This window comes from Sorghum bicolor, chromosome 9 (assembly GCF_000003195.3).
Source record: "Sorghum bicolor cultivar BTx623 chromosome 9, Sorghum_bicolor_NCBIv3, whole genome shotgun sequence".
Taxonomy (NCBI): Eukaryota; Viridiplantae; Streptophyta; class Magnoliopsida; order Poales; family Poaceae; genus Sorghum; species Sorghum bicolor.
Genome location: NC_012878.2, coordinates 7,273,577 through 7,337,443, shown reverse-complemented (window position 1 = coordinate 7,337,443; position 63,867 = coordinate 7,273,577). Strand labels below are relative to the sequence as shown.

The following is a 63,867-nucleotide window of genomic DNA, read 5'->3' as shown; positions in this document are numbered from 1 at the left end:
ACAAGACTTCCACCATACGGCGCCCGTACCCCCGAAGTGACAAGCGCGATGACTCCCATACCGCAGCAGGGCAGGGTGCTGACTGTTCCAACCACCCTGGTCACTGTAGCCTTACCTCTGTCACTATGCATCCTTACCTCTTTCACTGTGGCGTACTGCCTCACAGTAGAAAGGGAATGGGGGAGGTTAATCAGCACCACTATTTGAGGTCTTTTCCCACTGTTGACAGGATGTGCAGCAGTGCCGGCGATCCGACCCCCGCGACCCCTGCAGGGCTCGGTAACCCTCTACAGGAGCAGCTATACTGTCAACCATCCCCCAAGGACGAGATGGACCAGCTTCAACAGGGTCGGGACTGTGGTTTCACCATTCAACAGAAGAAATCTACTCATGTAAATACCTGTCTTCCCTTGAGGCTATAAAAGGGGAGCCAGGGTTCACAACTAAGGACAGGTTGAGAAGGTTCAGGCACACGCCCACGCACTCTTTCACAGAGCAGCGACCACCACTCTGTCCACCACTAAGCCGAGACCTGGGACTTAGCCCTCTCTCGCGACCAGCTTGTACCCCCTACTACAAGCACCTTTGGTGCAAGGTTATACAGAATCCACAACCACACTGGACGTAGGGCATTCTTGGCCCGAACCAGTATAAACCCTCTGTGTCTCACTTGCATCACCATCCAAGTATGGGTAGTCACGCAGACTTATACTTGTTAGCGCCTAGACCACGAGTCTAGACGCCGACAGTTGGCGCGCCAGGTAGGGGCCTTCTGCGTGACATTCACCTGTCCCTACTGGGAAGGTTTGGATGGCAGACGGATTTCACCCACTCCGCCGCGGCACCATCATGATGTTCGGGAGTTTGGAGTTCATGTCCCTCGGATCTGGCTACGACATGGTCCTCCTCCCGCCACGTGGTGATGTCGAGCCCAGTCCCGAGCCGATCCCGCCACAGTCGCTGCGTGGGAACCGTTCGGGACACCGTGCGGGGGGCACCCGGCGGGGGCGTCAGAGATCAAGGATCTCCGACCCTACCACTGGGGCCAGGTTCCGTCCGGCCCTCCCCCCGCATATTCCTCACCAGGTCGCCCGCTCCTCCGGCCCGACAGGCGCGAGAGGTAGGGCTCGCGGGGCATTAAGCTCCGCTCCCAGGACTAACAGAGGATCATCGCGGCCACCCGTCCCACCCCGTTCAAAGGGGAAGGCACGGCCCGCGCCCGTCCCCCGCAAGGGGGACAAAGGGGCCTCAACATCCTTTCCTCCTCCACCTATGGGTAAAGGAGAAACAGCGGCGCCTCCCGAGTTACCTTCCGGGCTCAGGAACGCCGCCGCCACCTACGCCTCTTCCGTGAGCACTTCGTTAAGTGCGTACGCGGAACTTCCAGGGCACCACTTGAGGTCTACACTGGACCTCGTCTCCACACCGCCCGTTTCGTCATACCCGGAGGATCCTACCTCAGGCGACGACGAGTGGGTCGGCGCTGACTTTTCCGGGTATGGCGACCCGGAGACCTTCATGCGCTTCTTGGAAGCCAGCAACTACTGTCTCGGCTACTCCGACTCTGACGACGGAAGCTACGACCCGTCACGAGAATGCTTCAACCTGGAAGTCGGAGGCACGTCGCATAACGCTCAGGGGGACGCAGGGCCCTCTAGGCAAGAGAATGCAACTCCGCCTCCCAACCCAACTCCCGGAACCGATCTCGGAGCCCGTGGGGTAGCATCGGCCCCTGTTGGAGGGCACCGTCCTGACCTCGAACAGCTCGATGAGCTGGAGGCCAGGCTCGAAGAAGAAAGCACACGCCTCCGCTAACTCCGTGAGGCCCTGGTCCGAGACCCGTCAGGCCGCAGAGACGGGGGCGAAGCTAGACGCCGCGCCCGTGACGTCAACCGTCGTATTGTCGAGGACCAAGGGGGTGACGCCCCAGTCTTCAGCACGGCCAGCCAGAACGTGATGGCCGCTGCACTCCTCCTCAGGGCGATGCCCGAGCCGTCGACTCCTAAGGGAAGGAGAGTGCGCCAGGGGCTGCGTGGCCTCCTGGAGCAGGCTGTGGTGCAGAACGCGGAGAGTTCTGCCTCACAATCCCACGGCACGAGACGTCGTGAGAACCGACCGCCTCCTAACAAGGCACCAACGGAACAGGGTCCGCCGCTCCCTAACCCGCAAGGGGGTAACAGGGCCCCGTCAGTACACGAGCGCGTCGGAGCCGACGCGGACGTGCGGGCCACCCTCAAGGCCAGGCGACGTGACAAGGATGAGGCCGAGTCCCGACGCTACCGACCGCGCCGAGGTGGAAGGTACGACCCCGATCACGACCGCAGCACGTCTCTAGAGCCTCCAGGTCCCCGCGTCTTCAGCGAGGCCATACGCCGGGCCAAGTTCCCGGCACGATTCTGACAGCCCGCCAACCTCGCCAAGTACTCAGGGGAAACCAACCCTGAGCTCTGGCTGGCAGATTACCGCCTAGCGTGCCAGCTAGGTGGAGCGGACGACGACCTGCTCATCATCCGCAACCTCCCGCTGCATCTAGCCGATACGGCTAGGGCATGGCTCGACCACCTCCCTGAGCGCATGATCCATGACTGGGCTGACCTGGTCAGGATCTTTGTCGAAAACTTCCAGGGCACATACGTGCGCCCTGGTAACTCCTGTTACCTCAGGAGTTGCCGGCAGAAGCCCGATGAATCTCTCCGAGACTTCATCAGGCGATTCTCCAAACAATGCACTGAGCTCCCAAACATCACGGACTCCGATGTTATTGGAGCCTTCATTTCCGGCACCACTTGCAAAGAGCTTGTGCACGAGCTTGGACGCAAGACCCCCACGAGCACTAGCCAGCTACTTGACATTGCCACCTACTTTGCCTCAGGCGAAGAGGCAGTTGGCGCCATTTTCTCCGACAGCATGGCCAAGGGAAAACAGAAGGCCGAGGCCACCGAGGCCTCGGGATCACGCGACCCCAAGAAGAAGAAGAAGGGACGCAAGGGGAGACAGGGTCAGCCGGACGACAACTTAGTCACCGCCGCCGATCGTAAGAACCCCAAGCCGGCTCCCGCTGGCCCCGGTCTCTTCGACGAGATGTTGAAGAAACCATGCCCCTATCACAGAGGGCCAACCAAGCACACCCTTGAGGAGTGCACAGTCCTGCGTCGGTATTACACCGACCTCATCTCCAAGGAGGGCACCGAAGAACCCCCCAAGGACGACGACCCTCAAGGGGAGGGTTTTCCCAAAATCAAGAACTGTCTCTTGATCTTTGGGGGACGTGCGGCTCGCCTCACTGCGAGTCAGAGGAAGCGAGAACTCCGAGAGGTTTGCGCAGTCACCGCGGCCACGCCCTCGTACCTTAAGTGGTCCGAGAGCGCGATCACGTTCGACCGACAGGATCACCCGGATCGGATCCCCAACCCCGGGAGCTATCCTCTGATCGTTGATCCAATCATCGCCGAAACCCGTCTCACCAAGGTCCTGATGGACGGAGGCAGCGGCCTCAACATCCTTTATGCCAAGACTCTGGCCCTCATGGGGATCAGTAAGTCCCGGCTGAGGAACGACACCGCGCCATTCCACGGAGTGGTGCCGGGACATCTGCCCACCCCCTCGGACAGATCGATCTGTCCGTCTGCTTTGGGACCCCCGATAACTTCAGACGGGAGGTCCTCACTTTCGACGTTGTCAGGTTCCCGGGAACCTACCACGCAATCCTGGGACGACCATGCTACGCCAAGTTCATGGCCATCCCCAACTACACCTATCTCAAGCTCAAGATGCCAGGGCCGAAGGGCATCATCACCGTCAGCACGACCAGTCAACACGCTTATCAGTGCGACGTCGAGTGCGTTGAGCAAGCCGAGGCTCTGGCTGAGTCGCTGGCCATCCTTACCGACCTCGGCGACTGCGACCAGGACGTACCCGACCCCAAGCGTCACGCCGGGAGCTTCGAGCCGGCGGAGGAAACCAAGCTAGTCTTCCTCGACCCCGGAACCTCTGAGGGCAGGGCGTTGAGGATTAGCTCCAGCCTCGACCCCAAATAGGAAGTGGTGCTCGTCGACTTTCTCCGCGCAAACGCTGACATATTTGCGTGGAGCCCCTCGGACATGCCTGGCATATCGAGGGAAGTCGCCGAGCACTCCTTGGACATCCGAGCCGGCTCCAAGCCCGTGAAGCAACGCCTGCACCGATTTGACGAGGAAAAGCGTCGGGCCATCGGGGAAGAGATCCACAAGCTGCTGGCGGCCGGATTCATCAAGGAGGTATTCCATTCTGAGTGGTTAGCTAATCCCGTACTAGTCAAAAAGAAAAATGGGAAGTGGAGGATGTGTGTAGACTATACTAGTTTAAAAAAAGCATGTCCAAAAAACCCCTTTCCATTACCTCGTATTGACCAGATAGTTGACTCCACCGCGGGATGCGAAATTTTATCTTTTCTTGATGCATATTTCGGTTACCACCAAATCAAGATGAAAGAGTCCGACCAGCTCGCGACTTCTTTCATCACCCCTTTTGGAATGTATTGCTACGTGACTATGCCTTTCGGCCTCAAGAACGGAGGGGCTACATATCAACGATGTATGCTCCATGTCTTTGGGAGCCTTATAGGCAAAACAGTAGAAGCTTACGTAGATGACATTGTCGTCAAGTCCAGGAAAGCAAGCGGCCTGGTTGCCGACCTGGAAGAAACGTTCCAATGCCTCAGGGCAAAGGGGATCAGGCTCAACCCCGAAAAATGTGTTTTTGGGGTCCCCCGAGGCATGCTCCTCGGGTTTATCGTGTCCGAACGAGGAATCGAGGCCAATCCAGAAAAAGTTTCGGCCATCGCAAACATGGGCCAGATTCGCAACCTAAAGGGAGTACAGAGGGTTATGGGATGTCTAGCCTCCCTAAGCCGTTTTATCTCTCGTCTGGGGAAAAAGGGCTACCTCTGTATAGGTTATTAAGGAAATCCGAGCATTTTTCCTGGACCCCCGAGGCCCAGGAAGCCCTCGACAAGCTCAAAGCTCTGCTCACAAACCCTCTCATCCTGGTGCCCCCCGCCGAGGGGGAGCCACTTCTTCTCTATGTTGCAGCTACCGATCAGGTGGCCAGCGCGGCTGTCGTGGTCGAAAGGAAGGAAAAAGGGCACGCCCTGCCGGTCCAAAGACCGGTGTACTTCGTCAACGAAGTACTATCCGACACAAAGGCCCGATACCCCCAGATCCAAAAACTACTCTACGCTATAGTCCTGACCCGCAGCAAACTCCGCCATTACTTCGAATCTCATCTAGTCTCGGTGATATCATCTTTCCCCCTAGGGGAAGTGATTCAGAACCGAGAGGCCAACGGAAGAATTGCTAAGTGGGCCATAGAGCTCATGGGTGATGGGATCACCTACGAGCCTCGGAAGGCCATAAAGTCCCAAGTTCTGGCGGATTTCGTGGCAGAGTGGACCGGGACTCAGCTCCCCCCACCACAGATCCAGCACGAATGCTGGACCATGTACTTCGACGGGTCTCTGATGAAAACTGGGGCCGACGCGGGCCTCGTTTTCATCTCTCCCCTCGGGGTAAAGATGCGGTATACGATCCGACTTCATTTCACCGCCTCAAACAACACAGCCGAGTACGAGGCCCTCGTCAACGGACTCCACATCGCAATCGAACTCGGGATCAAACGGCTCAAAGTCCGAGGTGATTCTAGACTCATCATCGACCAGGTCATGAAGGAGTCTAGCTGCCATGATCCCAAAATGGACGCGTACTGCAAAACGGTCCGACGACTGGAGGAAAAGTTCGACGGCCTCGAACTCAACCACGTGTTAAGAAAATATAATGAGGCCGCCGACACGCTTGCCAAGATGGCATCCGAGCGGGCCACATTCCCCCCGGATGTTTTTACCAGCGACCTCTACAAGCCTTCCGTCGACTACAAGGCCAATGTAGGGTCGGACGAAGTACCTAACGGGCCAAGTTCCGACCCCAGGGATTCCGCCGCTCCAGAGCAGGAGGTCATGGACATCAAGCCAGAACCACCTGTGTCTGACCACTCGCCTGACTGGCGCTACCCCTTGCTTCAACGCCTCGTCGACGGCACCTTGCCCCCGGACCAGGCTGAGGCATGGCGCGTGGCCCGTCGTGCCAAGACCTTCGTCCTCCTCGACGGGTAGATGTACAAGCGCAGCCCCTCAGGTGTTCTCATGCGTTGCATCCCTCGTCAAGAAGGAATCAAGCTCCTACAGGACATACACTCGGGGGCTTGTGGCCATCACGCCGCGCCTCGGACGTTGGTAGGAAATGCCTTCCGACAAGGCTTCTACTGGCCCACCTCCGTGGCCGACGCCATAGAGATCGTAAGGACCTGTGAGGGATGCCAGTTTTACGCTCGGCAGATACATCTACCCGCTCAGGCCTTGCAGACGATCCCCATCACCTGGCCTTTCGCTGTCTGGGGCCTCGACCTGGTCGGGCCTCTGCAGAAAGCGCCCAGGGGCTTCACCCACTTGCTTGTCGCAATCGACAAGTTCTCCAAGTGGATTGAAGTCCGACCCATTACAAGGATCAAGGCCGAGCAAGCGGTATTGTTCTTCACAGATATCATCCATCGATTTGGAGTGCCGAACTCCATAATCACCGACAACGGCACACAGTTCACCGGGCGAAAGTTCCTGCAATTCTGCGACAGACACCACATACGTGTGGACTAGGCGGCAGTGGCTCACCCCAAGACCAACGGTCAAGTGGAGCGTGCCAATGGCATGATCCTCCAGGGTCTGAAGCCCAGGATATTCAACCGTCTGAACAAGTTTGGGAAAAGGTGGCTCAAACAGCTACCGGCCGTCGTCTAGAGTCTGAGAACCTCCCAAAGCCGAGCCACGGGCTTCACCCCGTTCTTCATGGTCTATGGGTCGGAAGCCGTCCTCCCCACTGACCTGGAGTACGGGTCCCCAAGGGTACAAGCCTACGACGAAAACAGCGGCAAAATGTTCCAAGAAGACGCGCTGGACCAGCTGGATGAAGCCAGGGACGTACCCTCCTACACTCCGCCAAGTACCAGCAGGCCCTCCGCCGATACCATGCGCGATGGATCCGAGGCCGAGCCTTTCAAGTCGGCGACTTGGTGCTAAGGCTCAGACAAAGCAACAAGGGTCGTCACAAGTTCACACCCCCCTGGGAAGGACCCTTCGTCATCGCCGAAGTCCTCCGACCCGGCACCTACAAGCTCGCCAATGAAGCAGGGAGGCCTTCAAAAACGCGTGGAACATAGAACAGCTATGTCGCTTTTACCCTTAGAACTTTGTAAAAATTTCTCTGTTCGTTCATTACCTTCGAGGAATAAATGAAAGCTTAAGGCCTTTTTCCTTATCAGAGAGCCTCGGACCTGCCCAGCAGAGTCAGAGCCTCCCTCGGGGGCTACATGGGGGGAACCCCCTGTGTCGACTCCGAATCTTTTTCCTTTTTTCGCGCAAGTTAAAAGAACCCCGACCTAAGGTCTTCCTCCTCTCCCCTAAAAAGACTTAAGAAACCGAAAACTCATCCCCTAAATCTTAAGGCATGAGCCCGAGGTAAGATCTGCGCTTACAAGCAAAGACCGCCTCTACTCACCTTAGATTCGGAGGACGGATATCGGATTTCCAAGAGCTACTGAGGAAAAAGGAAAAGCACTTAGGCTCGGGGACTCTGGCTAGCGCAAAAAAAAAGTAGCTCACCCGACCTCGCGTTGCCGAGGTCGGATCGGCATAGGGAAAAAGAAAATAAGACGCCTCAGGAAAAAAGCCTAAAAAGAGCAGTTATACAAATATGCATATTAACATTGTATATATAATACAAGGCCCACCGGCCTCAACACCCACACAAAGAAAAAAGAAAACTAAGGATCCTGCTGCCCTGTTTGCCTAGGTCCTTGAGCCCCAAGGGGCGGAAGCTCCACCTCGTCGTCGAAGAAGGCGGCCAAGGCATCTCCAGGGGCAGCCGCGGCGTCCTCAAGCCTCTGCACCTCCTCCTGGGCCTCAGTCTCATCATCTGGGAGAACGTAGCCCTCACAGACTGCCAGCAAGTCAATGCCGAAATAGTGAGAGCTCACCACCGCCAGGGCTTTCTTCACCCCGGCGTGGAGCGCCTCCCTCATCCTCTCCCCGGCCTGGGAGTAAAGGGACTCGACCCGACTCCGCAGCGACGATCCCGACGCCGACACCCCAAGCCCCTCACATGCCGAGGTGACCACGGCTTCAAGAGCCGAACGGTCCGAAGCCTCGGCGTCAAGGGTCTTCCGCAGGGCCTCGGCAGTAGAGGTTGCCTCAACCACCTTCCTCTCTAACTCTGTCGAAAAACAGAGTAAGAAACAAAAAGTTGGGAAAGACTAACTCAAAAGTGTAAAGGGGTCCAAGGTAAAGGGCGCAAGTCTTACCCTCGGCACGCTTCTCGTGCTCCGCCGAGCTCTGATGCCAGCGGGCCACCTGGCTCAGAGCCCCGGCTAGGTCAGTCTGAGCTTGGTTCAGGGCAAGGTCTTTTTCGGCGAGCAAAGCTTCAAGCCGAGCAACCTCACCCTTGTACCCCTCAGCCGCCGCCTTCTGCACCTCGGATTCCTGGGCAAGGACCCCAATCCTCTCCTCCAGGGGGGCGACCTTGTCCCGGGCCTCCCGAGCCTCGGTGGCCAGTGCCGAGCACTTCTGCCGAAGCTCGGCAGAAATCTCGCACTCCTTCGCGAGCTCCCCTTCGGCCGCCTCCCTGGCAGCCCTCTCGTTCTCATAAGACGCCCAGGCATCCCTTTCCCGGCGGAGAAAAACTGACTTCTCCAGGGATGTTGTCTTGAGCACCTACAGAATCGAAAGTCACACAGGGAGTTAGCATTGCAAAATAAGAACAAAAATACTTTACAACATGGGTGAAAGCCTTACCTGGGCCAAATTAAACATGTCCTGGACCACGAGCTGAGAAGCTCGGTTGATGGCCTCGACGCTGGCACGCCCACATGATTCCAGACCCTGCCAGAGGTAATTCTCCGACGGGTCGTCCAGAACGAATCTGGCTCCCCCCTCGGCAACGCCGAGGTTAGGCCAGATTACGGGGCTCTTGCCCCATCCGGCATCTTCCTCCCTTCCCGCCGCGGGGGTCTCGGGCGCCGCGCTGGACGCCACGATGGCTCGGCCTTCCTCAGCATGCGCAGGTCGGACCGCACCTCCCAGATCAGCATCCTCCAGAGGAGGCGAAGCCCCGGGGGCAAGGGCCGTCTCCTCCGGTCCTTGGGGCTTCGGCGCCCCCATGTCCTGCCCCTGGTGGCGCCCTCCCTCCTCGTAGCCCGGAGGCGGCGGCGACACAGGCCTAGCCGACCCAGGAGTCGACTGAGCCCCCCTCTTCACAGCCTTCAGGGGGGCTAGCGCCACCGAAGGCGCCTTTTGCCTGCGGCTGGGGGAGCAACTCCAAATCAGAAGAAAGGGAAAAACAAAAAATCAGCAAAGGGATCAGAAATCCTATACATACCTCGCTCGGGGAGCAGACTTCTTCTGGGAGCTCGGAGCTCCTTGGGGGCCTCCCGTGGCGCCAGGGGCCATCGGTCCGACCCCCGCCTCGCCTGCCGACGGCGCAGGGGACACCACGGTGGTCTCAGCCTGCGACGCCTCCACCAAGGCACCGGTTCCCGCCCCGGACGCTGGGGAGGGCTCGGCCAGGGCCTCTGGCACTACCGGTTGAGGTGGCGCCTCGGATCCGACCCCCGACGCCTTCTCCCCCTCTTGAGGACCCACGGGGGCTGAACCCTCACCAGGGGTGCTGTCCTCGTCATCCACGATGATGTGGGGGACGGCCTGTCCTCCCTCCAGCGCCTGGATCCCTGCGGGGGCCTCCGACCCCCCTCGGGCCTTCGACCCCTCCGGGGCCTCGATCCCCCCGCCGGCAGGAGGGATCACGTCATCCTCCTCCGCCAGCTCGTCGAGCCAGTCGGCGTTATCTCCTCCGCCCTCTATCTCCGAGACTGAAGTCTCAGGAGACGGAGGCGGGGCGACCCCCGCCTTCTCGGCTTCACGGTGGTTCTTGGAGGCGATCTCCCGCCTCTCCGCTTTTCGCGCCGCCTTGGCTTTCTTGTCCTCCTTCGCCTTTTTCTGTTCCTTATTCCGGGCCCTATTCTTGGCCCGGATCTCCTTGTCCTCAGGGACTGGGGGTAGAGAATCCCTGACGGCCGCCATCCCCTGTGGAGCAAGCAGATAAACAAGGAGTCAGGCGAAAGAAAAAATAGGAGCAAGAAATCGAAACAAAGGACACCTTCATACCAGGGAAATGTAGCCCTTTTCAGGGCACATCGGCACCACCCGGGAATTCTTCATCTCCGGGTGCGTCGTCTTCTCCACCCGGGCGGTGATGTCCGAGGCTGATATCGGCTCGGCTAACATCTTCGTCCCTGCCCAGGGGACGTCCCGGGTCATCTCGAACATGGGCACCCGGCGCTGCGCCAGCGGAAGCAGGCTCCTCTTGTGGAACGCTATTGCCACCGTGGCCGCGGTGACTCGGGCATCTCGCAGTTTCTGAAGCCCCGCAAGAAGCGGGGCCAGCTTCTTCTGCTCCTCTGACGGAGCGTCCCACGCCCACTTCTGGGGAGCCTCCGTCACCATCTTCCCGGTGTACTTCAGTAGAAGACCACCGTCATTCCGGAGGTAGAACCACGCGCTCTGCCACCCCCGGTTTGACGAGGGCATCGAGCTCCAGATGTATAATCCGGACCGTTGCTGACGAAGCTGCAGCGTGCAGCCACCGGCTCGCAGGGGGATCTTCTCTTTCCCCACGTAACGGGCCGACATATCCGCCTTGAAGAGGTGAAGCCAGAGGTTCCAGTTGACAGGAACCCCCAGGAATCCCTCGCAAACCGTGGCGAAGACGGCGGCCTGCATCACCGAGTTGGGATTCAGGTTGTGCAGCTCCACTTCGTAGTAGTGGAGGATCGCCCTAATCAGACGGCCGGCCGGAATCCCGAACCCCCGGTCTAAGAACGACAGGAAGCAGACCACATAGCCCGGCGGCGGGTTTGGCTCCCTGTCGTTCGCCGAGGGAACGATCCACTCCGGGAAACCGACATCCTTGAGAGGACGGAGAATCCCGGCCTTCACGCGCGCCTCCAGCGCAGACTTGGTCACGTTGCAGGGTGGCTACGCCTCGACGCCGGCCATGGCTTTGGGAGGAAGAGGAGTGTCTGCGCGGCGGAAGTGGAAGAGATGGCGGCAGAAGAAAGGGCAGGAGGCGAGGACTTTTTTTGCGCAGGAGCGAGAGGAGAGAAACCAGGCCCCCAGCGGCCGCTTTTATAGAAGGGGCGCGCCACGACCACGCCCCCTGCGAAGAAGGCCAAGAGGGAGGGAGAGCAACCGTCGCCCACTCCCCAGGTGAAAAATTCGAAGCGCCAACTCCCTCCGATTCTCGCGCCCGCCGCACGCGCGCATTTATTTCGCAGGTGAAACGTCCCATCCAGCCAGCGCAAGACGGCACGGCCGTTTCGACTCCCCACGCACCGCGCCTCAAAAGAAGCGCCCTGAAAAGTTATGTCAGGGCGGTTCCTTCTAGGGGACGCGGCGCCCGACCCCCCGCTGACCAAGCGTCGCAGGAAGGTCTCCGTCGGGCACAGTTTCCCGTCTCGCCCGACCCCATCAAGACCCCGAGCAAAAGCTGCAAGGCGGTTTTCCGTCGGGCGCAGATTCCGTCTCGCCCGACCCCGGCACTACGGAATAATTTTGAAAAAAAAAAGCCTTTCGAGGTCCAAAATCCCCAGGCCATGGCCACCTACGTTCCAGAGGTTGCAAGACTGACCTGCAACACAGGTTCGAACAGTCGCCTCAGGATGACTGAGCGAGGGATGACTGAAGATGAGCACAATAGAGGCCAGGGTCCGAGCCCCATAGGGAGTCGGCGCATCTTTACAAGTCATATCCGAGACCCATGCGGGTGTCACGTGAGTGGGATCCCATTGAGGGAGGCACCGAGCCCTTGGAACCTAACGAACGGTTCCGACATCTACCGTGACTGCCCTCGGGTACTTTTTGAGATGTGCCCATAGGGCCACTAGCCGACCCCTATCGAATGGGGCTCGGACATCCGCTTGGATCTACCCGCCTGCAGCTCCCGGGAAGCGTCGTCACTCGCCCATCGAGGGTAGTACGGCACGGCCCACCCCTCCTCCGAGCGAAAGGAAGAATGAGGGACGTAATTGTAAGACGAGAAAGAACCTGATCGACCCTTTTGGGGAAAGGGCTCGGGGGCTTCCTCGCACCATGGGAACAGGCGCTGCATGTAAAGAATACGCAACCTATCCCTCAAAATACTCCAGACTATAGCTGATGGGGGTAAAAGCCTTTGAAGGAATAGCACCATTCCTCCAAAAGGCTCGGGGGCTACACCCGGCGGGTGCGCTCGCGCGCACCCTCCGTAGAAAAAGTAAAAAAGCTCCCAGTCAACAAATAGTCCTGTAGGAAAGAACCTCTGAAGAGGTGACCTCACCCCTTCAAAGGCTCGGGGGCTACTATTGGGTACCATAAAAAAGGGATACCCAAATCAGAGCAATAAAACGCAAAAAACATACTAACCACAATCACCAGGGTACGGGCCCTAGTTCATTCAACTCGTCCGACCCCCCAGGGCCTCGGGCGCAAGTTCCGACTCGCCCAACCCCTCAGGGCCTCGGACGCAAGTTTCGACTCGCCCGACCCCTCAGGGCCTCGGACGCAAGTTCTGACTCGCCCGACCCCTCACGGCCTCGGACGCAAGTTTTGACTCGCCCGACCCCTTAGGGCCTCGGACGCAGGTTCCGACTCGCCCGACCCCTCAGGGCCTCGGACGCAAGTTCCGACTCGCCCGATCCCATCTGGGCTCAGGTGCCGGACCCTGCTCCACCAGGTCGACAAGACTTGCACCATACGGCGCCCGTACCCCCGAAGTGACAAGCGCGATGACTCCCATACCGCAGCAGGGCAGGGTGCCGACTGTTCCAACCACCCTGGTCACTGTAGCCTTACCTCTGTCACTATGCATCCTTACCTCTTTCACTGTGGCGTACTGCCTCACAGTAGAAAGGGAATGGGGTAGGTTAATCAGCACCACTATTTGAGGTCTTTTCCCACTGTTGACAGGATGTGCAGCAGTGCCGGCGATCCGACCCCCGCGACCCCTGCAGGGCTCGGTAACCCTCTACAGGAGCAGCTATACTGTCAACCATCCCCCAAGGACGAGATGGACCAGCTTCAACAGGGTCGGGACTGTGGTTTCACCATTCAACAGAAGAAATCTACTCATGTAAATACCTGTCTTCCCTTGAGGCTATAAAAGGGGAGCCAGGGTTCACAACTAAGGACAGGTTCAGAAGGTTCAGGCACACGCCCACGCACTCTTTCACAGAGCAGCAACCACCACTCTGTCCACCACTAAGCCGAGACCTGGGACTTAGCCCTCTCTCGCGACCAGCTTGTACCCCCTACTACAAGCACCTTTGGTGCAAGGTTATACAGAATCCACAACCACACTGGACGTAGGGCATTCTTGGCCCGAACCAGTATAAACCCTCTGTGTCTCACTTGCATCACCATCCAAGTTTGGGTAGTCACGCAGACTTATACTTGTTAGCGCCTAGACCACGAGTCTAGACACCGACATGGAGTTTTATAACTCCCAGAAAAGTATTGAGAGGAATAATAAAGGCCATCTTAAAGAGTTTTCAATATTTGCATCCTAAAAGATCTGTGATATTTTGCATCAGAAACTCTGGATTTGTTTTTGTACTCATTTAAGCCCTCCCACTAAGATTGTTTTGCTTATACCAATCTAGTGTTAGAATTGTCCAGTGGGACGCTACCCATCGATGATCACACTTTTTCTGGACTTTTTCTAGAAATTTTAGGCACACACGCCTGTGCGCTCGACGCGTTTCTCGCGCACCAGAGGTGACATACCTTCCAATCTTTTCTTTGTTGTGTACAAACATGCATGCATGTGTATGTGTGTGGTATAAGTCTAGAGTGGTTAGGTTATATGCATTCAAGTTGTATCCAATAAAAATGGTTGTGCACTTCTGCTCCTTATTTAATTAGTGTACAAAACTTACATTAGATATTAGCAGACTTTACCATACCTCCAAAATGCAGCCTGTGAGCATAAATAATTTAGAGATAATGGTTTTCCAAATTACTTTAACATGTTCACTTACATAACATATTCTCTAAAAAGTGCTGGCCATCTATCCTTGGCCATCTATCCCTTGGTAAAAACTGCAACATATACAATTAGCAAAAGGAAGAATATTTTGCAAAGTTTTTTTTATCGGAGTGCGTCGCTTTGCTCGTCTTAGCAACAAAATGGCACCAAACACTTCTTCCTTCTGTCATTTCCCTCTAAAAAGGCTGTTGGTAGAATAAAGTAAAGAGAAAAGAAGGAAAAAGGAGGGCTCTCATCCAAGCCGTTCATTCTCCTATGGATGGCTCAGATTGAAAGGTCCAAATGGCTAGAGGGGGGTGAATAGCCTATTTAAAATTTCTACAAACTTCACCAAGCAAGTGAGTTAGTTAAACAAATGGCGACGCAACTCTAGCACTAGCTCAACTAAGCTATGCAAGAGAAAGCTAGTTACACTCCTAAATAAGAAGACTAAACTAAACAAGCTAAACAACTAGCAAGGTATACAATTAAGTAAAGGAGTGGAGAGTGATTGTTATACCAACGTTGTAGAGTAGAGATATATCCAACCAATCACTCACAATCACAAGAGAATCCTCGACAAGAGATGACACAAGATTTTTTATCGAGGTTCACTTACTTCGCGGCAAGCTAGTCCTCGTTGTGGCGATACACCCACTTAATGGATCACAAGATAATTGGCAATCCAAAGCCAAACTCTCAGCAGGTGTCGCACATCCACTCACAAGATGGGGATCCTCCAAGCCACGAGCAATCCACTAGAGTAGCCAATTACGATCTTCCGCGTGGAAGACTCAAGAACCCCTCATAAATCCCTTGGTGAGGCTCGAAACAATCTCCAATCACGAGCTCAACACCACCGCTGCTCCAAGCCGTCTAGGGCATCGGAAAACACCCAAGAGTAACAAGAAATCCGCAGCAAACTCAAGAATCAAGTGCCACTAGATGCAACTCTCAAAGCAATGCACTTGAATCTCACTCAATCTCACTAGGATTAGCAATCAAGCAAAGAGATGAGTGGAGGGAGTGTTCTCTAGCTCAATGTTTGCCTCAAGTATTCTAATGTGCAAGAGTGAACCTCCCAAAGTTGGTCACCTTCTATTTAAAAGCCCCCTCAAAGAACTAGCCATTGGCCACTTTCACTGGACTGAAATCGGGGGCACCGGACGCTACCAAGTGAGCACCGGACGCTCGACCCCCTGCGTCCGGTGCTCTGGGGTTGACCACGTGTCCTCCTTTGAATCTCGCGCGTCAGTCTCTAACGGCTACCTGCGAACCACCGGACATGGTCGAGTGAGCACCGGACGCGTCCGGTACTCACCGGACCCATGCGTAGAGAGTTCTGCAAACCGCAACCTCACCGAACTCGTGCGTAGAGAGGGTTGCAAAACCCCCTCACACCGGATTCACACCACCGGACGCACTCAGAGCATCCGGTGCTCTCAGTCAGACACCCTTGACTTAAGTCAGACCACACCGGACGCATGAACAGGGAACACCCTACGTCCGGTGCGATGCGTCCGGTGCTCAACCCTAGCAGGGGTCAAGCACTGTCAGCACACCAGACGCTTAGGCCAGCGTCCGGTGCCTCCTCGCACTGCTTCCGGTGAGTGTTTCTCAGTGAGAAACACTTCTGCGACTTCTCCAAATTTTCCATCGGCGCAATAGAAAATATACACTTAATTTTCTCAAAAGCCCTCTCACCCCTAGGTACTCCACCTCCTTTGCAAAAGTGCTAACACCAACAAGTGTTCACCACCAAAGTGCATGTGTGTTAGCTTTTCACAAACATTTTCATCGAAGGAGTTAAGTTAGCACTTTACTAGATCCTAATGCATATGCTCAAGATATGGACCTAGTAGCACATGATTAGAGAGATGACCGTGATTTCTCCTCTTGATAGTCGGCTATCTATCCTAAACCCGGTTAATCACTTCTCTACTCATCTTAGACCGGCAAAAGTAAAACCCTATGTTTATACCTTTGCGATAACTTTGCTCCTTGTCTATCGCCATGATCTTCACTTCATGCTTCATCCCTTTGTGATCGTGTGACCACCTTTCCATGCCACCATGCACCTTCATCATATGTGTTGCTATGCCTAACTCAAATCACTTAAACACAAGATATTAGCAACTTGATGTCATTAATTACCAAAACCAAACTTAGGCTTTCACAGGTGCAGCTGCATATCTTGAAGTAGCAGTAACAACTGCACACGATCTGTGTCCAGGAAATATTCGTTTGTTGGATATCCAAAATGATTCATTGAGGAGTCATGGTCGGTCTTCTCAACTTAGTGAGAGAATCTGTCGCCAAAAAAAAAACTTAGTGAGAGAATAAAAGGTAGTATACTCCTTCGGCAGTACTCCGTGCCATAGATTCGGCAGTACCGTAGTTCACTTCTTACGAGTGCACCCACCACGTCTCCGTGCCATAGATTCGGTTCACTGGAAATCACCATTCTGCACCCACCACACGTCCACTCGCAGCTGCAGTCCATGATCTTGTTGGCCAGCTTATTTATCAAATCTGTCCGTTATTCAATAGTACATTCAGAGCTAAGCGAATATAGCTTTGTTTAGTTTACCTTAAAATCTAAAAACTTTTCAAAATTTCTCATCATATTGAATCTTGTGGCACATGCATGGAACATTAAATATAAATAAAAAATAACTAATTGTACAGTTTACTTGTAATTTGCGAGACGAATTTTTTGAGTCTAGTTAGTCTATGATTAAACGATAATTGTCAAATACAAATGAAAATGCCACCGTGTCAAAATCCATGTAAACTAGGCCTAGGCTCTATAACTTCCATTCCATCACATATTCTTCCAAGTCCAGATGAGAACCAAAGTATGAACACATTATAAAGCATTAAATATAGATTAAAAATAATTAATTACATAGATCACGACTAATTCACAAAACAAATGTGTAAATCTAATTAGTCTATGATTTGATAATATGGTGCTACAGTAAACATGTTATTAATAATGGATTAATTAGGCTTAATAAATTCGTCTTGCAGATTACCAAGGACTTCTGTAATTTGTTTTATTATTACTATTCGAACATGATATGACACTTGATATAATATTCCTAAACTTTAGGTCTTATTTAGTTTTCACCCAAAAACTTTTCACCTTATCTCATTGAATGTTTGGACACATACATACAGTATTAAATGTAGATAAAATAAAAACTAATTGCACAAATTAATTAGATTTTGCAAGACCAATTTTTTTAGCTTAATTAATCTATGATTGAGTACAAATTGCTACAGTAATATATGTGCTAATGATGGGTTAATAATTATACTTCATAAATTTGTCTCGTAGTTTCTTGATGGATTCTATAATTTTATAATTTGCTTTATATTAGTATCCGAATACTCCATTGACACCCCATGAGACGTCCAAAAACTTTTCGGACTCAAAGGCCTTAGTCCTTGAGTTTGAACACCACCTAAGGCCTTGTTTAGTTCCGAAAAGTGAAAAATTTTCGGTACTGTAGCACTTTCGTTTGTTTGTGACAAATATTATTCAATCATAGACTAACTAGGATCAAAAGATTCGTCTCGTGATTTACAGCTAAACTGTGTAATTAGTTTTTGTTTTCGTCTATATTTAATGTTTCATGCATGTGCCACAAGATTCGATGTGATGGGGAATCTTGAAAAATTTTTGGTTTTCAGGGTGAACTAAACAAGGCCTAACCATAGCAGCGCACCTTAGGAAACACATCAGAATCTAATTTCGTCCATTTCGTGGCTATCATGTAGGTGTACGCGGCAGTCGAGCAGTTTCTCTTCCTCTCTCTATTTTCAGTTCCTCGGTTGGCTTGGCTATCATATAGGTGTACGTGGCAGTCGAGCAGATTTCCTTCCTCTCTGTTTTTTTGTTCGATTTTGATTTCCTCACTAATTCAGTTCCTCAGTTGGCTTCATGGTTCTCAAAATTCGATGGCATTTCATTAGAGCTCATACCTTTTCCCTTGATGGCTTTATTTTCATATACTATTGTTTGTTGGTCTGAAAAGCAATGGCTGAAAGTACTGTTAGCTGATTTATCGTGAGAGAAAAACATTATTAGCTGATAAAAAAGTATGACTTAAAAAACAATGAATTAAAGGACAACTACATATATTATAGATGTGTGATTTAACAATAGCATTACCATCCAAATAAACTCAAACTCTCTAGTGCTAGTATGAGAGAAAACGTTAGAGCGAACAACAGAAGAAGTGTGGACATTCTTATGATGGAGATGTCAGCGCAAGAGAAGGCAAAGTAGACTGTTATGAAGATTAGCAAACTTCGACGTAGAGGGAAGAAGACGTGAAGATTAGCAAACTCTTACGTAGAGGGAAGAAGACGTCCAGCGAGTAGTCACGACGCCGCTTCCTAAAACCAGATACGTCCCCTACCCATGCAGAGATACGAGGAGACGTAGGCTTCAGAGACCTGCTCTCCCGACGCCAATGACATGTCGATGACGGGATGGGAGAAACGGCGGCAACACATCACAATGTCAAAAGGAGGAGATGAATTCTCTGTACTGAGAACAACGTCTTGTCCCAATTTATACACACATGGCATCGTTAGTGTACTAGAGCAATTAGGCTTAGAGGGCTTGCTCTCCCAGCGCTGATGACATGTCGATGACGGGATGAGAAAGAAGACAATAGCACAACAGTAAAAAAAGGAGGAGATGAATTCTCTATACTGACGACATCTCGTCCTAATTTATACATACGTGGCAAGAAAGTAAGGCCTTGTTTAGATCCAAAAAGTTTTTAGATTTTGACATTGTAGCATTATCGTTTTTATTTGACAAACATTGTTCAATCATAGAGTAACTTAAAAGATTCATCTCACGATTTACAGGCAAACTGTGTAATTAGTTTTTGTTTTTATCTATATTTAATGCTCCATGCATATGCCGTAAGATCTGATGTGACATGAAATCTTGAAAAGTTTTTGGTTTTTGGAATGAACTAAACAAGATCTAATTAGCCGCGGAATTATAGCACTAAGGTGATTGACCTGTCGTTAGTTGACTAGAGCAAGTATATAGTGCCAAAATAGACTAGCACGATTTTTCCATTCATGCACATGTTGTGTGCCCATTGCCCTACCTGGCGAGGTGAGCAAGTGCGCATGTATGTTTCTTTTTTTTCTTCCCAATAGCTTCAACTGGGTGGAGATAGCTCAATTCTTTAAGTTGGTCTTACTCCTCAAGAATAGTAATGTGGGATTAAAGTTCCCCACCATATCATGTATATGTGAGTCGGCCTTAGAATTTATTTAAGCCCCCTTTGGATCATAGGATATGAATCCTATACAAATAGGGAAACTATAGAAATATATACATCTCTAATCCTAAGTAATACAAAAGACCTTTGGTTGGACCATAGGAAATTTTCCATGAAGTCATACTTCATGCTTTTTTTCCTATGGAATTGAACTATAGGAGGCCAATCCTGTGGAATACTTTCTGTACTTTGTCTATGAACCAAAGAGTACGAAAGGAAAAATTCCTTTGAGAATCCTATCCTACAAAATTCCTTTATTTCACCCCTGAACCAAGGGAGCCCTTAGAATTATTATTTAGACCAGCTCAAATCTTCTAATAGATTCTCAATATATATTTTAACTACTTTTTAATAACATATATTTCAACTATTTTCTTTTATTTAACTAAGTTGACTGCCGGTATCCGCAAGCTAAACTGAAATCCAATTTCAACAAATAGCAGCATCAACGTGGCATTTTTACAGAGCAAGATCCATTTCTCTTTTCACTCAGAAAATGATGTCATGTAGGAAAGGAGTTAATAAAACCCAACCCATTTATTTGACCTAGAATGGCTAGGTGTTCAACACTATTACGAGCATACTCGCTTGGTTGAAAATATTGTTTGCTGATTTATTGTGAGAGAAAAATACTATTAGATGACCGGCAGATTTGACACATAAGCTCAAGCAAACAAGTTCTACGAATTCTCTTGTGGTAGCCTATATTGGGTTTTCATACATCCAACACCAGATCAACTTTGCCCGCTCGAATGATGCCTAATTTTGGATTTCGGATTATGCTCTTAGGCATCACTTATAGTGTGTGTGTGTATATATATATATATATATATATATATATATTGTGGTAGCTCTGTTCGGCTTGACTATTTTTTTACTAATGCTGATACTGACTTGTTACGAGAGAAAACACTATTCCATGTTGGCTGATTTCAATTAATAAGTTCAAGCGAATAGAGTACATAGTTTTCTCCCATGTAAACAATCATTTAAAATCATTAAAATTATTTTCGAATTCCCGTAGGAACACGATAGAAAATTACATAATAATAACCTAATCGCCTATACAAACTAATAAATTAAGACGACAGCAGTACAACGACAAAAAAGGAGGAGATGGAATCTTTGTAATAACGACGTCTCGTCCCAATTTATACATACGTGGTAACTAAGGAAGATAATTAGCCACGCAATCACTGTACTAAGATGATTGACCTGTCGTTAGTCGACTAGAGCAAGTACATAGTGCCAAAATAGACCAACACAATTTTCCCATTCATGCGCATGTTGTGCGCCCATTGCCCTACCCGACGAGGTGAGCAAATGTGCATGTACGTTTCTTCTTTTTCATCTCCCCAATAGCTTCAACCGGGTGGAGACAGCTCAACCCTTTAAATTGGCCTCACTCCTCCGCGTTTCTTCTTTTTCATCTCCCCAATAGCTTCAACCGGGTGGAGACAGCTCAACCCTTTAAATTGGCCTCACTCCTCCGAAAATAGTAATGTGAGATTAAAGTTCACCACCATACCATACATATGTCAGTCGGCCTTAAAATTTATTTAGAATTGTTATTTAGATCAGCTCAAATCTTCTAATAGATTCTCGATATATATTCAAACTTTTTTTTAATCATTTCAATTATTTTCTTACATTATTTAACTAATAAGGTGGCTGCCAGTATCTGCAATTCTAAGGTCTTGTTTAGTTCCCACCGAAATCCAAAAAGTTTCAAGATTCTCCGTCACATCGAATCTTGCGGCACATGCATGAAACACTAAATATAGACGAAAACAAAAACAAATTACACAGTTTGCTTGTAAATCATGAGACGAATCTTTTCACCCTAGTTAGTTTATGATTGGACAATATTTACCACAAACAAGCGAAAGTGCTACAGTAGCGAAATCCAAAAATTTTTTCCATCTAAACAAGGCCTAAATCGAAATCCAATTTCAGCCAGCATCAACGCGGCATTTTTACAGAGCAAGATCTATATCATTTTTGCTCAGGCCTTATTTAGTTCCATTTTTTTTTTGCAAAATGACACCGTAGCATTTTAGTTTGTATTTGACAAATATTATTCAATAGACTAATTAGGTTTAAAAAATTCATCTCATAAATTACAGTACACTGTGAAATTAGTTATTTTTTATATATATTTAGTGCTACGTGCAAGTGCCACAAGATTTGACGTAACAGAGAATCTTAAAAATTTTGCAAATTTTTTAAAACTAAATAAGGCATCAAGAAAATAAAGTCATGTGGGAAAGAAGTTCAATAAAACCCAACCGATTTATTTGACCCAACACTATTATGACTCTCTTCATTCGACAGAAAAGTCATAGCTAAAGGTACTATTTACTAATTTATTATAAGAGAAAAATACTATTAAATGTTCAACAGATTCATAGTATAAACTCAAGCCAACAGGCTCTCCGAACTCTCTTGTGGTAGCTTATATTGGGTTTTCATACATCCAATGCAATGCTAGATCAACTTTGCCCGCTCGATACACTTACAATGTATATATACGCTTTCTCTCGTGGTAGCTCTTTTTTGGCTTGACTATTTTTTTACTGATGCTGATACTGATTTGTCACGAGTGAAAATACTGTTTCATGTTAGCTGATTTTAATTTAATAAGTTCAAGCGAGAGTGTATGGTTTTCTCCCATATAAAAAATCATTTAAAATTATTAAAATTATTTTTGAATTTCCGTAGGAACGCGATGAAAATTACATAATAAATAACCTAATCGCTTATACAAACTAATAATAAATTAATATTTTTTCCGACGACCTCCGTTCGTACAGGAGTCCTGAAGAGCCCAGAATGTTCTATTGTGCACCTGCGAACGCGGGCCCAATATGTCAGACGGAAAGAACGAACAACAACCCGGGCCCAACACGTCAGACGGAAGAACGAACAGCATCTCTGGCAACTCCTAGAACGTTCAGGGCCACACCACAACACAGCGCACCGCTCCGCCCCTCGTACGCGGTGAGATATATCGCCGCCTCCTCTTCCTCTCGCGAAGGCACTCGTGGAGACGACAACGAGAGAAGTCGAGGCGCCGCTGCCTGTTAGGACCGAGCTTCAGGAGGTCCCCAACGGCCTCGGCCCCGCGCCGCCGCAGGTACGATCCGATCCCTCCCCCGCCTTTTTTCTCCGCGCGAGAGCTCTGTGCCGGCCTCTGCGTCCTCCGGTCGACCTAAATAATCAGGCAGTTTTCCCTGTCTTCGGATTTTGATTTTAGCGTTTTGAAATCGCGTTTTATTATATTATATACGTGTTTTCGAGATTTAGCCGACGGCCGGGCTTTTGGGGTTTCAGAGGTTTTAGATCGGGTTTTGCGGCGCTTTTGAATTGGAAAATCGATTTTCTTCTGTAGATGTTTCAGAGGTTGACGTTTATATTGCCAAGGATTATTGTGATGCCGCTGGCGTGCCTAACAGCGAGATCTGGCTGCTGTTTGCAGGGATTGATTGTGATCCGATCTATTCTGTAGCGGTCATCAGCTGAGGGTGGACCGAAGATGAGCGTGGTGGGATTCGACCTCGGCAATGAGAGCTGCATCGTGGCAGTCGCGCGGCAGCGCGGCATCGACGTGGTCCTCAACGAGGAGTCCAAGCGCGAGACACCCGCCATCGTCTGCTTCGGGGACAAGCAGCGGTTCATCGGCACGGCGGGCGCCGCGTCCTCCACCATGAACCCCAAGAACTCCATCTCTCAGATCAAGCGCCTGCTCGGCCGCAAGTTCTCCGACCCCGAGCTGCAGAGCGATCTTGCCTCCTTCCCGTTCCGTGTCACCGAGGGGCCCGATGGGTTCCCCCTGGTCCATGTGCGGTTCCTGGGCGAGGAGCGGACGTTCACCCCCACTCAGCTGCTTGCCATGGTGCTGTCCAATCTGAAGGGCATTGCCGAGGGGAACCTGAACACCGCGGTTGTTGATTGCTGCATTGGCATCCCCGTGTACTTCAGTGATTTGCAGCGCAGGGCTGTTCTTGATGCTGCTACTATTGCGGGCCTCCGGCCGTTGCGGCTATTCCATGAAACAACTGCCACGGCATTGGCTTATGGCATTTATAAGACTGACCTCCCAGAGCATGACCAGCTAAACGTTGCATTTGTTGATGTTGGTCATGCTAGCATGCAGGTCAGCATTGTCGGTTACAAGAAGGGGCAGCTCAAGATGCTTTCGCATGCATATGACCGTTCTCTTGGCGGGAGGGACTTTGATGAGGCCCTCTTCAAGCACTTTGCAGCGAAGTTCAAAGAAGAGTACAAGATTGATGTCTACCAGAATGCTCGCGCATGCCTTAGGCTGCGTGTGGCGTGTGAGAAGCTTAAGAAGGTGCTGAGCGCCAACCCAGAGGCTCCACTGAACATTGAGTGCTTGATGGATGAGAAGGATGTGAGAGGGTTTATCAAGAGGGACGAGTTTGAACAAATCAGTGCACCTGTGCTGGAACGTGTCAAAGGACCCTTGGAGAAGGCCTTGGCTGAAGCTGGTTTGACAACTGAAAATGTGCACTTTGTTGAGGTTGTCGGATCTGGTTCTCGTGTTCCAGCCATAATCAAGATAATCACTGAATTTTTTGGGAAGGAGCCGAGGCGAACCATGAATGCAAGCGAGTGTGTTGCGCGAGGATGTGCTCTTCAGTGTGCTATTCTCAGCCCCACTTTCAAAGTGCGGGAATTCCAGGTATGAGCTCATTTTTTTTTCTATATCTGGTTTAAGATATGGAATGGTTAGATCATTCCAATTGTTAGAGTGCGCCGATGTGGGACTAAGCCTAACACCAGTGCTGGTCTATATCATAAACTGTTGTCTATACTTCATTGACACTAATGAATACTGCAATAATTGCATACCAACTTATACTCCCTCCATACCCAGAAAACCTGACGTTTAGGACATGATTGTGGTAACCAAGGAGTGATTAATTAGGGGTTAATTTTCCTTCTTTGCCCCTAATAAATAGGGTTGCAGTTGCTCCCTGTACGAGAAAGTTTACCAGCTCAACTGGTTAGTGCGTGGAGGTTTCAGCGCTGCGTCTCCGGTTCAAACCCCAGCGGCCCCATTTTTTAATTTTGCATGGCGATTGGGCCTGGTGTGGCAGTGAAGGGAGGTGTTGCATGGCGATTGGGCCTGGTGTGGCAGACGAAGGGAGGTGCCATGCAGGTGCGGTTAATGCGGATCGAAAGGATCGAGGCGCTGCGAGTCGAACGGTTGCGAACCTAACGGGGGGGAGGGGTAACGCGTCCAAATCATCTCCTGCTATGGTAGAATGTCAGGCTTTGTAGAAACGGCGTGGGAGCCTAGAACGTCTGCTTTGTTGGGTCTGGAGGGAGTACATATTTGGAAAGCTGTGTGTTGCAGCGCACTCTGACTTACGAATGTTTAGAAAAATGTCCATTCAAGTTCAAGTAAAATAGTTCACATAACCTTTGTGTCAATAATTGAATATAGTCATGTCACCTTTTTACTTTCAATGCCATCTTCAGCTGTTGAGATCTGCTTGTTGTGTCTTGCTCCGTGTTAACTTTTTTTAGAATTAATATTCATTAGAATTTGAAGACAGTATTAGGTGTTGTCCCTTTTTGTCATTACACAGTGACATGTGCTATTGCCCATAAAATGGTGAAATGGGTGTTTAGTGGAGTAGCAGATATGCTAGTCTAGGTGGTAAGCTTTAGCCTAGAGCTTAGGCACGCTTAGGCAAGCCAAGGCGTTCTCTAGGTGTTTCCTAGGGTGCAGAGGAGAGAAGCTCAGAGGAGCAGAGTAGACATGGAGCAGAGGAGACAGGGAGCACAGGAGAGCTGAGATGGGAGGAAGCAGTTCACGGGCCTGCCCTTTACCCTTCCGTGCATCCACTTCCTTCTTTTCCTACGCTCGCCGGCCAAATCCCGCGCTAACTCTCCCTGTGCGCATCTGCCCGCCGATCCTGCACTTTCCGTGTGCGAGCATCCACCCACCAAAAATCAGGCTGCCTGCGTGGCACCAACTTCTTCAAAGCCACCTCGTCCGCCTAGGGGCCTGCCTAGCCCCCCTACTCGCTGCGGTTCCCCTCCGCTTAGTGCCTACTCGTGCTTAGGCAGCTGCATTCCGGCCTTGTGGAACACTGTGTATACTTGTGATTCAGTTTGATTGGCAATACTAGCTACCTTCCTAGTAAGGGTAAATTTCCTATGGTGTCTAATATTTACTATATTTAATGCATTTGGTCTGTTTTCTTGCTGGTTCTAACATCTAACAAGGAAAACTCCTTTGATTGCTCAGTCATCTGTCTGGTCATTTTTTTTTTCAAAAGGTCTTCTGAAACAACCTTTAAGAGCCCGTTCGGATTGTAAGATTGGCAAAAGAATTTCATAGGATTCAACTACTAAAGGATTTTTTTTCCCTACACTTTCCTTTGGTTCACAGGAAAGGCAAGGAAATATTCCATAGGATTGCATTCCTATAGCTCAGTTCCGTAGGAAAATAAACAAGATCTCACTAGCTCAGAACTATTGGAAAGTTTCCTGGCATGGCGAGAGATCTTTCGCAGCTCTGTCTGTGCTGATTTTTTTTTGGTGTCTGACTTCAGCCTTCTGCTATGAATGCTCCACACATAGTTGTTCAGTTTTAAAAAAGAAAGCATCAAGTTCCTTTGTTTTACCTGAGCTGCTACCAAAGGTTCCCTCATCTACTTTCCTTTGTTTTCAATTCCCATAGGATTAGGAAAACATGTACATTTTCCTTAGCCCTATATTTTTCCTATCCTATGTTCCAAAGGTGCCCTAAGCCTTTTATGGAAAAATATGCTCTAGTTTTTGCTGGAATGTAGGTGCTCAAGTTCATTTCATTTTCCCATATGCACTACTGTGGTAGTGTTAAAACAACACCCCCTGCATTACCTTTAGTTGTGTGTTTTGTGGAGACATCAGTGATCTGTTTCATGTTCAACAGTAGCAGTTTGATTCTCATAAAAGGACATGGTGCTGTATTATTTTGTATTTTAGAACCTAATGATATAGGACCGTCTTAAATGTAACATTAGGATATGATGCTTTTTTTTTTTGCCTTGTATCTTTTTTTTTTTTTTAATTATGCCTTGTATCCTAAGGGTGACTCTGGATTGATGGTTTGCAGGTTAATGATGGGTTTCCTTTCTCAATTGCATTGTCATGGAAACAAGACTCCCAGACCAGTGTACCCCAACAGACCATTGTATTCCCAAAGGGGAATGCAATTCCTAGCATTAAAGCTCTAACCTTCTATAAATCCAGTACATTTGAAGTTGATGTTTTGTACGTGGACACGGGCGACTCACAAATTCCACAAAAGATAAGCACTTACACAGTAAGCAACCCTTACACAGTGTTCATGTTATACACAGTGTTCTGTTGCTATTTGCTATAATGTGCTAAAATCTTTGTAGATTGGTCCTTTCCAACCCTCCAAAGGTGAGAAGGCCAAACTGAAAGTTAAAGTGCGTCTCAACATCCATGGGATTGTCACAGTTGATTCAGCAACGGTAAGTTACTAGACTAGGTGATCATTGAGCCTTCTTTGGGATAGCTGTCAAGTGTTCCCAACACTCTGCTTTATGCTATTTTTGCTTGCAGATGCTGGAGGAGGATGTGGAAGTTCCCGTCTCATCTGCAAACGAAGCTCCAAAGGATACTACAAAGATGGACACAGATGATGCACCAAGTGATCCTGTTTCTGGAACTGATGTGAATATGCATGAGCCTAAAAGTGCTGATACTACTGAGGCTGCTCCTGCAGCTGAAAATGGAGCACAAGATCCTGAGGAAAAATCTGTTCCAATGGAAACTGATGCAAAGGTGTGACATTCTTCACAAATTTTGGATTTAGAACATGTGGATGGATGATGTTTGAAGCATGCTGATGAATTTAATGGTTTTTAGATTGTCATGAGTGAGCTTCCACAATCGGTTCTTTCTGTTTATTCTGACTGCTGGTTGTCGTATCTTGAGATGTAATTGTAGAAGGTTAATTTATAGGCTATCATTCTTGTTGTGCTCACATGTGTTAGAATTCTTCTGATTAATTTTATGCATTTAGACTTGGCACTCTTGTTCGGTTCATGAATGCTTTGGATGTATGTTCAGAAGATCAGTAATTTGTTGATTTGCTTTATATATTTTATTTAGGTTGAGCCATCGAAAAGGAAAGTTAAGAAAACTTCAGTTCCGGTCCATGAGTTGGTCTACGGGGCCTTGGCTGCAGTTGACCTGCAGAAGGCTGTAGAGAAAGAGTATGAGATGGCTCTTCAGGACAGAGTAATGGAAGAAACCAAAGAGAAGAAAAATGCCGTGGAAGCTTATGTCTATGACATGCGTAACAAGGTATGTGGAGATGCATGCCCTGATGGTTTTCCTTGTGAACATAAGCAGTATCTAATGGTTTGTTTCCTTGTATTTAGCTCTACGACAAGTACAGTGATTTTGTCACATCCGAGGAGAAGGAAGGGTTGATTGCAAAGCTTCAGGAGGTTGAAGATTGGCTGTATGAAGATGGCGAGGATGAGACAAAGGGAGTCTATATTTCTAAACTGGAAGAGCTTAAAAAGGTATATTCGTATATGCACTGAATTACAACACTGCTTGGTCTACTGTGCCCACGGAGACTTCTTTCATGTTTGTGGATTGATGACATATGTTTTCTTCAATTGCAGACTGGTGATCCAATTGAGGCACGGTACAAGGAGTGGACAGAAAGGGGTTCCGCCATAGATCAACTGGTGTACTGTATCAACAGTTTCAGAGAGGCTGCCTTGTCGAATGACCAAAAGTTTGACCATATCGACGTGTCTGAGAAACAGAAGGTAGGTCAGAGCGGCATTCTTTTTTTTTTTAATTCTTTGGTTTCAGTAGCACTGTGTACTATGCTTCTGGATACTAGCTGTGGAAGGCTCATATGGGCACGGGTGGACATCATTGATCTGTTGCCTGTTATGGTTGTCATGTCCTGTGATTTATTGCCAAGCATGTGCTGTAGAAGAGGTAAATCTTACTAATAGTCGCTTACCTTTTTTGTTGGGCACAGGCCATCAATGAGTGCTCTGAAGCAGAGGACTGGTTAAGAGAGAAGAAGCAGCAGCAGGATACCCTACCGAAGCATGCTAATCCTGTGCTGCTCGTATCGGATCTGAAGAAGAAAGCTGAAACACTTGACCGGTTCGTTGTCGAAGAAGCTTTCTCTCACATCAATCTGAATATAACACTCTGATTCTGACAATTTGTTCTGAAACCATGTTTTACAGGTTCTGCAAACCGATCATGACAAAACCAAAGCCAGCTCCAAAGCCACAGACTCCACCACCACAGACTCCACCGCCACAGCCTGAAACCCAAGCGCCTGAGCCTCAAACACCAGAGCAACAACAAAGCGGGTCTGGCGCAGCTGGCGAGCCCGGGAGTGAGGGAGGTGTGCAACAGGCCTCTGGTGAGCAAATGGACATGGACAAGCCTGACGAGTCAGCTGGTGCCGCGGCATAAGTTTGGTTTCCATCTCTGCCTTATGATCGATCAAATTTCTTTTATTGTGTCTGGTAGGTGGATGAGTTTAAGGCTACACTAGCGTTCTCCCAAGCGATTTCGTTTTGGGGGGTGTTGGACAGTTAGGTTGAGGTATGCGTCTTGTCCAGCGTTGTTTTGGTCTGGACTGAATCCGAATAGAAACGTTGCATGATCGAATTGTACCATTGGAATCTCATAATCGAATGTTGTGGATGATTCGACCAAAGGTATATTTACATGTTTACTTGATGGCATTTAGATTCCTTGAGTTAGGTTGCGTCAGAGCTAACGTGATACTCCGTACATGTTTCTTTGAAGGCTTCTGGAAGCAAGAAATGTATACTGGTTTCTCTGAACGTTTTTGTGCGGATAGAATCTAAGCGGTTTTTTTTACGTGTTGCACTTTGTGAAGAAATTGCGCTTTGAGTCTAGGTTTAACCATTTGAAGTCATCTCCTTTTTAGCGTATACACAAGAATTGCAAACATGGAAATTGCAATGTTGGTTCGCACAATTCGAATCTGTATCGGTTGACGACGTTGATCTTCTAATCCTATATAGACTAGGACTAGTGCTTGAACGAACCCAGCAGCCGGCAACCTAATAAGCTTTAGAAACTTTAATTTTTAAGTGTGGTAGCTAGATTGGGTAAGGGTTACTCATATCTGGTAGATTTGGTAAATAAGCTCAAAGCTTTCACTTCGTAGATTTGGCAAATAAGCTCAAAGTTTTCACTTATTTAGTTTGTCTCTATTCTCTGCCATCAAACCTTTTGAGAATCCTCATAATATTGGAGTAAAAGTTCCGTATTTGCCCTGCTTTTCTAGCGATGCATTGAATCGCTCCACGTTTATAAATCCACTGAAAATCTGAAGCTGGACCCAAGGGAAAAAAGACTGCTGACGACACCATTGCACTTTGTGTAGGAGTATCTCACTCACGTGTTTCTTTTACGATGACGATGACGATGATGTCTTTTGACCGTAGAAGGTCTCTCGCTCAGTCATTCACGTGTTGGCTCAGCCCTGGTCCCTGGTAGAATGTTCGATCGGGAGCCGAGAAAAAAAAGGAGAAATGCTATATCTCAACCGGTTGTTTCTTGGACTTCCATCAACCGAATTTGTATACCTCCGATCCATGGAGGAAGCCCGATCAGCCGTACATACATCGAACAGCTCCGCACTCGTGGCTTCCTCCCCGCTCCGCGCCTCCGCCCCCAGGTTGCCGAACCCAGGCCGCCGCCGTCGCCTTGGCGTGGGTGCGGGCATCACCAGCGGGCGTGATGCAGTGGGTGGCTTCACGCTGCCGCTCCGCTTCACGTACGCCATGGATTGCTGTCCGCGCTACGAAACGGTAGCAGGATCCGTCGTTCGGTGCTACTTCAAGGTTGGCTCTGACTCTTAAGTGCCGATCTTGTTGGTGCAGCAGTAGTGCTATTGTTTATTTTCTTTCTTCATATTCTTCTCTGCTTTCTTGTCTATTTGTAAATTTGTGAACAATTTGATGATATTTGTGAACAATTTGACATATATTTTTTTTGTATTTGAAATCCATAGAAAAAAAATTTAAGTTCTTTTTGAAAATTTGGCATATATTTGTCTAAGATATTGTGTTATCCCAAATTACATCACTCTGTCTAATAAATTACACAAAAAAATCATTATAAGTATAGTAATAAGACAATGTAAATATAGCTAGATGATGGTGTAAGTATATACGAAAAATTCAGTTGACACGAGGGACCAAAACAACTGAATGTTAGCTAGACAAATCCCAAAAAAAGAAGCTTCCTTCTCCTCTGCCATCTGCTCCGCGAAATCTTGCGTGGTTTCAGAGACCGAGAGGTCGCCGCCGCCTTGGACTGCTTGGTTGACCGGCTGGCTAGCTGGCTGTGGTCAGCGGAACCGTGAAGTGAACGTGAGGAAAGGGGATCCTCTAAAGGATACGTTGCGCCACCGTGATGCTTGGTCGCTGACGTGCGGGCCCAAGACGCCGGGCCCCATGGAGTATAACTGAGACAGTGACCACGTCGTCAGCGCGAAAGCTTGACAAGTGCTTCCGAACGTGAGAATGAGAAAGATCGAGAGCATCTTCGCGTCGCGGTCGTGGTCGGCCCCCGGTTGCCAGTCACGTGTCACCAAGGAAGCTGTGGGTCCTGGACCAGTGGACCAGACACGTAGACGCGTGTGCGTTTGCTGAACTTTCCATTCGTTAGAGCAGACGCAACACAGGGCCCATATGTAAGAGGTTTCCAGGAGAAGTTGGCGCCCATATAGGTATGGTTAGCTTTGGACTTGTTTAGTTTCAAATTTTTTTACAAAATGGTCAGCGTAGCACTTTCGTTTGTATTTAACAAATATTGTCTAATTATATACTAACTATGCTCAAAAGATTTGTCTCACAAATTACAAATAAATTGTGTAATTAGTTTTTGTTTTTATCTATATTTAATGCTCCATGCATATGCTGCAAGATTCGATGTGACGGAGAATCTAAAAAATTTTGTTTGGAAACTAAACAAGGCCTTAGAGACTACAACCCTATTTTAAATGCAAGCAACATACATTCTTAGGTCTGGTTTAGTTCCAACTCAAAAACTTTTCATCCTATCGCATCGGATTTTTACACACATACACAGAGTATTAAATATAAAAATAAAAAACTAACTGCACAAATTAATTGGATTTTGCGATACGAATCTTTTAAACATAATAAATTTATGATTAGACATTAACTGCTACAATAACACATGTGCTAAATGATAGATTAATTAGGCTTAAGATATTGGTCTCATAGTTTCCTGATAGATTCTGTAATTTGTTTTCTTATTAATATCCAAACACCTCATGTAACACTCATGTAATATATGATGTGACACCAAAAAAATTTCGACCTCGAATTGAATAAGATCTTTCTATTTATTTACTCGAGCTTATCAACCGAGTTTGTCAGCATTCAACGGTGTTTTTCTATCCTAATAAATCAGCAAACAATATTTTCTATCGTAATTTTTTAGTCAAACGAACGGTCTCTTAGTTTTACACCCAAATACTCCACTTTTCATCGATCGTGGAGCCTTGGTGGTCGCCGCGGCCCTCGTGCGGGGACACAAAGAGTGTGTTTGGTTGCCTTTTTCAAATCTAGCTTTTTGTTTAGATGGGCCAAATTTTGGTCGTTTGGTTGTCTGGCCAGTTCCTAGAGACAGGCTCTATCTGACCATTCGTACAGAGCCAGGCCCAAGTAGAAACATTAGGTTGGTGTTTCTTCTCGAGCTAGACTCCGGTCGGCTCCGTGCCAGCCCATGCGCTACTTCTCCTCACCTCCCGGATGCAACACCTCCTGGCGCATCACTGTCTCACCACTCTCCTCCGTGACCGAGGACGGCGATGCAAGCCGTGAGCTTCTTCCCCGCCCTGCGATTTGATCCGGATCCATCCATGGAGATTCACTAGGGACACAAATCACACCTCTTGTTTGTCGGGGTGGGCAGCGAGATCTGAGAGCCTTCGATCGACTGACCGAACCTTCTCCCCCTCTTCCTCTCCTACGGATAGATATGTAGGTAGCATGAGCTAAGCTCGAGGTAAGGAGGGAGCGAGAGGAGGAGGCGGTGACAAGGGTTGGGGTGGGTGGAGGGAAGGGAGAGAGATGAGCCGCCACCAGAGGAGCAGGGTGACGACTAGCGGTAGCGGGGATAGTAGTACTGGTACAGGGCTGTGAAGGGGAAAAGAGGAGGTTTTAGCTGTGAAGGAGAAAAGGAGGGTACTCTCACCAGCTCAAAGAAGAGGTGATTATATCCAAACCAAGCCAACTAACCAAACAATAACTCATCCTAGTCAGACTCAACAGTGCACACAACCAAACAAACATATCTTGGTTTGCTAGAGACAGGTTTATACTAGCCTGACTTAGTTTTGCTAGCCAGATTTGTATTGAAAATGAACCAAACACACCCAAAGTCACGAACAGAAGGCACGTGAGCTTTCGCCATGTATAACGACCCTCTTCTCTCCGTCTCAGCTGCACCGAAGATTAAAAAATAAACAACTAAGAGCATCTCCAAGGGACTTTGCAAATGAATTTTGCATTTGGTGTTGTTTGCAAAGTCCCAAACTCATTTGCAAAGTCTAAAAATAGTCCAACTCCAAGGGACTTTGCATTTAGACTTGGCAAACCCAAAGTGTGAACCCCACCCTCGATTTTTTTTTTCACCGATCACGCCCGCGCGTTTTTTCCCTTCGCGCCATTTTGACGTATGTCGTGCGTGCCAGTCGCCGCCCAGACCAGGGCGCGCACGGCAGCTGGAGGGCAAGCGCGGCAGGGAGGGCAGACGGGCGTAGAGAAATCGCGCGGGGGTGGGGGGCGAGGGGACGGAGTCCGATGTGGAAGGCCAAAATTGTAGATGCAAAGTGGTGGGAAGGTTTGCATATATGCAAAGCCTCAACTTCTATTTGCAAAGTTAACCAAATTGCAAACCTTATTTGCAAAACCATTGGAGAGGTATTTTCTATTTTTTTTTTGCAAATAGAGCAATGCAAAGTTTGTTTGCAAGATGCCCTAAATCATTTATAAAGAAGAGTTCTCTCGTGTCCCCATCGAGAAAGTCCCATACGGCAGGCGTGGCCGTCGGACACCAGTTGAGCCGCGTGGTGCAGCGGCAGCGAGACACACGGGAGAATGGGAGATGTGCATCGAGACACGATGAGAATTTAGTGACAAGTGTCTATGTCTAAAAAAAAGTGGCAAGTCAGATTTGGTGACAGGCATCGAGCCGAGACAATGCAGCCAGATCTATACCCACAAATACGATATTGTGCTCTTATTATTTAAACTAATGTGTACAAGATAAATAGACAGGATAATATAGATTTTTTATTTTAGCCCTTTTTAAAATATTTTTTAAAATTTGATATTCAAAAATTATAATTTTTAAAAATATAACCCTTTTTGGCCATACCACCGTACATGATATGGCTTTTGTACTTTGCCACGCTATGTACAGTGGTACGCCAGAGCCGCTGACGTAGCACGTTATCGATCGTGCATGGTTGACATGGCAAGGTCTGCCACGCTATGGGCCCCAAAGATATTGGCGCGGCAAAGCTGGCCGCTGTGCATGAGTGTGTGTTGGGTGTAGGGATGGATATAAATTTGATTAAAATAATATTATAAAATATTAATATTTATAGTTTTTAATTAGCATTATTAGAAAGAATTAAATCTAGTTTTTAACATATTTATTTGAGAATATAATTATTGTACATATTTTCTATAAATCGAGTAAAATTATGGTAGGAAAAAAACTTTGAAGTAAGTAGCATGCTGTGCCGGTGCTGCTGCTGCACTGCTTTACTGGCCTGCGTGCTGCTGCTGCATTGCACAACGTTGGTTGCCACATAAATTATGGGTAAACAACTTTCACTTGATTTATAAAAAATATGTATAATATTTTTAACTATAAATATATTTATTAAAAATTAGATTTAAATATGTATCAAATAATACTAATTTTATATTATAAATATTTATATTTTTTAATATATATGTAGTTAATTTATTTTTGTAAAAACGAAAATGACAGACATTTTGCGCACAGTGCTCTGCGGCTGCTTGCTGCCCCTACGTCTCTAAATATCTGTTATTTTTATTTCTCAAAAATAACTTTGATTAAATATATATTTAAAAATTATTAATATTTACATTATAAAATTAGTATCATTGATATATATTTAAATCTAGTTTTTTTAATAAATTTATTTGAAGTTAGAAATATTATACGTTATAAATCAAGTCAAAGTTGTTTGTATTGTTATTGTTGCGTCATACGCGACCACATGTGCCTCCAAGAGCTTTAAGTACTTTCTTGTCACAAATTAATTATCATTTTTCTCCGTATTATAAGTTTAACTTGATTTAATACATATAATATTTATATCTTTAAATAATTTATTAAAAAACTTACGTTTAAAGATCTTTTTAATAATACCAATTATATATTATAAATTTTAATATTTTAATATATATTTTATTTAAAATTATTTCTCAGAAAACATAAACAATAATTATTTTGAAACGAAAGTAACCACTTATACACCAACACACACTCACATATGCACACCAGGCGCACACCCCAACACACACAGCAGCAAGCAGCAAGAGGCCCAAGCTCGTGCGCTAGCGCCGACCGCACGGGCTCCGCCATTCACGAGCATGAGCGCCGCTGGTCACGGCAGCCCCTTGCCGTGTCCAGGAGCTCTACGGGCCACGAGTCCGTCGGCCGCGAGCGCGAGAGTCGGCCACGTAAGCTCCGCCGTCCACGACCGTGAGCACCGATCGCGTCTCCGCCGCAGGCGCGAGTGCCGCCATCCACGAGCACGAGCACCGCCAGCACCAGTTGTGCGAGCTCCGCCATCCACGGGTGCAAGCGCCGCCGATCGCAGCTCCACTGGCTGCGAGCATGAGTGTTGGCCACGTGCGCGAGCTCTGCTGCCGTGAGCACCTCGCCGGTGGCTGCCACGATGAATGGAAGGGAAATTTCCTTAGGCCTTGTTTAGTTCCAAAAATTTTTGGGAAATGGACACTATAGCATTTTCGTTTATATTTGATAAATATTGTACGATCATGGACTAACTAGGCTTAAAAGATTCGTCTCGTCAATTTCGACCAAACTGTGTAACTAGTTTTTATTTTCATCTATATTTAATACTTCATGCATGCGTCTAAAAATTCGATGTGACGAAGAATCTGAAAAATTTTGCAAAATTTTTCGGGAACTAAACAAGGCCTTACTGTTTCTCGCGTTGGTGGAGCATGTGGCACGGTGGTGCTCTGCGTTCTTCCAGAGCTTGCAGAGGCCATGTGGTAGGATGGGGAAGAAAGAGAGATAGACTGGTGGGACCTAAAAAAAAGCTAAAATAATCTATGAAACTGTACAGTAAAACTATACACCGAGAGAGATTTGTTTCATATTTTATTTTATAGTTTTGGAAACTGGGAGATGAAATCTTACATTGGGACTGACCTTAGAAGGTAGTTTGTTATACTACCACCCAATGCAGGCAAACAAACACCGACCCAGTCCAGCCAGGCTCAACAGGAAAGTGTAACCAAACAAGGTGCACTACACCACCTGGGCCTGGTCATTTGGGCCTGACAGGGGAACCGGCCTAGGAAGGCGCCACCGCGCCAGGCAAACAAACACGCATGTCACACTGTGTATGATGACATGACTAAAAAAGGTTAGATTTAAAAATAAATAAATTTAGATGTCAAATTTGAAAATTGATTTAAAAAGGGGTTAAAAATAAAAAAACATAATATAGAGGCTGATTCCCTAGCTTGTTTAGCGCTTGCTGAAGATCCCATTATTCATCAGGTTCATTGCTCGTATGAAGCTCACTCTAATCGGTGCCCGTTGTTTGAAGCACTGAACCTAGTAACATTACACTCTGTATGGGTACTTGCAGCAGGAATATTACTTGTAAAAAAAAAACCAAAAAAAGAGAGATGTGCAATAAAAAGGAATCTTTATATAGCTTCTTTTAAGTTACAAAATTCGACAAACGCGTTCCAGGTTCGCATACAGCGTTAGATCATTCAGATACTACACTAGCTACCTTGCAGGTAAATTAATTATTAATTTTTAATTTGTAACCATCTTACAGTACTATCAGGCAGTAGCGAGCTGTACAGACTACTCGATCCATCGATGGATCTACGGCGGCGAAGAACTCAAACTCAAACTCAACGCCCCGCGCCGCGCGGACCGACACACGGTGGTCAGTGCACGAGGTAGGTGACGGCGAGCGCGGCGGCCATGAGCACGTACGCCACCGCCTGGTCCACCGTCCTGCCGTCCACCGCCCGCGCCGACGACTTCTCCGCCACCGCCGCCGCCTTAGATTTCTTCACGGACCCCATCTCGGCGCGGTAGCTACCACGGCGGCGATCGAATCGAAGGAAAAGGGGATCGATCAATCAGGCCCGCGTCTCGTCTCGTGTTCGCTAGCGGAGGTGAGAATCTGGTGGATGCTTTGGTTGGCTGATCTTAAAAATTCCGAGGGACGAATTTGAAGCTCGGATCGGTGCGGTGGCTGCTTTATATAGGGAGGAGGAAGGGAGAGGCGGGCGGTGCCAACTGCCAAGTGGTTCTTTCTGCCGATTCCTTTCCGAGTAGGGGGGCGCTGGGGGAGGCGGCGGCGGCTTGGTAGTTCGTGGGTGCCAGCCGATGGATGCGTTGCCATGCCGGGACGGCTGCCGAGCGACGAGGCACGTGGGGGGGGGGGGGATCCGGAGTTCCGGACGCTCCGCTTTTCCTTTGCTTCGCCGCGTTTTTTTTGATGCCGACGGAATTTCAGAGTTTGGAAGAAGGTTCCGTTTGTGATAAAAAAAGGTTCCGTTTCGAGTTTGACCTTTTCTACGGCCGCGGACGCCGGGTCCAACGTGGAGAACTAAATTAAAGATTCTGCCATTGTCAAAAAAAAAAAATCCTGCAAACTTTTCTTATGGGGATTTTTTTTTAAAAGTACCCTCTCTTTTAATGTTTTGATAAAGCTACAGCCACTCACAGTGATTTAGAGCAATCTATCACTCGAATTTTCTCTTCTCTAAATTTAGCCTCTCTCTGTCTTCTTTTTTCTCCAAGTCTGGCAGCCTTATTAGAAAAGGCTCGAAGGAGGCATGTCGGCCAGACGACAGAGATGGACGGAAGAGTGGCGTTAGATTGTCGATAGCACTAGAGGTGGCCGGGCCATATTGAGACAAGAGCGCTCATGACCATGGTGGCGCTGAGAGGGGTGTGGAGAAGGAGGAGGCCACAGTTCCACAGCTACGAAGCTATGGTAAGATTGTACCGTGCCACAGCGAGACAGCGAGTGCCGGCGACGATGCATCAAGAGGAGAAAGATGGACAGTGATCACGTTGGGAGAACAAAAGGTCAAGTGACGATTACTCAGATGACAGATAGACAGATCCATGTATACAATGTAGGATAAAATCTTTGACCGATAACTATTGTTATTTATATATGTCTTATTTTTTTTTAAGGAAAACTGGAAGGGTTTGCACCCCTACAACATATTTATTGAAAAAAAAATCAAGATACAAAACAAAATAAAACTGAGAGCAAGGGAGGAGGGAGAGTTAAGACAAGAAAAAAGAAATGAGAAAAAGCAAAGCTACCACCGAAAGGAACCAGGCTAAGTTAAATCTGCAATCCATTGATCAATTCCTGGATGGTAGCTTCTTTTTGTTCGCAGCAGTAAAAACTGGAGCTCATCTCTGAAGTTTTGTTTTGATATTTGAAGATTCTCATAAATCTGGCGGAAGATCTTGTCATTTCTTGCCTTCCAAATAGTCCAGCACATTAAAATGATGACCTCCATGAAGAACGGCACCCCTAGTTGCTCTTTGAATCCCTGAAGGTTCTGAAAGGGATCAGAGTCGTGATCAACCTGAATGTTGAGCCAAGCCCAGCATTGTGTGACAAAAGGACAGCCAAGAAAAAGGTGTAAGAGTGATTCTTCAGTTGAACCATTGCAAAGAATGCAGTTGTAGTCTAGAAGATCCATATTCTTTCTTCTCAATAATTTCCTAGTACTCAGTCTATCATTTATAAGAAGCCAAAAGAACACTTTATGCTTATTTTGGCAAAAACTTCTCCAGAGCCAATTGTAAACTGGGTGTAACATCCTGTGTCCACTCAAATGATTATAAGCTCTCTTCACTGAAAATTGGCCCGTGCTCCAAATGTAAACCCATCTGTCAGTAGACTCATTCAGGGAAACCCCCTCCAGAATATTTTGCAGCTGAAGCATTTGGCCATGAGCCTGTTGAGATATGGGTAAATGGAAAAGGCTGTGCAAGGGAGATTGAGCCATTCCTTCAGCCAGGATAATTTCCTTCTTCTTTATGAAAGAGAACAATTCTGGGAATTTATGCATAAGAATTTCATTACCCCATAGATCCTCCCATAAGAAGCAAGACTTATATCAACATATATTTATTTATCAACCATCTATCTAGAATGATATTGCTTATACACATTGAAAAAAAAAGGCATAGCAGTGTTTCGTGGAAAATAGAAACAGTAGAACGAATTGATTCAATACAAAGATCCTGATCCATGCATGCTAAACCTGCAGAAACCAAAATAATGAGACATCCATACCGCAATGTACATGAACCTATAACCAATCGAATACTACACACAAACCTCCGTTGGAATAGACTTGCGTAGTGCTTAGAATCACCCGCCAAATAATCGTTAGTACACATTCTTATTGCCCCTTTTCTCTATCTCAATTAATAAATAATTACATGTCTCGAGGTAGAACAACCACCGTATATTTTCATGCACATTACGATGACTTTGTACGACCTGTGATGACAAGAGAAAAGTGTGAAATAGTCCGATGATGATTCATTCAATTGCCTTGGTGAACAGAATTGTTATGACTCGTCGTATCCTCGGTTTACCTCTACGGCTCTACCTGCCCTGCTAACGATTGGTCTGCCTTTGGCTGTGCTTGAGCTTGACTGGTGATGTGGTGGCATGGCAATTGTAGAAGCCGATCTCAGCTATCAATGATGGCGTGATCGAGTAAACCACAGACTAAGCTGGATCAAATCAATCGTCGCTAGCTCCACAAGTTAGTGGGAGTTTCATGTCCCTGTTTCTAATAGTCTCTTACATTGGAATAGCGTAGACGAGTTTCATCTTCTTCATCTATAATTTGTTATGTTCTTAAATCTTAGCTTATTTAATGTCGAGGAAGCTCTCGTAAAACTATCCTGAAATTGGTCTTATAGGGAAAAGAAATTAGAAGCCGTTGGTGGATGACAAATCTTTTGCACACAACTCTTTTAGCCGGTTGGCAAAATCAGATTTTGAGCAATCATTTTTAATGACTTAGTGGATATTTCACAAGCAAATATTTTCTACTTCAAATGTAGTACCAAAATTGTAAAAAGATAGTATAGAGTATTGGTTGGTAGTAGATTTGTCTTTGGATATTAGTGTATTGGGGATAATAAGATTTGTTCGATAATGCCAACTTAAAGAACAAGCTTAGACCAACCACAATAATATCCTTCAAATTAGGATCTATATTTAGGGAATTTAGAGCTTTCCTTACTTGTACAACTCACAAATAGTTGATCCAACTCTAGCAACAACACTTAAATTTTATCCCTCTTTTTTCTCATGACATGTGGAACCTTAGCCTTTGTCATTGTCTTATATTCCTGTTCTTTCTAATGTCCTTGTTTCTCTTTCCATATCCCCATCATCCCTTACCTACTCCCATCAAAACCAGATACATCGTCACTCCCCTACCTCGTCAATTTGATGGCAAACAGCGACAGAGGAGGCGAAGGCCAGCAAAAAAGTTGAAAGGATGAAGGTCTAGATCCACAAGGCTGTGCAAGTTTATGGGAAAAGGGATGAGAGATCATTGCGAGCGTCGACATGGGGATGGGAGACAACATAGCCAAGTAAAAGAGATAATGCGTGTGTAGGTCCAGTATAGAGAGATAGTGCTTGTGTATAGAGAGCCCATAGGAATGATTTGAGGGCCTCCTCACTGTAGGACTTCAAATGGGGTCTTAAGAGACCGTGAACTTTTCCCTCAACTCTCAAGTTGTGATAGAGTTGGCCCTACTGAAGTTGTTCTTAGCAAATCAAAATAGAGGCAGGCTCTTCTTAAACATTATGGGCATGTTTGGATGGGGAGCTAACCTTGCTTGGCTATGCAAGCCTAACCTTGTCCATTAAGGAGAGCTAATTTGGCTAGCTCAGGTCAGCAAGAAAAAACTAAACTAGCTTGCACTGAAATGAAGGTTGCAAGGCAAGGGAACCAGATTAATTTCTTTCTTCATTTTCTGGTTGGGTAAGGCAAAGTGAGGCTTGCCAATGCTCAAAAAAAAAAGTGAGGCTTGCCTAGAGAACCAGATGTGCTCTATATTAGAAGATGAGTAGTCCCGTCCAATAAAGAACTTATAAGCAACAACCAAAGACTAGAAAACTTTGTTTTTTGTAATGTAATTTATAATCGACCATATCCTATCTTTTATGCAACTAGGGTCACATGCTTACTATTATACTCGAACTGTTACACACAAAAATCACGAACAAAGACGTAGGGTGTATCACCTCTCCATATGATCCCTAGCGTAACTGAGCTGCAGAGATAAACCCTATTCTCTATCGACCATCGACATTTGTCCTCCTTAATAAAAACACTAACTAGGAGTAAGTTTGAAAAACGAAGTACGTAGTGTGAGGGAGTAGCCCATTCGTTTTCAGAAAATGGGTCGCACTATTTGGACCGACCATGGCCTGATGGGCCAGTACATTGTGCTGGTGGGGAAACACTCGGCCCATGTTGCCTGCACTGCGTTGGTACAACTTTACAAACTGTTGAGAGAGGCGAAAGGAGGCGCTCGGGTCGTTGCCGGCCAGGCGAGCGGTCTTCCTCGCCTCCGATGGCCCTCGGGCCTTTGCGACGTGATGGAGACCGTCGCGCCGGTCGGTGGCGTAGGTCCCTGTAGTGTTAGGGTTAGGTTTCCGGTGTTGCGGCTGAGGCGGCGGCGGCGGCGACGCCATGTTGGAATAAGGTCCTCCCGTCCTCTTCCCCGTCACGGTGGCGCTCTTCTCCGGCGTCACCGGCGAGTTCGTGGAGGTGGTGTCCGGCTTTGCCGGTCCGTGTACAGGAGTCTGTGCCGATGGGTGCCTCGTCGCCACACGGAGACGGCAGTGCCGGCGGCACGTTTCATCAAGGATGCAGCGGCAGCTTCGGGTGTTGCGGTACGAGGGAGAGTGGACCGAGCTCGTTTCCTCGGCACTCGTCGACGGCGAGTTTGGTGCCATGGTCCAAGAAGCTCGGGGTGCTTCCCCGGCCGATGTACTTTCAACGGCGACTTAAACCCGTCCACGGGTGATTACTGCGGCTCACTTGAAAGCTTTCCAGCGATGGGGCTTCTTCGGATCTGGGCGTCTTCGGGGGATTCTGGTGACGGCAATGGCTGGCGATGGTCTCCTCCGATGCCGATGATGGGCAGAGTGCTCAAGGGCTTCGTTGTAATTTCTATTTCCTTTAGGGGCCTTGGTGCTAATCGGTTGTTACAGCTGTATCTGTATCCTCCACTCTCGTATCTGTATTTCACTGTGTCGATGTATGTTTTCCTTACCTATTAATACAGATATGAGTTATCAAAAAAAAAAAACAGTTTCAGTTCCAAAAGACACCCAGCGTCCCAGATTTTTCGGTAACGTGCAATGCTAACAGCACTGATCATCTCTGCACTAGTACTTACCACGGCAATCTCCATCGATCATATCGTGCGTGCACATCTCAAGTTCTGAAGTTCCGGCAGTTTAAAAGGCAACAAGCTACTTGATTACTGATGATGCGATGCCACCAGCCCATCAGTCTAAATATTACTGCTACTGGAAAAGGCTACGCAGGTGACATTCACAAATGGTGGAGAGTTCTTACGAGAACCGTGTATGATCTGACAGCCGTCGGTGCTGCGCGTATCCCTTCAGATGGCGCCACGGCCGCCGCTGAGGATGTCGAGCGCGGCGAGGGCGGCCTTCTGGACCCTCTCCCGCTCGTCATGCAGCGCCCGGCTTTTCTCCGCCACGGCATCCCTCGCGCGCTCCACCTCCGCGTCGATCTCGCCGTCGCACCGCGCGATCTCGCTGCCCACCGTCGTCACAAAGAGCCACGGCACGGCACAACGGCGTCAGCGATGCCAAGCCGAATGACTTTTGCAAGGATTAACCGGGAAATTAGGATGCCGTTGCCGCGCAGCGCGACCGGTGCTCACCTGCTCATCTTGAGCATGCTCTGGAGACCAGCCTGCACCTGCTGCGACACGTCTGCGCCCAACGCAAAAAAGAACAGTTCACGCCCGTGTTAGCATCAGTAGTACTGTATCAGGAAATGCACATGTGAGACATAGTAACAGTTTCTGTTGGTTTAATTTTCAAAGCAGTTCCAGTTGTGCACTTGTGAACCATCAGTAGTTTGGGAACATGGAATTCAGTAAGCTATCCACTCTATGCAAGAGAGGTGATTTGTAGATGAAATTCGTTTGCCTTTATGAGTAAAATCTAAGACAGCAGTTCAGATACTACGAGTAAACTTATTAAAAGACGGAATCTGCCTTAGATGTCGCATCAAGTTGGAACGGGATGCACAAACAAATGAACATGGTAGGGTATGGATCAAAAGAATCATCCCTGACTTTGACTGCAGATCGAGTAGTAGATCCCCCGTTTTCACAGTGACTCCAGTTGTAGCGTCCATTCGAGCAGCAACAAATCGCACTAGCAATATGCAAGCATATTACTACAACTGGCTTGCCAATAGATAGTTAATTGAGGCGATCCCGTGTGTGCTCATGTGAATGGAGTGTTCGGAATCGTAATGTAACCGGTGATCTATCGCCACCGAACGGAGATGTTTCTGACAGCAAATTGGCGACACCGATTCGGAAATCTCTCTCGAGAGCATAACCCCAAACAACGAATCGAATCGGGACGGGATGGGGAAACGACCGAACCGAGAAGAATCGGATGGATGTGGACCAAATTCGTCGCGATTCTAAGCACACTACAGGCTCGTGCCAAACCAGGCAACGAGACACCAACGGGGGGTTTTCAATCCCCGCAGCGCAACCCAGCATCAGACATTCGTCGAAGGAAGCACAAATTAGGAAATTCGGCATCAGCAACCACCAATCTAGGGGGCCGAATAATAATCGCTTCGAACACAGCGGCAAACAGACTCAGCATCTCGGGTACTTAGCAGAAGGGCGGAGAGCGACTGCGGAAGCGAACCGCGGGGGATGTGGTCGTACCGAAGAGGAGCGCGGAGAGCTTGGAGTCGCCGCCGTCCTCCGCCGCCGCGTCGGTGAAGGCCTCGTCCCCGATCGACGGCGCCGCCGCGTGCGATCCCGACGGCGAGTGGGTCATGTCTCCTCCGTTCGCGCGCTCGCTCTCTGCGTGCGGTGGTGGCGTGGTGTGTGTGTGTGTGTGAGAGAGAGAGAGAGGCAGAGGAACCGTCAGTATATACGGACTGGAGGCCCAAACTACTCATGGGCCTGCTATACAGTTTCAAAAAGAAAGTAAAAAAAAAAAGATAAGATAGAACTTGGGAGGGTGAGACCGAGGCGCTGTTTAGTTCAAAAAAAATTCATTTTTTTTCCAACCCGTTACATTGGATCTTTAGATACATGTATAGAGCATAAAATATAGATAAAAAATAACTAATTATATAGTTTGTCTATAATTTGTAAGACAAATATTTTGAGTCTAGTTAGTCTATAATTAGATAATATTCGTCAAATACAAACGAAAGTTTTGAAAAAAAAATACAACTATACAAGGCCATAGTGTTTCAGACAGTTTAGGTAATAATTTAATCACTATACACTGGTTTTTTATGCTTACGCCTTGTTTAGTTTACCCTAAAATTTAAAAAACTTTTCAAGATTTTCTATCACATAGAATCTTGCGCCACATACATGGAGCACTAAATATAAATTAAAAAATAACTAATTTCATAGTTTAGCTATAATTTACGAGATGAATTTTTTGGTCTAGTTAGTTCATGATTTGACAATAATTGCCAAATATAAACGAAAGTGTTATAATATTAAAATCTAAAAAAATTTTGGAACTAAACAAGACCTTATAAGACCCTATCTGGTTCACGGTGATAAATTTTTATCACCCATCACATCAAATACTTAGACACATGTATAAATTGTTAAATATAGACTACTTACGAGACTAAAAATATAGCTAGAGAATAATTTAAAAGACAAATCTTTCAAATCTAAATAGTCTATGATTAAACATTAGTTATTAAATACAACAAAACTGAAGTTTGCGTCCGTGCTCTTTTTGCACTACGACGTGGCAAACCTAGCTTTCGTCATCCAATAGCTATAGCTACATTTAAACTTTATTTCATCCTCGGATCTCCTAGATGTATCTACAATACCTATACTCTCAAAAGGAATATAATTCTAAATTTATTTTAAATCAAACTATCTTAAGTTTTAGCAAATCTTTTTTTCTTCATATGAGAAGGCCAGTTCTACAGAGAAAACACAGACTTCAGGTTATTTTTTAGCTGAGATTTCATGTCTTAGTTTTCGAGACATCTATATTCTAAAAATAATACAGAAGAGTTTTATCTCTATAAAGTTTTTTCTACTTTCATGAAACTTTTGTCATCATTCTTCATTAATATGTGTCATATTATTATATTTAACGAAACTCTGGTAAAACTCATTAAAACTGATCTAAGGTCAGTGCTAGTGGAGAGTCTCATAGAGTGTGTTTGGATGCAGTTTAGGTGTGGCCAATGCTCAGTTAGGTTAGAAAATGTGTGTTTGGTTGTTTTTTTTGGTTTTGATACATGGCTAGGATAGACCAATCGTACCGCGTTGGCCTGGCCTGCCTTAAAAGGCCAAATCAGCCGTCCCAACTTAGCCTGGCAGCCTCCTCCCAACTCAAAGGATGCACGCAACGCTGAAGGAGGTAAGGCGAAGGCATGCTCGCGCGCCGTTGGCCGCCGCGGGTCGTGCCACGCCGCGGCGGCTGCGGGCGTTGGAGATGGACCTCAAGCGTGCGTCAGAGTGGAGAAGAACAGACGCGGTTTTTTTGCCCTTAAGGACATATGCCCTTACTCTCCCATCCATTGGATTCGCTTGGGTGGGAGAGTGAGGGTACGCATGCTTAAGGACAAAAATAAACTTAGGCCTTGTTTAGTTCCGAAAAAATTTCAGATTTCGCTACTGTAGCACTTTCGTTTTTATTTGACAAATATTATTCAATGATAAACTAACTAGGATCAAAAGATTCGTCACGTGATTTACAGACAAACTGTATAATTAGTTTTTGTTTTCGTCTATATTTAATGCTTCATGCATGTGCCACAAGATTCGATGTGACGAGGAATCTTAAAAACTCTTTGGATTTTGGGAAACAAGGCCTTACCTGGAGAAGAAGGCCTGCTACAAGGACCTCGAGCATGCGCCGAGGCGGCTGCGCTCCTCCTGCAGTCGTCACCCTGCGGTGCTGGTACGCCCACGGCTGGCGGTGAGGTCGAGGACGTGCAGTCATGCTGCTTCGAGGCACCAGCGACGGCTGTGCACCGAGGAGCGAGGACGACAACGGTGCATCCAGCAGGTCGAAGTTGTGTGGTAAGTCGTGTGGTAGCGTCTCGCAGGATGACGACGGCACGTCCATGGCAAGTCGTGTGGCAGCGGCGAGGCGTGCGTGCTGTTGCTCCCGTGCCGACACGTGTGCCTCTGCTGCGTGTGCGAGGCCTCCATGCGTGCGGCTGCTCTCGTGCCGTGAGCCTGTTTAGATTGGAGATAAAAAATTTTTGAGTGTCACATCGCATATGTTGAAAGGATGTCGGGACGGAGTTTTAGATACTAATAAAAAAACAAATTACATAGCTCGTCAAGAAACTGCAAGATAAATCTATTAAGCATAATTAATCTGTTATTAGCACATGTGGGTTACTGTAGCACTTAAGGCTAATCATGGAGTAACTAGGCTTAAGGCGTGCGTGCTGTTGCTCCCGTGCCGACACGTGTGCCTCTGCTGCGTGTGCGAGGCCTCCATGCGTGCGGCTGCTCTCGTGCCGTGAGGCCCTGTTTAGATTGGAGATAAAAAATTTTTGAGTGTCACATCGCATATGTTGAAAGGATGTCGGGACGGGGTTTTAGATACTAATAAAAAAACAAATTACATAGCTCGTCAAGAAACTGCAAGATAAATCTATTAAGCATAATTAATCTGTTATTAGCACATGTGGGTTACTGTAGCACTTAAGGCTAATCATGGAGTAACTAGGCTTAAAAGATTCGTCTCGCGATTTTCAACCAAACTGTGTAATTAGTTTATTTTTTTTATGTACATTTAATATTCCATGTGTCTGAAGATTCGATTGGGCCTGAGAGGCCGCGTGTGCCGCACCTGTGCCTCTGCTGCATGGTGCTGCTGACCTGCTCCAGTGTGCCTCCTGTTCGCTGCGAACTCGAGTAGATCCCAACTGCTCGGTCGTTGGCAGCGGAGGAGCAGAGCTGCTGCATACCACCTGTTCGACGCAATGTCTCAAAGAGAGGTAAACTTACCAACACGAAGAGATGATTATACCTGGGCATGCGGCCCGAGCCCGTGAGCACGGCCCGAAGCCCGTCATTTTGGCCCGGCCCTAGCCCGGCCCGGCCCGAAAGTCATTGGGCTCGGGCTGGCACGGCACGGGGCTGCAGGCCGTGCTTGGGCCGCACTTCAGGCCCGCGGGCCGGCACGGCCCGGTCCGTCAAATAACAACATTGTATAAAATAACTCATTTTAATATCTAAATCTATTCTCTACATCTGTCATATGTATTTGAATGTGTTCTTTATACTGATGAAGTGATGAATTGATGAATGTGTTTGAAATATGCTTTTAAATCTGTGTTTATTGATATGTTATTGTTCAACGGGCTATGGGCTGGCCCGGCCTGACGGGCCCGCCCGGTACGCAAAATGGCCCACGGGCCCGTGCCTGGGCCGGAGGTCAGGCCCGCAGGCCGGTAAGGCACGGCCCGCAGGGCACGACGGGCCCCCTCGGCCCGTTAGGCAACGTGCCGGGCCGGCCCGGTGTCGTGCCGGGCCGGGCCGGGCCGGCCCGTTGCCCAGGTATAGAGATGATTATATACAAAACAAGTCAACCAACAAAACAAACACGTATATATTAATCGGGCTCAACCACCTAGGCAACCAAACAAACAGGTATTGGCTCGCTTGGGACAGACTTAGGCTAGCCTAGCTTGATTCTACTAGTCTGGCTAGTATAAGCCTTGTTTATATGTGAAAACTTTTTGAATTTCGCTATTGTAGCACATTCGTTTGTTTGTGGTAAATATTGTCCAATTATAGACTAACTAGGATTAAAAGATTCGTCTCGTGATTTACAGGCAAACTGTGTAATTAGTTTTTGTTTTCGTCTGTATTTAATGCTTCATGCATGTGCCGCAAGATTCGATGTGACGAGGAATCTTGAAAAACTTTTTGGTTTTTGGGTAAACTAAACAAGGTCTAGGAAACAAACCAACACATCTATAGCGTTTTTTTAAGACTGCCATGTAATATAAAATAAAATGAAATTTAGATAAAATATCCACTCTTATTGGAGAGTTTTATTTCATAGTTTTATAGGCATTTAATCCCAAGAATCAGAGTTGAGAATCGTGCCAAGAGAGTTTTATCTAGATAAAACTTATTTTTTTTATCTTTTTTCTTAAATACACTAAAATATCATAAAAAGCCTATATGACAACCTAGGCCTTGTTTAGATCCGAAAAAATTTTAGGTTTTGACAATATAGCACCTTCGTTTTTATTTGACAAACATTGTCCAATCATAGAGTAACAAAGCTTAAAAGATTCGTCTCGCGATTTACAGACAAACTGTGAAATTAGTTTTTGTTTTCATCTGTATTTAATATTGTATGCATATACTGTAGGATTTGATGTGACAAGAAATTTTGAAAAGTTTTTGGTTTTTGAGGCCTTGATACACAAATAAGGCCTTGTTTAGATGCGAAAGATTTTGGATTTCACTATTGTATTATTTTCGTTTGTTTGTGGCAAATATTGTCCAATTATGGACTAACTAGAATCAAAAGATTCGTCTCGCGATTTACAATTAAACTGTGCAATTAGTTTTTATTTTTATCTGTATTTAATGCTTTATGCATATGCCGAATATTCGATGTGGCAGAGAATCTTAAAAAACTTTTTGGTTTTTGGGTAAACTTAACAAGGCCTAAAACTCCCACCTTAGGGTGTCTCCAACGGGAGACTCATTTAGGAACCCAAACCTAAAATGTGTCTCCAACACAATACCTATAGCCTCCAACAAAATACCCATATAGAAGACCCATTTTGGGTATCAGGAGAGGCATAATCTAAATTTGGGTATTCTCTCTCCTCGACACCTATTTACAGAGAGTGTTGTCTTTTAGATTTTGTTGTTGGAGAAGATTAAAAATAAGTATAAAACCTTTTATCGGTAGCGTTTACTAAAGGATAAATAGGTCTTGTATTTTAGGTAACAATTGTTGGAGATTAGAGCATGTGCACGCCACCTTCGCCGGTTTCGGGCCACCTTTGCCCGTGCTCAAATACAGTGGCGGAGGGAAGGGGGGGCTGAGGGGGGCCTGGCACCCCCCAACCTTCCCATAACTCCCTTAATACACCACATAGATTAGATGTTTAATTATCTAATTAGCTAGTTAATGATATTATCTGTACTGAGATTTTTATTCTTATTTCATATTAATCTCTAATAGTTTCTTATACAAATAGAATCTAGATCTTTCTAATATTTTCTTCATATCTTTTATTTTTATTATTGCCTATCAAACATCAGTTTGTCCCCTACCACACACTTTAATTAGCTAGTTAATTGAAAATCAGCGTTTTTCTTGTTTAATCCTTCTGATTGATCTCCAACAATGGGATCTATATTATTTAGCATTAGTCTTGCTATTTTCTTTCTTATCTCCTATGCTTCTATCAATATTTGTCTAAACTCTAAACGGTCATTTAGCCCGTTGTACTCAACTTTTAAACACTAACAGTGGTATGGTGTTTCTGTTTAGCCTTCTATTTAAATAACTGTTTTACCTGTTTAAGTGATCGTTTTGTCTAAGACTAAATGATATGTAACTGATTGTTTGTCATTTGATGTTAGGATCTAGTACTAATTAATTTTGCCCCCATTGAACTATTTGTTTTTATTGTGATTCTTTTCCTGGGAAAAGAAATAGAATGATCAGGTGAAGGTTAGAGGCTTGAGACTAGTTAAATTTTTCTTTAATTTTTTTAGTTTTTCTGCTTTTTTTGCATCGCAATACAAACGTTTATTTTGGTGCTATGTACACCTTTGTCATGTAATATTTTGACACACATGATTGTTCTTGGTTTGCACGCCCCCCTATGTTCAAATCCTGGCTCCGCCCCTGCTCAAATACAGTAAACAAACTACCACCCCACGCAAACAGAAACAGTAAGAACATGGTCGCAGAAAAGGAGAAGGCACAAGGAATCCCGAGGACCCCACCTCCATAAGGTAGGCCCCGCCCGGCCGCGGTGGGGCCTGCGTTTTGTCATCGCTGTGCCCAATAATAAAAGCGTAGTCGTACGGCACCTGCTCTCGTGTGGATAGCGCGAGATCTCCCTCCCACCCGCCATATGGGCCCCACCACACGGGGGACGTCCGTGAAGGTGCCGCCGCCCGCAGAGCCAACAAGGCTACGCGTCCCGTTCTCGCACCGTCAGATCGTCCCTTTCGCTGCCAATCACGGCCGTCCAAAATGCCTCCGTGCCCGTGGACCGTGGTCACAGCACAAGGTGAAGGGTGGTGCAGACTGCAGAGGCTCGTACGTACAGCGGTACAGGTAACGTAGCGGTGCGTAGGTCCGCCGGCCTATGGTATGGAGCGTGCCAGTGCCTAGCAAGCCTACTGCACCCTCGGCTGACTGCCATGAATGGCCGGAGCGGGGGCGCGGCCGCGGCGGAGGAGCTGGAGTGTTTCAGAAGCAATCCCTGGCGCCTGCGGCAGCCCACCACCCGTCACCTCACTGCTCTCTTCTGCCTCCCCTGCTCCGGTTTTGATGCGCTGCACGCCAAAACGAGAGAGAGGAGAAATGCACTGCTCACGCTGCTCGAGAGGCATTGAGCAGCGGGGGGCACAGTGACGCAGTGCCATTTTACTGCGCCTCGTCTCTTCCCCTCCAGCGTTGCGGTTGAGAGGGAAGCCGCAAGAGGGACATAGAGAGAGAGGGGGGCGAGGAAGGGAAGGGAGCAGCAACGGAGCAGCTGATCAGGTACTTTTGTTTGACTGTTTTTCTTGCTCGCAATCGCAAGTTTTGGCCCGGCGACGACAAGAGATTCCTCCTCATCCGCCTTTTATCTCCCCGTTGGCCGTTCGCCTTGTCCTCTTTCGCCGCCTTGTTCTCGTGCTGGTCCTGGAGTTTCCGGCGCTTCTTGGCTCGTCCTGCCACTGATTTCCATTTTTTTTGGCGTCTCCTGGGCTGCGGTCTAGATTTTCGCTTCGCTTCGCCTCTCGGCACCCAGTGATTATTCTGGAGGAGGCCGGCGCCGGACTGATCTCGTTCCGCTCGCGTGCTCTCCAGGGACTGACGCGTCACGCGCGCGCGCGAGAATGCTGCTCAGGAGGGTGGCGGCGGCCGACGACGGCTCCGGCGCGGGCGTAGGGAGGCCGCGGCTCTTCGCCGTGCCCAGGCTGCTGGTCGGGCTCGGGGCCGGGGCGCCCAGGTGCGGGGGCGCAACGCCGGACTGCGACTCGCCGACGGCGGCGCGCAGCCCGACGTCGCCGCTCGACCTCAGGCCACCATTCGCCGCGCTCGGCGGCGGCGGCGGCGGCTCGCTGCTCCGCTCGCCGCGCTCGCCGAGGGCCAGGAGCTGGGACTCGCACCGCCTCGGCCTCGGTGGCCTCGTCGACGACGCCCTCGCCCTCGCCGAGCCCGCCGGGGGCGGCGCCAGCAGGAACCCCCTGCTCGGCCTCGGCGCCGCCCAGGCGCGGCAGCAGCCGTTCAAGCTGCTGCCGCAGTGCCTCGCTACCCGGCCGAGAGACTGCGCCCACGCGTCTCCGGTGCTCGGGAATGTGGGGACTGCCGTCGCTAGCTACAAGCCGGTGCCGTGCAGCAGGTCCTACGGGGATGTGAAGTCTGGTCCAGAGGGGGTCACCGTGCCCGGCGCCGCCGCTCCGCCTGGCGCGAGCAGCCACCCTGCCGATCTTGGCAAGTTCCCCGCGGCGGGGTCCCTGCCGGCGTCCATCGGCGGCGGCCCGCGCCGGTACGTCGGGTCCGTGTCCGCGACGGAGGTGGAGCAGTCGGAGGACTACACCTGCATCATCGCGCACGGCCCGAACCCGAAGACCACTCGCATCTTTGGGGACTGCATCTTGGAGCCCTGCACTCTCGGTGACGGCGTGGACGCCATGGAAGTCAAGGAAGGAGCAGAGTCCTACTGGCTGGTCAAGTGCTTCGATGACGGCGAGCCTGGCGAGGAGTTCTTGAGCTCCTGCGTCTCTTGCAAGAAGAAGCTGGATGGCAATGACTCCTGCATTTATCGGTATGTTGATGCGATCTCGACAACCTTTTTTTGTGACGACAGTGAGAATCCAAACTAATGATTGTTATATATTCATCTGTTATGTGGTTTCGCTTTGGGAAATTTCATATGTTTTACTTTTACATCTGAATGTGCTATTTGTCATATATTTTGCATCTGAATGTGTTATTGATTGGTAGACAAGCATCCTGAACTCATGATCTGGATAGAATGATTGAAGAATCTGATGACTTACGATCAGTTTGCATCGCATTTCTCAGACACGAAGAATTCAGTGTAAATAAAACGGGTTGCATTTGGATAGCAACATGTTCATCTGTTGCGTTCCATATTCATAGAAATAGAAAGAACCAAGAACACTGAACAATTTGCTGAATGTCCTTTGCAGTGGTGAGAAGGCATTCTGCAGTAGGAACTGCAGGGATCAGGAAGTCCTTACTGAAGAGGAAGAGAACATCACAACAACTGTGTCCCCCCTCAGCTCGGCTGGCTCATCATCTTCCTTCAACGATGACATATTCATGGCTGAGATGGTTGTGCTGGCTGCACCAGTTGACGTCCACTACCCCTGAATCCGGCGCTGTGCTCCGCGAGCCAGGGTAGCTGATCAATAATGTCAATTGTTGCAGTTTTCACCACCGCAGCCATCGGTTTGCTGGTTTTGTAAGTTATATTCCAGCATTTGGACATTCGGTGGCATTGGTCATTTTATTAGAACTGAGGCTCCATCTAGAATTTGCCGAGAAGATCTGATCTCTCGGCCTTTAGAACGGAGAGCTTGCCTGCCTTTAGCATTGTAATTTTGGCCCTGAGGCTATTGGCTATGCAAGTTCCCCAATTTTCATTCTATTTCTTCTTTGGTTTCTTCCTGAGCAGCAATGACGATGTTTTGCGAGCTGTAAGTTGCAACAACATTTTTTTGATAATGGCATTGAGCTGCTTTGCGAAATCTGTTGTTTCTGCTCTCGGGGAGTTGTGATTACTAGAGATAGTGGCATGATCACAGGTTAAAGAAAGATTCTAGGTGTTACACTCAGAGATGCCCGTGTCTACGCAGCCTAATTTTGCAATGATCTGACGCTGAGCAATGATGCAGGGCAGGAGCAGACACATCAGGTACATCAATGGTTTATTGCTCGAGAATCTTATTGTCTGTTTGCTTATCATTTGGATTCATATGTTCCTGGAGGCATGTGATCGACAAAGATTTTGGTGGCAGGAACTTCAGTTTGGCTTTGGCAGACTCTGTAGAGCATAATTTGTGTTTCATTTGGGGGACAATCACATCACTGCCACGTATAATAATTTAAACGTTTCTTTCAGAGGATGAAGTCAAGTCATAAAATAGCATTATTAGTTATACAAATAGTTATCTTTCACATGATTCAAATGCTTATTTTTAGAGGAGTTTTCGTAGTATTTATAGAAAAAAAAAACTCTTCTTCAGAATGGGCCCATTTGACAGTCTAGTAGCGTCGTGCCCATTCATGGGCCAGGCCTATTAAGATGAATCTTTTTCTAAAGCCCACATATGGCCTGTGAAGAGCCCACGTAATCAGAATCCGACAGTCTGACACAGTTCCGAAACCTTCTCCTCCGCCTCCGCTTCCGCTTCCGCTTCAGCTTGCGCGTTGCCACTCCCCTCCCCGCTGCTCCCAAGCCGGCAAGCCCCAAATCCCAGCTCAGGAGGCAGAGCGGGTTGCCATTTCCATCGCCACGAATGCTCACGTGAATACCACCCCGCTCCAGGTAGCAAAGCAGCGGCCGGCGACGGGGGGGAGTTGGGTGGTAGGTTTTTTTTTTTTGGGTGTCTGCGACTGCGACGCTGGCATGGGCTACCACCAGCTCCTACTCTCGCCGCCGGTGGCGCAGCCGCCCCGCCCCGCGCTTCTCCCTCCACCCCGCGGCAGCAGCGGCGCCGGGCGGGTGGCTACCGCAGTCTTTGCCTCGGCGTCCAGCGCCGCTCGCTCCCCCGCTGCGGATGACGCCACGCGGAGGAGGGCCGTGCTCCTCGTCGGCGTCTCGGTGCTCCCGCTCCTCCGCCTCCGTGACGCCGCGGCGGCGGCGGCCAGGGCGCAGCGCTCGTCGGTTGATCTCGTCACTGGTCAGTAGTAGTAAACCTCCATTTCCACACTCGCCTTGACGCCTTGTTGCGAGGATGGTCTTGGTATGTGTGTTTTTTATTGGTTTTATTAAAAAAAACCCTGGTAAAATTGTGAGATTAGTAGATACTAATAAGATACCTCCCCCGTTCCAAATAAACTTGCTGAATGGTCTGTGGAATTGCAATGCTAAGTTTCCTGCATAAATTGTACACTCTCTTAGTAGTAGCAAACCTCATTTCGACACCCCCTTGTTGCTAGGATGATATGTATAGTTTTTTTATTATGTTAAATCTGATAAAAATCTATGAAATTTGTAGATATAATAAGATACCTGTTCCCCCCTCTAAATAAACTTGCTGAATAGCCTGTGCGATTGTGATGCTAAGTTTCCCGCGTAAATCTTAGACTCTCTTTAGTAGTAGTAATCAATTTGACACCCCCTTGTTGCTAGGATTATATGTGTAATTTTTTGGTTTTATTAAATTTGATAAAATCTGTGAGATCGTTAGATACTAATACCAAACCTTTCCCCCTTTAAATGGCCTGTGCAATTGCAATGCTAAGTTTTCCCGCGTAAATTGTACATGACATTCTGATTTCTGGATCAATATAGACGCGTGGGCGGCGGGAGGGGTATTCCTTGGAATACCCAAGATTTTGGTAAAGCAAACAAATATATATGTTAAGTGTGAGCATATCTATCTTGTATTGTGAAATAAAGTTACAAATACAAAGAAGATAGATTTCACATCCACACCAAACACTCCTTGCTAAACACTTATCATCCTATGCATTATTGTATATTTACATTGTACAATTTTATTTACATGGAATACCCTGGTGTAACATCCTAGCTCCGCCCAGAAACCCAACACAGTCTCCATAATCACTTTGGACCTACAATCCTACATGCTGTTTGGTTGCTGGTTTAAATCCCTGTCAACTTTGTTAAGCTCAAGTTTTGCCACGAGGTCCTTCATCCCTGCTTGCTTGATGACTGAGTGGGCATTATGCTCAACTGCCTTGAGCCACCCTTTTGACACCAGTAGCTCAAGTTTTGCCACGAGTTCCTAACACAAGTTTTGACACCAGTAGCCACCCTTTGTTAAGCTCAAGTTTTGCCATGAGTTCCTAACACCCAGTAGCTCATCAAGTAGGCACTGTTGCCAACCTTATTGGAATTTACACCTAGTAAACCGCCCTCTTCCTTCTCATACTATTCCTTAATTGTTTGTTGAGATCCATGCAACACAGGACACTACTAAAAGTGTCCATACCTTAGGTCTTTATTATGTGGATCTGGACCGCCTTTTTATTGTTTTGTGAACCTCCATTGTTTGGCAACTTTGGAACCCTTTTAATTCCCACACTTTACCAGCATAGTTATTATTAATAAGTTGTGTTTTCAGTTTTTCAAAAAGCTTGCATGGAGATATATAGTTGATAAGGGTAAAACGTAAAGTATGTGCATTGGAAAACATTGAACGACAAGTATTTTTAAACACATAAAGTGGTTTCATGTTACTGGGGCCGTATAGTCATATGTAGGGCAAATACTATGTAGTATTAATTAAAGTGTCATACATTAACGCTACCAATTTATCTTGGAGTGAACAATCAGGTGTGTGTAGATCTCTTCTTTAGTGTTAACTGTATTCTGGCTGTGATCCTAGTTAGGACCTTGATGTATTGATACTGGCTAATGGCTATGCATTTGGTGTTGGAAACTCATGCCCCCAGCTGGTTCCACCTGATATGGCGATGATGCATATTTGTATTTTCTAGCATATTTTTCTTTATTGTAGTAGTTGTAAAATACTTGTCATAGATTCTTTGTTATATAGTAGATCAAGGTCAGCAGTGCATTTGTCCATGGGGGCCTATGAACTTTTCCAGAAAAACAAACTATACTATCTGTGCAAAAGAATAATATCTGAAACTGGACATGATCTCCATATTTGGTGTCATAGGATTTGGTATTCCAGTGATGATGATGTTCTGTTGATATATTGCTCTGTCCAGGACAAACTATTTAGTTCAGCCATAGAAGTATTCCATTAAATTTCTTGAGGAAAAGGTAACTTAATGAAGTTGAGTCTTGGTATGTTTTCTGGACCATGTATGAACTAGATAGAGCAGAGCACATGTCATAGCCATAACTTTGTGATGCCATGAATCACGGTGCATAGAATTTTGCTTAAATGGATCACTCAGTGCTCTGATGCTTTTATGCGGCTAGTGCATGGTAAAGATTGAGAAGTACAACCTCATTAATATTTGCTTGGAACCAATAGTTGCACTATTGAACCAATAGTTGCACTATTGAACCAATAGTTGCACTATTGTATGTGCTAGTAGCGATGAAAACAGTTGGGAGAAGCCTTTAACCGCTTCCAATTTCATATTTTTTACCTGAAAACAGAATTGAAAACAGGAAGGCTAGCTGGGAAAGCATAAGCGGTATTTTGTGATATAGGAAACAGAGCAATTCGTTTAGAAACATGTCTATAACGGTCAGGACCTGATAATTGAAATTGGAAACACATAATGATACAATCTCCTCAAATGTTAAACTAAGCATGACTACACAATAATAGTTTGTATTCACACAATATAATTTTAAATCGGCACAGCATGTTTGTCTAGTTATCCTCACTGATGCTGGAAAAAAAAGACTGCATCTTTCCATGAATGGCATGTATGTAAGAAAAATCGAAAGTACCAGTTTAACAGGACAAACAAGGAAAGGAGGTTTAATTGAAAAATAAAGTATAATCAATGAATGGTGAAAGCTAATTTCTTGGGTGCGCCTATCCATTTTGTTAATGGGCCAACAGCAGCTGTAGAGAGGCCCAACCTGCTCCCTTGTGTTCTCCAGTGTACATTCATGTTCCCACAAGGAAGCTAGGGGATGGTTAGTGTTAGAGTATATCATGACCAGGATAGAGTTAGTTAGGATTACCACCCTGTATACCGGCTTGCCTTCAAGTCATGTAATCTCTATATATACCGCCCAAGAGGCTCAATGCAAATAATAAAATTCCACCCAATTTTATTCCTCCATTACATGTATCACGAGTTTAAGTTTAAATTCTAGGCCACAAACCCTAAAGCTTCCACTTCTACGTGTGCCCCTGGGAAGAGTATCCATGAGGATCTTTGTCGGGGGCAGTGCTGCCCCTGCCTGTACCTAAGGCTCATGTTGCCGATCATGTTGATCGGCTGCCCTAGAGACTCTTTTCCCTATCCGTTGATTGGGGTCTTCTCTCACCAGTCATTGATTGAGTTTCTTTTGTTTTTTCTGATCTGAGATCAGTTTGTGTTATTCGGCGCCGTCATCTTCACCATCTCTGGCTGTGACTGCAGTACGTAGCGCTCCAGGGGACTCCTGCATGCGCATGCGCCGCTTGCACGCCTCTCTGTCCATACGTCGCCCTACAGCCTATGGTGACTTTGGCCACCACCTATCGGGGCTCCAACAACATCACCACTCCTCTGCTCGGGATTGCCACACATTTAAAAAAAACTCGACCAGGGGGAGAGACGTCCCCCTGATTTTCGTCTTAAGAAGATGATGCCGTGACTCGAACCCGGGCTGGCTCAGCCAACCGCTTCTTTGGCGTGTTGTGCTGACCAGTTACACCGTGAGAGTGTTGGCGATTGCCACACATTACAATCCTGTGTACCGGCTTGACCTCCAAGTCATGCAGTCTCTATATATATCGCCCAATAGGCCCAATGCAAATAATCCAGTTCCACCCAATTCTATTCCTCCTGCAGTTAGTCCTACCTAGCCCACTTTAGCTGAAGTCATGTGCGAGAGTGGTTATAAAATAAGCCAGCAATGGTGTGCAGAGACAAACGGCTGTGCTATTGCATGCACACCTCAAGCATAGGTAAATGGGAATACCAGTGGGACCTTCATGGTGCAAGACGGGAACCCAAGAATGGTCCTGAAAAGGATCCTCCTTATTTTGGTACTGCTTTCGCCAGCTGCTTACCGGTTTAGAACCATTTTCAGGTTTTCATGAAGTAACAGGAAGTGGCTGGGGAAAAATGGTAACAATGTCAGTGGGGACTGGAATTTTTGTCCTGTTTTGACCCCTATGTGTCTGTTGAAATTAATAGGTAGCACCATTTAATTGTTTGATTAGATGAAATAGGCAGCCAGACTGTCATCACACGTATACAAGCTGGAGTGCTATACTGTTCTGGACCACCAATTCAACCACATGAAAAGCGAGAATATTCTAGTTTCCAATTTCCATGTTATCAGCCATATAACCCATTTAATAATGTAAATCAGCCTAAGACACCATGTTAGCCCACATACATAGCTAGTCCACGACAACATTTACCGTGTGTTTGGTTTGAGTAACCACCCCATCCTAGATGGGTGGTGCATCATGAGATCATCCCATGATTTTGTTGGAATGAATCCCCGCATGCCTATACTAATTACTCCTAGTTTGTGAGAGATAAGGTGGTGTTGGATCAACCTATTCTATTCCACAAACCAAACAAAAGAGTAGTGAGAAGATGATGGATCACCCCTTCCTCAAACCAAACACACCCTTAGTCTTTTACAGAGTTGCAGAGTTGCAGTGTTGTCAAACAATTTGGTCAGCTGCTGATGGCATTAGTGCCCTATTTGATAGAGAACTATGCCCATTTATAGCTTGCTTCATTTCTAGTTCACTAAATTAATAGTGCAGTAATTATCTAATTGATATTGTACCTATATATTTAATTTCCATTGTAATAGGTATTCAGATATTTTTTGAGATAAGTATTATCATCAAATATGTGCATATATTAGCATCAAACTAGTGTATGTCCTAGTATGGTTTTGGTTCGGATAGACTAATTGCTTGTCGGTAGCCTATCTTTCTGTGAACCGCATTTGGATTCCATAACTCTGGTATGTCCTAGTGTGGTTTTGGTTCAGATTGATCATAAATGTTAACATAGCTGTTTTGGTGGCAAAATGATCCAATTGTTAAAGTAATTGATAAATTAATGGTTCCAACACCCCCTGTTGCTGTGCGGGCGTGTGCAATATTTCATCCATGAGCGTACCTAATTATGAGTTGAAAAACTTTAATGGTTGTCATTGTTCTTCTTTCAGATAGAACAGATATTCAAAAGGCTGACGTAACTCAGCCTGAGGAGCCTCGGGAAGAATTACATCAGCCTGATGAGCAAGGACAACCAGCAAGAAATCCACTTGCAGGTCTCCTAAATGCAATTGCAGTTATTGCTTCTGGTGTTTTCCCTGGACTTCTTGGTACTTCTCAACAGGAAAAGAAGGCCTTGCAGTCGACCATCTCATCTGTATGCATCTATAATCACTCTATGAAATTATTATACTTTTATCATTCACTGCTTCAGAATTTGCACATTAAATTCATGTGCACAGAAATAAAAAGTTGCACTGAAGAAATAACTAGGTGTTGCAATCTAGTACTGATCTTCCAACCTAAATGGCTAAATCTTGTATGCATGTAAAAAAATGTACACTACCAGATTACCTTATGACGTCATGGGCTACAAGCTAGTAATTCTTCTTTGATCACAAGCACGGCTGTTCATTCATTTACACTTTGCCATATATCTAGGGCATATGAGAATTGTGGTGCTAATTTGTCAGACATGCCATCAGATTCGTAGTTGGCCAACTTTCTTGAATTCCTTTCCCAGAATCTTGTCTTAAAAAAACTAGACCAACCTAGGAGGAGCTAGGTGGAATTTGATTAAGAAAATAGGCACTGAGGACTTGAACCTGGGTGGTCTAGTTATACACCGACGAGAATATTATTGCATATTTACTGTTTTGTTTTTTTTACTCGAGCCAGAGAGCCATTTACTGTTTCTACAAGTATCTATTACCTAATTTATCTTGTCATAAGTTTCGGATTTTACTTAGCACCTGTGATACTGATACTCATAGGCTTTGTCGTGTAGACTCTTCTGAAGTGTTTTGCTCCAAGCATTGTGTTGATTGAGATGAAGAAACAAGCAACTCATGTAGCATGGTAATATGAGTAAGAAGTTTATAGGATATAAGTCATCATGAACCTTAGGATGCAGCATCAGTTGTCTCAATGTTCAATATAGTACTGGAATAGTTATTGTGCACTGTTGTGGAATACTAGAAGGGTCTTCACTGTGTTGAGATTATTATTTGTCAAAAGTTATCTTATAATTTTATATTTCTATAAATTAAATTCATGGACAGGATTCCCATTTGATTAATCTTATTTTCTATTACCCAGATGGAGACCAAATTGGTTGAAAACGAGGCAGCAATGTCGATGCTTAGGGAAAACTATGAGAAAAGAATATTGGATGAACAAGTAAAACTGAAGAAAGAAGCTAGAAAGTTTCAGGAGGAGGAAGCCTTGCTGCAAGATCAGTTGGCTTCATCTAGAAGAACCGTAACATCTTTAACTGAGGAAGTTCAAAGGGAGAAGGAGCTAGTAGAGCAGCTTAACCTTGAGATAGATCGACTTAAGTACAGTATTGCAGAAGCAGAGGAAGACAAACATTTGTCTGAAGGCAAATTGCGGGAAAATATGGAAGTGCTTGATATTTTGCATGGGAAGGTAAATCTGCTTAACCAAGAGGTAAATGGCAAGGAGGAACACATCAGGGAGCTGAACTCATCACTTTCTGCCAAGGAAAAGGACCACGAGAACCTGAATATGATCTACAATCAAGCCAAAGAGAACCTAGAGCAGGCAAATTCCCAAATAAAGCAATTGGAGAAAGATGTTCATACAGCTAAAGATGATCTTAAATCAAAGGCGTCACATATTAACTCACTGAATGAGAAAGTTCAAACATTATGCACTGAAAAGGGTGAAGTGGAAGAAAAAGTAAGTGCTTTAGTGAGCCAGTATACATACCTGAAAACTGCTTCTGAAGAGAGGGCTTCTCGCGATTCTGAACTATTATTTCAGAAAGATGATAAGCTCAATGAGCTTGAAGAAAAACTTTCTGCTGCATTGAGTGACTCTAGCCAAGACAGAACTCGAATAGCCGAGTTGAACAATGAATTGGGCACCACCAGAACAATACTAGATAATGAAGTTGTTGCCAGGAAAAGTTTGTCAGACCTTGTTCAATCCACTGAAGAGGCACTAAGAGATTCCAGAAACGAGGCGTTTAAACTCTCTGAAGAGCTTGATGAAGTAAAGAGATCAAATCAGGATTTGACGACTCAGATCTCAAAATTAACAGATGAGGCCAGTGAAGTGAGGCAAACTCTGGCTGACAAAATAGAGCAGGCAGAGTCAGTTTCTGCAAGTCTTTCAGATGAGCTGGCATCAGTGAGGGAGGTACTTAAAAAGTCACAAGGAGAACTCGAGGTCACCTCGAAGCAGTTACTTTTGGTTTCAGAAGAACATAGTGGCCTTAATAAAGAATTGCTGGATGCATATAAGAAGTTAGAGTCCACTCAAAATGAGCTAGTTAAAGAGCGTAAAATCAATGCTACTCTACACATGGAGCTTGACGCTTTGGTGAAACAATCAGTGACAGTGTCTGAAGCAAGAAAAGATCTTCAAGTAGACTTGGATGAAGCCACTAGATCACTAAGTGAGGTGACTAAGAGTACACTATCTCTGTCTAAGCAGCTGGAAACAACTAAGTCTAAGATTTCTGCTATTAAAGAGGAGAAAGAGATGCTATCAAAGTCCCTTGAGGAACAAAAGAAAAGAACAGTTGAAGCTCAGGAAAACATGGAAGATGCTCAGAATACCATAAAAAGGCTTGGGACTGAGAGGGAGAGTTTTGAAGTAAGGTCGAAGAAACTTGAAGAAGAATTGGCCACAGCAAAAGGTGAGATATTGCGTTTGAGGAGGCAGATTAGTACAGGTGGGTCTCCGAACACCCAAATTCTTTCGGAAACAGGTGCAGCGCCAATTAACAGTCAACCACTGAAAGAGCAACCCATGAGTGATCATCGTGTTCAAAATATCAACAGTGCTGATGCTGTACCTCCTCGTTCCCCTAAACGGGTTTATAGGAGGAAACGCAGGCCAGAGGCATGAGGATTATCTGAATGCTAAAAGCAAGAGCTGTCATTCTTTCATTCCTCTATTTAGTCACCTTATTATAACAGTTCCTGAACTCCCATCCTTCAAAAGGTAGACCTCCCTACATTATTATCTTAGGTTAGGTGGTGCTGGCTCTTCCATTGCATCCCTACTGAAACAGAGAACCTTGATGTAGTCACATATGGTTAGATTTGATGGAATTTAGAATGTATGTTACTCTGTGTACAGACCTGTCGTTTCTCTCGCCAAATCAAATTGGTAGTTCGTCTTAAATGGTTTGTTTATTCTCATATTTAGACAAATTGCACCATATCTTTGTTTATTCAGCATTGTGTAGCAGCAATTTTTTTCTTTCCTTTCATCATTCGCCATGTTTGATTGTATTAAAACAGCATTCTCCTGACCTTAGTAAACTCGTTCAGTGTGATTAGCGAGATGCGGGGACAAGCCTGTTTAGTTCTTCAACTACTTATACTGTGATAAAAGGTATGCATAAGTCAAGCTCGGCTTCCAGAAATAATGCTTGATGGTTGATTGGTGCTTATTCAGTTATTTGGTTTGTACAACGAAACATGGTGGTCAGTTGGTCACAGAGCACCGGGCAGAGCTGCTGCGTTATCGCGTGCCGGGAAGTTTGTTGCTGTTACAGCGTGCCTGATCATTGCACCCCTTTCTTTGTCCTTTTGGTAGGCCCTCTGTATCTTTCTTCTCCCAATCTAGCACATTTTGGTAAAGAAACTTCACACATGATCAAATGTTTGTTTCTGGGCTTGTTGAACCACCTTGTTTAATCATTTCAGTAGCCAGATTACCATTTTAGCAAAGTAATTTATCGATTTACAAGTGGATTGCACGAGATCCGGAACAGTTCTCTTTTGTGACTGGGGAAAAGTTTGGCAGCAGGCCAGCAAGTTATTATATGTCAGCCATCAGCAGTGTTTTTCTCTTACAATAAATTAGTCAACAGTTTCTGTCATGGCTTATCAACCACCAAAGTCTGTTGGCCAAAGTTGATCAGGTTAGATAGATTGGATTCCTTTCCTGAAATCGGTTCTTTGTCCCAGCCTACTTTTCTCCTTCCGAAAAAAAACCTCTTTGTAGATCATTTTTTAGAAGTTTAGTTTTCAATTAAAAAATTCAAGTAAACTTCCTACTTAGACCGCCTTTTTAGAATACAAGAATTTTATAAAAAAATATATGAGAATTTTACAAGAATCAGTTCATTGTCACTAGAAAAACGTAGGAAACAGTAAAAATTTGTACTTCAAATGAGAAAAGTTTTCAATATATATGTTTCAAAATGGAAAATAAACAGTAAAATGTTAGGTACTTCATCCCTGTTGAGAAACCGTTCTGTCGATTAATGTGTGCACACATACATAAAGCACAATAGACAACACACATACGTAGAGCACTGGCTGTAGAGACATGTAGCGCCATTGCATACAAGTTAAGCTTTTGAAAAAAAAAAATCAATGTCCATGCCTGCCGGGGAAACATGCAAGAGATGCTGATAGCTTCCTTGACTGATGGCAGGTAGA

General features: G+C 46.6%; 4 protein-coding genes across 4 annotated transcripts; 3 read left to right on the top strand and 1 right to left on the bottom strand.

The window, feature by feature from the left end:
* LOC8080966 (heat shock 70 kDa protein 15) lies at positions 22,407-29,242 on the top strand. The gene is made up of 10 exons (XM_002440673.2): positions 22,407-22,589; positions 22,932-24,158; positions 26,589-26,798; positions 26,878-26,973; positions 27,065-27,286; positions 27,617-27,811; positions 27,889-28,035; positions 28,141-28,290; positions 28,512-28,642; positions 28,729-29,242. Exons 2-10 carry the CDS (start codon positions 22,989-22,991, stop codon positions 28,961-28,963), a joined length of 2,556 nt encoding a protein of 851 aa, XP_002440718.1. The 5' UTR covers positions 22,407-22,589; positions 22,932-22,988; the 3' UTR covers positions 28,964-29,242.
* LOC8064199 lies at positions 42,244-44,025 on the bottom strand. The gene is made up of 3 exons (XM_002439339.2): positions 43,850-44,025; positions 42,815-42,866; positions 42,244-42,686 (listed from the first exon to the last, which is right to left on the bottom strand). The coding sequence occupies exons 1-3, from the start codon at positions 43,962-43,964 to the stop codon at positions 42,527-42,529; spliced, it is 327 nt and encodes a 108-aa protein (XP_002439384.1). The 5' UTR covers positions 43,965-44,025; the 3' UTR covers positions 42,244-42,526.
* LOC8072730 lies at positions 50,578-53,110 on the top strand. The gene is made up of 3 exons (XM_002440671.2): positions 50,578-50,891; positions 51,201-52,161; positions 52,550-53,110. The coding sequence occupies exons 2-3, from the start codon at positions 51,230-51,232 to the stop codon at positions 52,731-52,733; spliced, it is 1,116 nt and encodes a 371-aa protein (XP_002440716.1). The 5' UTR covers positions 50,578-50,891; positions 51,201-51,229; the 3' UTR covers positions 52,734-53,110.
* LOC8080965 (MAR-binding filament-like protein 1) lies at positions 53,749-63,101 on the top strand. The gene is made up of 4 exons (XM_021448411.1): positions 53,749-54,265; positions 59,395-59,600; positions 60,542-62,812; positions 62,910-63,101. The coding sequence occupies exons 1-3, from the start codon at positions 53,992-53,994 to the stop codon at positions 62,318-62,320; spliced, it is 2,259 nt and encodes a 752-aa protein (XP_021304086.1). The 5' UTR covers positions 53,749-53,991; the 3' UTR covers positions 62,321-62,812; positions 62,910-63,101.

Coding starts and splice junctions, on each gene's coding strand:
- LOC8080966 (XM_002440673.2), top strand. CDS start 22,989: ATGAGCGTGGTGGGATTCGACCTCGGCAATGAGAGCTGCATCGTGGCA. Junction 27,812..27,888: donor TCTATGACATGCGTAACAAG/GTATGTGGAGAT, acceptor CCTTGTATTTAG/CTCTACGACAAGTACAGTGA. Junction 28,291..28,511: donor ACGTGTCTGAGAAACAGAAG/GTAGGTCAGAGC, acceptor TGTTGGGCACAG/GCCATCAATGAGTGCTCTGA.
- LOC8064199 (XM_002439339.2), bottom strand. CDS start 43,964: ATGACCCACTCGCCGTCGGGATCGCACGCGGCGGCGCCGTCGATCGGG. Junction 42,867..43,849: donor GCTCTCCGCGCTCCTCTTCG/GTACGACCACAT, acceptor CGTTGGGCGCAG/ACGTGTCGCAGCAGGTGCAG. Junction 42,687..42,814: donor AGCATGCTCAAGATGAGCAG/GTGAGCACCGGT, acceptor GACGGTGGGCAG/CGAGATCGCGCGGTGCGACG.
- LOC8072730 (XM_002440671.2), top strand. CDS start 51,230: ATGCTGCTCAGGAGGGTGGCGGCGGCCGACGACGGCTCCGGCGCGGGC. Junction 52,162..52,549: donor AATGACTCCTGCATTTATCG/GTATGTTGATGC, acceptor TGTCCTTTGCAG/TGGTGAGAAGGCATTCTGCA.
- LOC8080965 (XM_021448411.1), top strand. CDS start 53,992: ATGGGCTACCACCAGCTCCTACTCTCGCCGCCGGTGGCGCAGCCGCCC. Junction 54,266..59,394: donor GTCGGTTGATCTCGTCACTG/GTCAGTAGTAGT, acceptor TTCTTCTTTCAG/ATAGAACAGATATTCAAAAG. Junction 59,601..60,541: donor TGCAGTCGACCATCTCATCT/GTATGCATCTAT, acceptor TCTATTACCCAG/ATGGAGACCAAATTGGTTGA.